The sequence below is a fragment of the Stegodyphus dumicola genome, chromosome 8, assembly GCF_044657685.1.
Source record: "Stegodyphus dumicola isolate Sdum_Otavi_A_Nest chromosome 8, ASM4465768v1".
Classification (NCBI taxonomy): domain Eukaryota; kingdom Metazoa; phylum Arthropoda; class Arachnida; order Araneae; family Eresidae; genus Stegodyphus; species Stegodyphus dumicola.
Window position 1 is genome coordinate 39,027,220 of NC_140775.1, and position 60,948 is coordinate 39,088,167.

The 60,948-nt window shown below is 33.2% G+C and overlaps 1 protein-coding gene across 1 annotated transcript; it reads right to left on the bottom strand.

Annotated features, from left to right (window-relative positions):
- Window positions 1–8,108: 8,108 nt before the first annotated feature.
- LOC118191379 (uncharacterized) lies at window positions 8,109–41,252 on the bottom strand. The gene is made up of 7 exons (XM_035362181.2): window positions 41,125–41,252; window positions 35,542–35,645; window positions 25,805–25,939; window positions 21,522–21,649; window positions 14,841–15,009; window positions 11,327–11,459; window positions 8,109–8,611 (listed from the first exon to the last, which is right to left on the bottom strand). The coding sequence occupies exons 1-7, from the start codon at window positions 41,159–41,161 to the stop codon at window positions 8,271–8,273; spliced, it is 1,047 nt and encodes a 348-aa protein (XP_035218072.1). The 5' UTR covers window positions 41,162–41,252; the 3' UTR covers window positions 8,109–8,270.
- Window positions 41,253–60,948: the final 19,696 nt, after the last annotated feature.

The following is a 60,948-nucleotide window of genomic DNA, read 5'->3' on the forward strand; positions in this document are numbered from 1 at the left end:
TACTTGAGAAAAAGACGAAACACTTTGGCCTTTCTTAATTATTGTTAATTGATCGGAAGTTCGTTTGTTCCTCTTGAAAAGCCAGCTAATTTCCGGTCAATGACGATAATTACTTGGTTTATTGATTACATTTTCACTTTTAATTATTGCTCCTTAATATTTCCATTTTAAATTTATTCAAGATTCAATTTTTAAATATGCTGATGAGTTACTTATTTTCGATAGAATTCTGACTTAGCTACTTTATAATTTTATAAAACATATTTTATCAGTTTGTTTTACAAAATTATGTTCAACTGATTATTTATTTGCATCATTAAATTCTGAGCCAGTGGACTAAATGAATGTAAATTTTAACAAAATGTTTATGTTATGTGTTAAGAATGATAAATACTTTAAGAAGTAAAAAGACCACAACAAAATATAATGCAATTTAAAACTATGTTTCTTTATATCTAATTAGTATAAGCGTGAAAATTTGTATACGTCTTTTAATGTTCTTGATAATTTATTTAATACTTTTATTTTATGTTCTAAATATTAAAATATTTTAAATAAAACACACTTTTGTCATCCACGTTATACTGTAATATGCACTGCACTCAGCAGTATGGATAGACAAATCACGATTTTGAGCAGTTTCCTTTCTTTTTTTTCCCAAAATAGAAAAACAATATACAGTAAAATGGCCTACGACAAATATCAGAATTATATTTTCTTAAAAAACAAATTAAAGAAATTGAGACTCTATAATCGGCAATTTGTTAACATAATTTTTTTTTAAATGAGAAGCATAATATTTTCTCATTTTAAACTTACTTAGGGTCTATGTAATTGAAAAATAATCACTTAGGGATTATGCATCCTAATTTAAAAATAATATTACCTCGAAATCTTGTAAGCAAAGTTCAGATGTTTGTAAATTTAGATCAATTATTTATTTATCTGTTGCAAAAAATGAGGCAAAGTTGGTATGCAGAGTAAGGCAATCAAGACTGCAGTCTGATGATAATGAGGCTAATGTTTAAATATGAAATGGATATTTGTTGTTTATCATATTTTCAGAGAATTATTGAGTAAAATTACTAAGAGATGTATTGAATGCTCTGCCAAAGTATATTTCCTGGAGAATTTAAATTTGTTAATGAATGTATACAGAAACGTATTTTAATTTAAAAGTTTGCAACTTGATGGCTAAATGTAAATGTAAAATTATGCATGTTAAAATCTTTGTTATTCGGCACATAGCTCAGGTAAAGTATTTTAAATATAGCAAAGCATGCGAGGGCTATCTGCTTAAGAAGGGGGATGCTTTCGTGGAGGACTTTCTAATGAAAAGTAGCTCAAATTATTGAGGAAAAACATGAAATTACTCAATTATATTTAATTGAATAAATTGATAATTACATAATTTTAATTCCATTCTATTTATACATATATCTTAGGTAAAACAAAAATATAGTGAATGCACAGAAATAAAGACTTGCATATGTCGAAAATATTCATGAAAAACATTACATATATATAGGTATTAGTGAATCCTTTTAAAAAACAAATATGCATTTGCTTCTAATTAAATACGTAAATATTAATTAAATTATTTATAAATGCCGTGAAGAAATTTAGTTATTAAATATATCTAAATTCGTATATAATGATTATAAATGTTATCTAAATACGAGTATATAATAACCTTAACTTTTAATCGTAAATATAAATTTAAACTCTCTTGACAAATACATTTATGAAACTACTATTTAAGTAAGAAATGTTCGCACTGGAAATCACTGTATTAAAAGGTGCTAGAAAGCAAATATATGAAATGCGCGCTTCAGGAATTAGTAAAGTGGAATTTTTAGAATATGTATTGTTGAACTCAAGGATCCCAAGGAATTTCTGATAAGTATTAAAAGAATTATTTTCTTACATTTTATAATAATTCAGTTACAAGTTTTAAATAATATTTAAAAAAAAGCTTTTTTTATTCTTTCCTTAAATCTTCACATAAAGTAATGTACATAGAAATCATCAGCAATATTTAGCATATTTGACTATTAAAATAAAAAGTGCTCTGATTTGAAATAAACCAAGAGCATTAATAATAAAGTGACTATGACTATGAGTTTCGATTTAAAAGATATCTCAGAAGCTGAAAACCATCTCATATTTGAAAAAATATTTCAGAAAGAGGCTGTGTAAATCGAGGTGGAATATAGGAAAGATTAGGCCCGAGCTGTTTTCTTGCTATTCGCACCTTGAAACAGCGATACATATCCTTTTTTTTTTATCAAAACCTACAACGACTTTGCATTAAGACTAGATGAGTTAGATTAGGCTATTCAAAGTGAAATATTGTGTAATTATGCGTTAAATATAAATATAAATATGAATGTCTACATTTTCTTTTTCTACAGTATTTCAGAATCCTAACTATGTGAGAGAATACATTATTAAACAACATCTCTTTCAAAATGGAATTAAATGCTATATTTTTCTCGAGATCAGAACAGTTTTAATTTGAATGAAATGTTTCCACAAGTTTTCGCTAAGCAGGTAGTAATTACATTACAATACGTTTGCTGTACCAGTACAGTATATACAGTAATTGCATTTTCGCTAGTGCTGCCATCTAGTAACAAATACCAAAACTTTGCTTATTGCGCGAACTGCTAGTAGATGGCAGCACTGCAAAAAATAAAATGGTTGGTTAATTGTGATTTCCCAGCTTTTGTTCGTGCGAAAATCAGCCGAGTATAAATTTACGATAAATCGAAAATAATAATCATTTTAAACGTTTTTTTCTCAAAATATTACTTTCTTTAGAAATTAAATTTTAAACTGCCCAACAATTCATATACCACACAATTTTATAAGTTTTAAATTCGACAGCTTGCAGAACTCTTGTCACAGACTTTAAACAACAATATTCTAGTGAATTCTTTCTGCTTAGTCTCAAAAGAAATCAAATTTGTGAGCACTTAAAATTGTTCCATTAGCATTATTTTCTTTCGGAGTATTATGATAAATCACATAAAAGTAACATTATTTTTAAACGAAGGGTTAGCTATGGATACTAATGAAATATTAAGGAAAAGTTTTTTTTAATTTTTTTTTTTTTTTTTTTTTCTTTTTCTTTTAAAAAAGAAACGATTATACATTTAAGAGTACCGATAGTGAAAAGTTAATACATTTAGAAGCAGAAAAAAGTGCTGCGACTCAATACAAAAGTAATGTTTTTGTAACATCATTATTACTCGTAACATTATTGTTAAGAATATGTTTACTTGAGCCTACCTTATTTATCCGTAATTTTGTGAAGTAAAAAATGGAATGACAACGACGCTAATTTTTAACCTAGTAGTGACAATAAAGTAAGACAATGCATGCCATAACAGTATTACTGAAATAATTTCCACCAGTTCTTAAAATAATACTTCATAATTTTATTTCGAATATTAAACTCAAATGTAGAAGAGAAACTTTAGAACTGAGAAATGAAAAAACTTACAGGCAAAAGAATATAAATATTCAAATGTTATTTTATCACTATGTCGGTGAAAGACGTAGCCAGTGAATGACTGCAACAATTATGTTTGCATATAAAGTTATCTCACAATACACTTTTAATATGTTTTCTTAATATAAAGACTAAGAAGTGCTTAACTTTAAATGTTTATTATTTACAAAACTTTTTTAACAACATCGTTCTGACTTCTGCTTTTGAGCTAATACATTTTCATAACACTGTCATCAGAATGATTCTTAATCAAACAGCAAGATCAAAAGTAGCGTCGTTTGTCATTCCATTTTTTACTTCACAAAAATTACGGATAAATAAGGAAACATATTATTAACAATAATGTTACGAGTAACAATGATGTTACAAAAACATTACTTTTGGATTGAGTCGCAGCACTTTTTTCTGCTTCTAAATGTATTAACTTTTCACTATCGGTACTTCTAAATGTATAGTCTTTTCTTTTTTAAAAGAAAAATATTTTTTTTTCAAAACGTTTTTAAGATATCTCTTCTTTACCATAAAATAACCATCTTATTGTGCCCCGAATTAGTATATTTTTGAGCTCTACGTTTAAACACTTGTTGATAGAATAAATGCAATTGTATCAAATCAGAGTAAATGCAGATTTTAGTCCAAATGGATTTGAGTCCCGAAGGACTATTACTTTCGTTTCGGCATTTTGTGTCGGACTCCTATAAATGTCGGTTCACTTTTCAAACTGTTGCCACAAAATGTTAGAGTCCTGCATTATATTTGAAGAAATTAAACAATGAAAAATCTGCATAAATGTATGTATATTTCTCGCATTGTGATAAAATAACGGTACATACAGCCTTCGAATTTTGAATGACGTAATCCTCCAACGAATATGGGCATGGGGAAGACCAAATTTGAAATTTGGAATTTGTTTTATTATCGATTTCCTATTTTGTAAAACTTTAACGAATTTTTGATTAACAAACTCAAGGATTTCAGAGCGAGCAAGGGCAACGTTGTGCAGAAAAAATATTTTTGTCTCCAGCGCGTGAGTCTCTGTATGAGAAATTCTAAAGATATGCTCATTTTAAAACTATTTTGCGATATTGATGTAGTACTGGATCTTGTGGTTTAAGTGCGAAGAACATGATATTATATATGAGTAAAGAAAGGTAACACACAAAATGTTAAAAAAATGCCCCTTTGGACGTAATTTAAAATCTGAAACATTTCAATTTTTTTTCTTTTTTTAAATTTTCTTTTAGATGGAAAAGATTACATATTTTCATTTTTCTAATTATGCATCAAATAGATATTGATAGGAAACAACTTCTTGTTAGACTTGTTAGACGTTTCTTAAAAAATCTTATATTGGTAATTGTTGAAAACTAAATTATTAGGGAATACGTTTCACTTTTCATTCAGTTACTTTTCTCGCAACGTTGCAGTCAAAGAAGTATATCTGTATAGTGTTTTAAAACTGCTATTATATTTTTGTTATTCTTAACTAAGAAAGGAATAAAATGGAATTGTTTTTCCAGTACTAATCCTTATAGATTGGCATGTATTTCTATCTACATTGAAAAATGTTGTATAAATATTGTTGCGTGCTTACGGGTTCGTAACGGGTTGAATGCACACAGAACCCATGATAGTTTGAGAAAATTTATTCACGTTGCACAAAAGATACAATTTTACGTGTAATTTCACTAAAATTATTTACATATATATAAAATTCGTAACAATATGTTAACATGGCCTTTGGATTGATAGACTTTTTTTCCTCAGTAGTTTCTTGAATTTAGAATAAAGCTCGTTGTGCGAAAAAAGTACAAGGAACTGTAATTACTGAAAAACCACAAGAAAAGCGTTTTTAAATTATTTCCTTTTTAATAAACATTGCAACGAAAAATACTTTCATAAGTGGATTTGGGACCAGTCATCATTATAGATGTGCATAAAAGACTAAATGGACAAGAAATAGATTTTTAATGAAAAAACTCCAATGAGCACAAAACTGAAAAAACGATTCCGTGACAAATGATAATCAGTAAAGGAGGAAAATCTTTAAACTCAAACGTTTGAATCGTTTGAGATTACAGAATCGTTTGAGTTCTGTACCAGGTACAGAATAAAGTCCTCAAACATCTTTTATTAATCAAAATAATATAGCAAAAGTGTAAAAATACATTAATTCCACGTATATTAAAAATTATAAATATTACTTAAAAATTTATCATTTACAAAGTTTATTAAAGCAAGCCTCAAACCGGTGGCCTACAGGGTGAAACTCACTTGTAGTTAACAAATAAGTCACCGGGGTATTAAATTCAATAGCATTTTAAACTAAATAAAACATAAGTACATCGGTGCTTGTCAAGTTTTGAATATCTTTGGATGTAAATTCCTAAGTAACTTCGGCGGAAAAGTAGAGTAAATTTAAGTAAATTTTTAAATTAAAATTAAAGCGAAGCATACCAGTCTACAGGACTGTGATCGCGAATGATCAACTCAGAAGTCACATGTGTGCTGCAATGCAGTAAACATACATAAAGTTATAAATTTAAATTAAATTTCAAGACGCCGATTAAAACTGTTATTCTCTACTGATATATAAGTTTAGTCTAACTTACAGTCAACATGTATGTTACCAGTGCTGGGCAATGCAGTAATTTTAGATAGATTTTAAAATTTAACAAAAGGCACGCCCCCAGCTGAGCACTTCTAATATTACAGCTGGACATCCAGACGTCTTGTTTTGCATCCGCTAAGTCTTTCTGCACCGATGGGCGAAAAATCAATCTTAAGTGGTGTATCAAGACATGAAGGTACTCGCATACAGTTACAGGATCAATGCTTCCTCGAATATTTTTTGGAGTTAAGGAAGCTAAATCCGTCTGCTCAGCATCAGTATGAAGAGAAGATGCACTAACATAATAAAAGGCACAATTAATACCAAAGCTTGTCTAGCTATCTTGAAATAAAATTATTTTTTTCTGTTCAGATGAAGACGGAAGGTATAATCAAAAAACCAGCAGGTAAGGTACAACAAGTAGGTAAAAACCAGTATTTAAAGGTATTTAATTCAAAGGTATAATAGTTATGTTTAGCGAAGAAGCCGAAAACCCATGTAGCAAAGAGACAGCTCCGAGCGTGACATTCAGCAAACAAAAGGCCATCTCTCATGTAGAATTTACGACGGAACGAATCGCGAAGAAATACGTTAGGAGAGTGTGATAGTGTTTATGGCGACGCCACGAGGGAGAGACAAGAGACAACCTTATAGCCAACGAGAGAGCTACAAGGCTTTCGAAACTGCTATGGACGTGTGGTGCCATCTAGTATTCCGCTTTAAAGTGAAATAAAATTCTCTTAATAAAATAGCATTTGTAGGGTAGATGAATAGCGAGTGTTTTTGCAGTAAATTAAGAGAATGCTGATGACGCCAGATGGATAGATAAACTTTGCGAATATAATTATAAGTTATACTAATTGTTATGATTTACAAATTTTATCAGATTATCAAATTTACAAATCTTATCATAGCTGTTTGGCAACACTTGCTTCTTCCTTATTCATGTATGATTTGTATCTGCCATGTGGCAACAGGAACTAATTCCGAGATATTTTTCAGGTGGGTGTAGTAGTTATTCCGATATTTTTTAAAGCAGAAATGGAAGACGTGATGATGACATGATGATTTCAAATTTAAAATGGAGAGAGGGAAAATTAAACCCGATATCTGTGGATTTCGAATTTTCCTAATTAGACAAAAAAATAAACCAGACATAAGTGAAATATTAATGGCATTGGACTTAGGAATTTAAAAGATTTAGATATCATCTATCGCAGGCAATGAAAGTTTAGCGAATTTTCACTATTAATTTCTCGATTACCGCGCGAATTTTGCTTTTCATTTTTCTCCCTGATAATATTACTGCCCCAGCAATCAGCAATGCATCCGGCAACAAGAACGTGGAATAGTATTGTGTTTAGAGTTGTTATGTCCAGAAATTCGAAAACATATCAATTAAATATAACAATATTATTATATTATAAGTCAATTATTATGCATTAGATGTCTGTTCAGTATACAATTTTATTCCCTAATCCGAAGTTTTATTATCAATTATCCAGAATTCGCCGAAAACGAAATACCTTTAAATAGTCCAAACTAACTGGAGATTATAAGTCAATTGTGCCTTCGCTGGAGTTCAATGTTTCGGCAAATCAAAGGGTTGTCTGCAGATTTATGATTTTTCGATTAGTTAAATGAGTACCAGAGTTTCTATTAAGGACATTCTTTTCAGGAAAAGTAACTAATAGTCTGTTCAAGTAATTTGGCATGTATTTCAAATTTTAATTTAGATTATCTAAAAGGCGAAGCGAAGTTCCTCAAATTAAAAAATTCATCAGTGAAACTCCATTTTTCCTTACAGGTGCAATTAATTCGATCAGGTGGCTGCTAGCTAATTAGGAACGAAGTTCGTATAGTCGTCTGCGTCAAAACGGATATATTTGTGAAAGATTTGAATGAAATGAATTTACATTTATTTAAATTGTTAAAAATTTATTCTGGGAAGATGTATAGGTGAATTTTTGATCTAAATTGTAACATTCTGCAAGTTGTTGTTTTTCAAACCGATGATTCAGTAAATATTTCTAATTCACTGACTGTAAAATGTACATAAAATAGTGAGTCATAAGCACAAAATACCATTGTCTCAATTTTATATATATATATATATAGATATATATATTTGATATTTCTACATTATATGTTGCTACTGAAAACAGAATTCTGCACATCTATACTAGAAGAAGCAAGATCATTATTTTCTAAATCTTCTTTAGACTCAAGTTGATTGAAAGTTTCTTCTTGGAATTTTCTTTCGCCTACTGGATCGGATCTCTCACTTTGCAATAACGGTACTTGAAAACCTTCCTTGCCTTCCGATGCCATTTGCTCAGAACTGTCCTTCTGATTAGGTTTTATCTTGATGGACAAATCTGGATTGGAGTTGATAATGAACACCCGTACTCCATTGCAGTCGGAGTTGACTCGGGAAACTGGCTCTCGAATAAACTGTTTCAGCTCGGGAAATATTTCTGATTCTGGAATTTTGATTAAAAGTACAAGTGCTTAATCTTACGGTTTATAAATACAGATACTTATATTTCATAATAATTTTAGATACAATGCAAAGTTCATTTATGTTTGAATGACACAAGTCATAAGGTAGCAATAAAGTTCCTTTTTGTTGTTGTACGTAAACAAATTTTATTGCATTTAGTAATAATGAAATGATTTTTAAATAAAAAATTAATTTCGTTTCATAACTTCATTGCTGCACAGAAATTTTTTTAACGGAATTCGGGACTTAATGAAAATTCGACGCAATAATCGCCAGAGGAGTATGAAACTAGGACTTTCAGCTGGACTTGATGCTTATGTAGCATTCTCTTCAGTTTGCTTTCTTGTCTGAGCAAAATGTTTGAGAGAGATGCTCATTCTGGACTATAAAATGTCATCAAGTAAACTAACCTTACTCAAAAAAAGCGATCAATTTTCTTTCAAAAAGAACCTTCTATTATTCACCAGAGCTTATTTATTCCACAATATATTGCAGAAGATTTTACCAAGAAATAGCAGGCTTGGCAGGCTTTTATACGTTCTCGATTTCGAGAAAGCATTTGGCGGTTTCTGGAACAAAAGGTTAATTTGTAAGTTACCTTCTCTTCGGAATTAACTTCCTTAAATTGATAAAGTCATATCTTGGAAGGAAGAGGTTTCAAATTAGGATGGAAAAATGCTTTTTGGCTAAGAAATTCTCTTTCTTTTTAGAATACCTAAAAGATTGATACTGGGACCAATTCTTTCTAAATTCATACATAAACGACCTTCTGGAACTTCTCAACAAGTTCACTGCAAAATATGCTGATAACATGATCAGGCTACGGAAATCAACTTGATCGCTAATAAATGCAACATTTTGCTTTTCAGAATATTTCAGAATAAACGAGTCAGTTTAGACGTTAATGAAACTATCTTCTAGACCTTAAGAGTATCTCAATGTTATTTTGAACTCAACAATGAGTTTCTCGCTACATGTGGCATATGTTTTGGGAAAAGCAAATCTATAGCGAAAAAGCAAAGGTCGTCTAGAATTCCGCTTCGTTAGTCGATAATTCTGATTAATTCAGTAAATCTTTCTAAAACTCGGAGAACGGTACACATGGTAGTCTTAAATCAAAACCAAACTGCACGGCGAATTAACCCCTTATTTGGCGACATGGCTATGGCTTTATGGAATTTCTGTACTCTATTGCGACATTATTTGGCGATTTTATCTTTTATTTTACAATTTGACTTATTATACAATCTTCAGACCTGGAGAGCTCAACTAGAGAAAAATGTAAAAGGGCTAAAGAAAGCTCTCAAAGAAATTGCATATATCAACTCTAATGCTGATAATATTAAACCTTTCTCACAGCATATAGCCCGAACTCAGAACTGTCGGTCGCAAAGTACATCTCTCAGTCTCATATAACGTTTAATTTGTAATGTGAATATTTTCTTCGTGTTGTCTAAGCCTTTATTTTGTAAATAGTATATAAACATTTCTGTGAATTATTATTTTGATAATTGCATATATTCTATAAAAAGTTTCTGCAATATCTAACACAGCATCTGATTCTATGCAATTGATGTAAATAATTTTTTAATTTATGCAGTGCAGCTTTATGTATCGCTTGCAGCAACACAGGACTCCAACGTATATTCTTCAAGGGCCTTGTACGCCCAGATTTTCTCTTCTAGATGACACGCAATAACAGCTTAAGCATGAAAGCAGCTCTGTTGTCCTCATGGGGGCAAGAGTTTGATAACAAGCGTAATGCATTTTCCATGATTATCATATGAGTAATGATTCCATGATAATTCCATGATTGATCACAATGAGTAATGCATTTTCCATGTTTTCTTATATAACTGGGTGATGATTCGCTAGCCTGATAATGATATCCAAAAGGTAACATTAACCGCAATCACATTAAACGGTGTCTTTAAACCAACATATTTTTTAAAAATGCAGAAATTGCGGTGCATATGAGTAATGATTCCATGATAATTCCATGATTGATCACAATGAGTAATGCATTTTCCATGTTTTCTTATATAACTGGGTGATGCTTCGCTAGCCTGATAATGATATCCAAAAGGTAACATTAACCGCAATCACATTAAACGGTGTCTTTAAACCAACATATTTTTTAAAAATGCAGAAATTGCGGTGCATATGAGTAATGATTCCATGATAATTCCATGATTGATCACAATGAGTAATGCATTTTCCATGTTTTCTTATATAACTGGGTGATGCTTCGCTAGCCTGATAATGATATCCAAAAGGTAACATTAACCGCAATCACATTAAGCGGTGTCTTTAAACCAACATATTTTTTAAAAATGCAGAAATTGCAGTGCTCTTTGATTTACTAGCTATTCACTATCATTTACTAGCTGTCGCTGACATAATGAATGAAGCATAATTATTATCATACGAAAATTCAACTCGATTCCCCCCCCCCCGTATGTTCCAAACAAAAACTTTCATTTTTACTTATTTAGGTAATAATTTAAGTCATACAAGTTCAATGCATGATGATCGGCATTAATTTAAGTCATACAAGTTCAATGCATGATAATCTGCACGGTCATTAAAAAGATCTCTGCAATAATACACCTAGCATTTATTATGGTTTTGAAAAAAACACAGGAACAATATGCACAGTCAGCATAACCTCTAATTTAAAGATAAGACATTTTACCAATATTCTGCCAGGATTCGTTTTGAAAAGATCCCATCCCACTAGATTCAACTTCTGTAGCAGATGGCATGGCTTCCTCAAAAGCATCATTTCGGTTCACAGTCTTCGTTGTTTGATGTTCTTTTTCTTCCATCTAAAGGAGAGGTAATGCAATGATTAATGCTCAAATTAATGTGCAATTGCATGTGCATGATAAACTATGCTTCAAATGTTCCAATTCTATCAACATAATAAAATGTTATGACAGTTTGTGGTGTTTAATCACAAGTGCTCATCTCTCCCATTTGTGACAGAAGACTGTTTAAAATGCTTTCGCTCTGTAGATTAAACTTCATCAGTGTTGTTATAAGCCAGAGATAGGAAAAGCCAGCCCGCGGGGTGAATGCCGCCCTTTTACTTGCATAATCCGGCCCGTTATGAAATCCTATGCAACAATATTTTCATCTCTTTCATACCCGAATTTGTATGAAAACTGCTGAAATTCTCAGTGCGCAATCTGTTTTTTCAGTGTATATGAGCATATATACGCATAATTATACTAACGGTCAACCTAAGCTGAGGCCACTAGGTATGGTAGAAAGCCAGGACTAAAGAGTTATTTATTTAGTTATTTATTAGAGTTACTATTTATCCCTGGTAGAAAGCATGTGCACACACAGCTTGTTCTATCATTTCTAGCAGCATTTAATTAAGAAATCAAGCAATAGATTTAAACATATGAGTATTGTTGAGATTAAAAGACTAATCAGAAGAGAGAACTTAGGGAAAGAACATTTCATCCTTAAATTTTTATTTAAAAATATAACAGTGACGCATGTCATTTGATGACCAATAGGAGCAGAATCCATTTTTGCGTATTTACCGAAATTATAAGCTTTATTTATTTGTTTGGTTTGCTTGCTTTCCATTATGGCAAAGCATGCGACGACTGTCTCGCGTAAGTGAAAGGATGCTTTTCGTGAGGACTTTATGGAGAAAATTGGTTCGTATTCACATTACACATAAGGGTACACAGCGGTTTTGCAACTAAAATCAGAAATTAAAACAAATCTTAATTTTCAGAGCATGTTGAGAAATCATTTTGCAATAATTAATAAAAATTAATCTATTCAAAGTAGATTTAACTTTTAATTTTCCCTAATTTTGCATAACAAATTTATTTTAAGTCGGATACATTTACTGAACTTCTCAACTTCTCCTCCCATTTTCTCGCCAGGATGTTTCGCTGTTACGCTACTCAGCCTCTTGGCCATTTCGGTTTATCATCATGCCTGTTAGGTTTTTGTGAGTTAACCTGTTAGGCGTAACTTAAGTGCTATCCAGCACTGCTTATTTTAGATTTTGGCTTAAATTATATTCTACGTTTTCAGTTTCACCACAAGTTTGACGGTGCCATTGTAAAGCACGAAGATAGTGCCCTTCTGTTAACTATTTTTGAATTCAATAAAAAGTTACTTTCACTCTTCTTCTGTGCTGGTATTTATTCACGCCTGTGCGAGAATTCGCCAAGTTCAATGTAGGATCTAATTTAGTTTATGTGGAAAAACAGAGAACGACCCTGCAAACTGAAAAGGGTTTTTCTAGTTTTTTGTATGTCTAGAATGGTCATAAATTTTGTACTTGTTGATACTCAAGTATTTATTCATAAGACACCACATCTATTCATAAACATAAGAAAAAAAAAACTGTTTAAATCCGTGGAAGAAATTTAACTGAAATTTTGAGACAGTATCAGAAACTGAAAGGCTTCTTCCTTAGATGAAATTATGGCTTCTTTACTTCTATGTACATACATAAAGGAGGTAATGTTTCGTTAAAAAAAAAATTCAATAGTGTATTTTCAGTGAATAATCACAGATTACGGTCCCCGCACGTTTTGACTATTTTTACATTGATTTATCTCTTCTGTTTTCCGTATTCTTTCTACATTTATATAAAGAATTGATTATATTTTATGTAAAATTAGACAGAGGGAAGTAGCACTTTACAGGAAGCCCATAACAGTCTTTAATGCACAACTGAAGTGGTACTTTACTCGAAGTCCATAACAGTTTATAATCAAAAACTAAATTAAATGCAATCTAAAACTTTTCAATTTTAGTATTAAAATTTTTATATCACTGGGAACAACATATTAGATTTTGGCTAAAACTGATGAACCGGAAGTAATACTTGAAGCTCTGGACAAACTTTCTTGAAAAAATATATTACAAGATAACCCGAAACGTCTCAAATTTGATATTTAAAATAGGTATGTGACTGAGAATAGCATATCACATTTATATATAAGCCTTTTAGGTATCCTTGGAATTAGGCGAAATGCAAAGAGAATAATATCATTATGAAGACAAGCTCCCGCTATAATATATTATTCTCAATCCTCAGTTTTGTGTTCGTTTCAGTTTTCAATCGAAACACTTGTCAAATGAAACGATGCTGCCATCAAATGTTATTGCTATGCATTATTTTTAAGAAAACAATACATCAAATATAAATAATATAGCGAATATAAAAAGAAATGTGTGGCAGCATTTAACACTGTATTGGGAATTCTAAAGACAGCTGCTTTTAAAAATTCTATGATTGTCAAATGATGGATTTTTGAATCCGAAACACTGTATGTTCAGAGGATATAGTGCGATCGCTATTATATTTTTAAATCAAAGTATAAGACAGGATGTGTACACCAGGACGTATAGTTATCACTGCCCGTTGCATGGTAGAGTAGAATAATAAAAAAAGTGTAGTGTTTACAGTTGACACTGACCCATAAAGTTTATAAGCAAATTACATTTTACTTACAAATGATCAACCTGAAATGATATTTTATTTAAAGCTCCTTGCTTCTCATTAGGTCATGTGCTGCTCATATCAAATTGTTTTTACTTTCTTATCTTCTATATTTAAGTTTTAATTCAGTGGTTCTCAATCTTTTTTGCCCCATGCATTCCTTTCACCATTGCTAGACTATCTGTCCTTTCCAAAACACGAAACAAGCATATAAATTTATTTAAGTTTAAAATATTTTTTAATGTATTTTATAAATTAAGCAAGACAAAGTTTCGAAAATGTTAATAAATATCAAAACTTGATTAAAAGTAGTTTTTTATAGATTCATAAACTAAAATTAAATAATTAAGTGGCAAATAAAGGGCTGATTGTATTCCTCCTTCGGTTTGGTTTATTAGATTACGGCAAGGCACTCGAGGGCTATCTGCCTTAAGGGAGGGATGCCTTCGTGGAGGACTTTCTAAGGGAAACTGGCTCGTATACACGTTACACATGGGGAAAACCACGAAAACGCCCATGCAGCCAGCCCGTTCGCGGGATTCGAACCTCAGACCGAACTACCAGTGTTCAGCGACGTTACCGCTCGGCCGCTGGTGGGCGTATTCCTCCTTCCCCCGAAACTATGAAATTTCTTCCCTGGTTGAGAACCCTTGGTCTAATTGCATAATTATTTAGATATCAAATTGTAAATGTTTCAGATAGAATCCATTGAGAATTAAAATACCTCAGAACTCCTTTGCGGTACTCTGCGTTCCAAATCCATTCTCATTCCTTCGTGTATGCGACTACTTATCCTTCTCGTAAAATCTGCCGGCCTTGAGGATGAATCGTTGAACTTAGTGTAGTCTTCTTCCTCGTTGTCGTCTTCGTCCATAAAACCTTCAGTATCAGAACTGAGGAAAAATAAAATTAGCCTTCTTACTATATACCCTTTAGTATCAAAAAAAGTTTGCTGTGTTTATGTCCCAAATTTAAGTGCATTATTTTATTGCTTCTTTACTGTTTTATTTTTCCAGCAGAACTCTGACGTTCAGTTTGTCAACAAGTTAAGACAAGGGAAATTGAAAATCTTTTTTCAGTATGCCACTGAAGATTTTGAATGTAAAAGCTCGCCATTTTTACTTCCTCGTACGAAATAAAAAGAAGTATTGTAATCGCGAAAAGTTTCAGGCAGCATATTTCAACGAAAATATCCATTTTGACCGCTGTCGAATGCAACATGTTTCTGCGTGACATCTGTACATAATGACTGAATAAAAGACTTTTCCCCCAAACAAATTATAAAACTGATTTAAAATGAATACTAAAGATAATTTTTCGGGGCGTCTGTACGTACGTACATTACGTATTTGAGTTATGCGAGATACGTACATACGTGCGTACGTATCTCGCATAACTCAAAAACGAATAGCCTCAGAACGTTGAAATTTTGTATATAGGATTGCTATAACATATAGATGTGCCCCTCGTATTTTGGTTGCAATCGATCTTACCAAACGTATATAAATATATGTATATATATATATCCACTCTGTTACCCGCCTCAGTAATTTCAGTTTCTTTACTCTTATATGTTTGTAAATTGTGCAATTCTTGCTTTAAAAATGATTGAATTATGTTGTTTTTATCCTCTGGTTAAGGTTTTTATGCCTTTAGTAAATCTGCAGGCAATATCTGGGGAATTTTCAACAATTTAAAAGTTGTTTAAGTGCAGCTAAGCCTAGTTATTTTTGCGATGGCGGACATGTTTGTTTACATTTCAAACTTGGCAAAATAGCGGATTTGTTGTCAATCTAGAGAAACTAAGCTTTGCAACAACAAAGATAACGCCTTCTTTTATTATTGCGAATTAAATCATGTTTAATCCATTCTGGAGTATATGCCGCCCAGTCGGTATAGTGGTCAGGGAAGCTGACTGTTATGCCGAAGAGCCTGAGTTCAAATCTCGGAAAAGGCAGAGTTGTAACTGTCCATCCCTTCATAGAAAAGGCGATGGTGGCCCACCTGTTAGGTGCCTCCATAATAAAGAGACCAACACATCCAGCCTTGTATAGATTAACGGACTGGGTTACATTTGTAATTGTTCACGATCTGCCATTGGAAAGAAAAAATTCTGGAACTTATTCGAGGAAGTAAGTGTTTGAGATTTATTTCGTAATTTTTAACATAGATATATTTTAGTTTTTATGTATTTTTGCTTTGCCGGGAAGTGACAACTGAATTGATTGAATGAGAAATATTGAATCGTCTGTGAAAACCTGTTTCTTTTTTTGATTTGTTGGCTTATAAATTAAGCTTGATTTGTTGGCTTATAAATTATTGATTTGTTGGCTTATAAATTAAAAACTTAATTAAATTTGTTGGCTTTTAAATTATTGATTTGTTGGCTTATAAATTAAAAATTATTGATTTGTTGGCTTATAAATTAAAAACATCGTTTTAGATTTGTTATAGTATTTGGATAGAGCATGTGGCAACGATTAGATAATTCTTCAAATGATATCTTTATATGGCTAAAGTGTGTGTCGACGATAGTTTATTGTTGTCACTCGGAAAAATGAGGGCGGAAATTAACGTTTCCGCAGTTTTTAATTAATATCTCGGCCGATTAAAGTCGTACGAAGATGAAAATGTTATCGATGGATTCGGAGAATTTTTTGGAATCCGAGGATATGCGTCTCGAATTTCAACTCGGCGCCGTTCCGTAGATATTCGAGAAAAAAGAATTTGGCACGTAGCCAAATCCCTCTAGTAGGGAAAACCCAAAAAAGTGGACAATGGAGGGGGAAATTAGTTTTTAATTAATATCTCGGCTAATTAAAGTCCCAAGAAGAAGCGAATGGTCAAAATGGCGTGCCACAGACCTGCAGAATCCAACGGTGTGCTTCGCTAAGCCCGGGTGCAAGCCGTTTCGAAGGAGAAGCTGTTACTTCACCCCATATATATCTGCGGCTTAAGTGTCTGTTTGTCGCCGATAGTTTATTGGTTGCTTGCGTAATTGTACTAGCCAATGGGGTGAAGTTGCCACGGCACAGTGTTGCCGTTTCAATTGAGAAGTGGACAATTTCCTGTAAAACTTGCCTTTGCTATAACCATCAATAATTCTCAGGGCCAAACGCTTAAGCGTATTGGCATTTTTTTACCTGAGCCAGCATTTGTACACAGTCAACTTTATGTTACCTATTCAAGAGTTCGTGAAAGAACGGACGTAAAATTAAAATTAATGGATGGTCCTCTGCAAGGCGAGCTTAAAAATGATGGAAAGATCTACACAAGAAATGTTGTGTACAAAGAGATCTTTGACATGTGAATTAACATTTCATTATTTAAATCACCTTTATTTATTGAGCTAGCGGTGGCTCTTAAGAAATGTACCGCCAGTGGTTTCCTTCATTGCACTCTACTTTAAGCAATTAAGCAAGTAGAAAGGGGAAACCCCGTGGGGCAATAAGCAAAGGGATGTCCTCGCCGCCTGCCCTGGGTAATTCAGTTTAAATTAGCAGACACCTTTGTACAAATCATTTTAATTACAATTTATAATATCTAGAACAGCGGTCATTTCGTATGACCGCCGGGCATTCTAGTAAACTTATATGCATTCTGAGTTATAATATGAGCGAAACTTAGCGCCAGAATGTCGCTATGGTAAACAAATATAGTGAATTTTATTAAAGAGTGCATTTATTCTTTTGTGGTTTATGCGCTATCGACGAAGTAGATTTAATTCAATCCAATAAATTTAAAATAAAACGCAAGAAAAAATTCATATAATTTAATATTCCGTACAAGGAAATCATGGGGTGTACACATCAGATTTTTTTAATAACTTTTGAAACATAATCATTATTTTATTCATTGAATATCTCTTCTTGGTTTGGTTTATTTCGTTATAGCAAAGCACTCGAAGACTATCTGTCTAAGAGTAGGTATGCCTTCGTGGAGGACGTTTTAAGGGAAACTGGCTAGTATACATAATAAACACCAAGGAAATCACAAAACGCTCATGAAGGCGTTGGAACCACGGACCGAACTACCACTGTTCAGCGACTTTAGCTCTCGACCGCTAGTAGGTCCTTTCTTCACGGAGACAAAACCAAAAAGTTAGATTTTACACTTAAAATCTTCCAGTCAACTGCGTCACTTTCTTAAAATTTTCTATTTCATTGTGCAAAAATTGCGAAACTGCAGATGCATTTTAGAAAATAAACCACGTGTCTGGTTTTTTCGATCACACTGGCTTATTTGATAAAGGGAAACGCATTAGGGCTACCTTCCTTATGAGCAGAAATGCCTTCGTAGAAGAATGAAAGAACTTAAGCTGGCTCGCATTTATATTCGAAATAAGGAACCACATGCATTCAACCTGTTCGATTGCAGACCCATCAGCAACCGCGTGATTATGAACGGTAGTAATTCATTCTGAGTTCGAATCTAAGAAAAAGGGTTGGCTACATGCATGTTTTCTGTAATTATTTCAATATGTAGCCCGAATATGAGTGAGATTTCTTTAGAAAATCCGCCACTAAGGCACCGATCTCATAAGGCAGATTACCCTCGTGTGCTTTGCCCTCTTATGTTAAAACAAGTAATATATTTTTTTTAAAAAGTCAATTCCTACTTAGGTCAACAAAAAACAAATAAATAAATAAGTAAATAAATAAATAAAAATTTAAATACAAAAAATAATTTTTAATTAAGAATTTAAAAATTTTTTAATATATGAAAAAACTGTATTAACATCAAGTGTCATCCACTACAAGTTTAAAAAAATGCATTTGAACTTGAGTGGATGAACAAGTATTTTATTGACGACTGAAAATTAATTAATTAATAATTAATTAAATAAAACAGTTCTTTAAAGTCAATTTTTTCTTATATCAAAAAAGAAAAATTTTAAAAATACAAAAATAAATAAATAAATAAAATTCAATTCTCCTTTTTTTTTTTTTTTTTTTTTGTGTGTGTGTGTGTGTGTGTGTGTGAAAAAACTGTATTGACATTAAGTATATCCACTACAAGTTTAAAAAAATGTATTTGAACTTAAGTGGATAAATAAAAAGTATTATATTAACGATTGAAAATTTGAACAAGATATAGGGAGAGCGTGAGCTAATAGAAGGAATTTAAAAAGAGAAGATCAAAAAGAGCAAGTGTGGCATGGACGCATTCAGCTGATCTTACAAAGACCAAATCGGCAAACCTCTTCCTCCTGTCATCCCGCAATTTGAAAGATAGACCAAATTTTCCCAGTCTCCACGATGTGCGCTTATCACATCAAGCGAAAGTGCATTCTTTAGCATTAAATTTGCCGCAATTTATCATTATATTTTAGGCGTTATTATTAATATTTGACAATTTTAACAATGTTTTTACCCGAAACATTTTGTACCGTGAAGTTTTTAATTAATTTCATGATTTATTTTTTTAACTATATTTCTCGCTGTTGCGCATAGTTTAAGTTATGTTGGAAAATAAATTAAATTAATAATTGATCCACCTTCGTTTAATCCTTATTTAATATTATTATTTATTCGTTTAATCTTATCGCCAAGTCTCAAAATGTATGTAAGACTTCAATGTTGGGTTTATTCTCTACTTTATACTTCTCCCATTCTCATCCCATACAATTCATACCGTAGTGAGTTTCACGCTTTCTCTTATGGTCTCCCTTCCATGGTTGGGCTATGGTCTTTTATAATCTTCATTCATTACAGATTCGAGGGCTTATTAGTGTTCCAAGAAACAACCTGCTCAATCGATGAGAATACAATTCAGAACGAACAATCAGTGTTTCATCGCTTTTAGCTACTCGACCACTGGTCTGTCTTAGCTACCTCATTCAAACAGCCTGTACATATATAAGGAATTTTCCCATTTCTACTACTACGTTTTCTTTAATCTAGTTTTAAGAGCACTAGCCAGTATAAGATAATTAAATACATTTTTACTTCCTTTATCATATTTCATACTTACTTTATCATATTTCAACAAAAATAACCTTTTGACCACTCTCGGTTCCATCTCAACGATGTTTTTGCGTTACATATGACATGTGTACATACGGACAGAATAATAGACTCTTTTCCCAAAAGGGATTGTGAAATGGATTTAAAATGGATTCAGAAGAGATTTTCTTTTTTTGTCACATCTGTTTGTACATATTGTATGTGTCTCACATAACTCAGAAGGCTCAGGTACGAAGCACATGGAGAACAGGCGCCTAGGAAAAAAGCCTCATCCTGTATGTAACGCATGGCGAAATGACATGGCTTTCCTACTATAAAATTAGTACGTGTTGGCTGAGGATTCTAAAGAAAAAAGAATTTTCACAAGATGTTGCGATGATAAGAGCCTTCCGTATTACCTACCACCTTTGGAGAAGAAGGTAGACTCCATAAGAAGTAGAAGAAATTAAGTCCAGAATATAGTTGTGAGGATTTCCTGCTTTCCTATTCGTTCGTCATCGAGGTCGGTTAAAAATCTTTTCTAATCTTCGGATTCTGCGAATTTTGTGAGTAGCCTCAGAACGTTGAAATTTTGTATTTGAGACTGCTATAACATGTAGATGTGCACCTGTCTTTTTCGTTGCAATGGGCAGCACTAGAAGTATATAAATGTCCTATATATATATATACACTCTGTTACCCTGCTCGGTAAATTAAAGAAAACGTAGTAGTAAAATGGGTAAGTTTTTTCATTCTTACATGTTGGTAAATTGTGCATTTTTCGCTTTAAAAGTGATTGAATTATATTGATCTATTCCGGTTAAGGTTTTTATGGCTTTACTTAATCTGCATGCAATAGTTGTAGAATTATCAACAATTTAAAAGTTGTTTAAGTGCCACTGTGCCTAACGACGCCGCCATTTGAAGCTTAGTAGCATATTGAATTAAGTCATTTTCTGCACCAGCTTTAGTGTCTTTTTACCGAGTGAAACCAAAAGTTTTGTGCACCGAAAAAGCTGTCTTTCTGTCTAACTTTAATGAATTTAAACTACAATTGTAACTGTAAAAATTGTTTTAAACCGCTTTTTAATTTAGTGTTTTAGGTTTTTCTGTGTTTTACAGTTTTTAATGAAGATGTTTTGAATTTTTATGCATTTTCCCTCGCGGCGAAGTGAGAACTGAATCTCTAATGAAATTCAGGAAAATGAAGTTTATATGAAATGCATCAAAAAATGTACATAATTAACAGGACGTGCAAGGAAGTCATGTGGGGTGTCCACATAAGATTTTTTTTACCGCATTGTTATAATTGCGTGTTAATTAAATATACATTAAATTTCTAAGAATAAATCATAAGCTGTAAATGCTTTAGGAAATTTAAGATTTACCGTTCATATACGTATAACATTTCAAATTTCATCTTCCGTTGTGGTAGTATCATTTTAAATAAATTACGTTACCTGTAACATGATTCTACTTCTTGCTTCATTGAAAAGCGGAGAGATTCCCACAAAGTGTAAATATACAAAGGTAATCCAATACTGCCGGAGATATACATCATAAATTTCACCATTATCTCCAGACCACTCTAAATATAGAATATATCGATTAAAAACTTCCAAATAATTGCACAGAAGATCTAAATACGTAAACATTAATTTAACAGTAATTTTGTCTATGGTAATTCTTTAGATCATTTTCCCGTTTAAAAATACTTCTCATTTAAGAACGTGAAGTTTTCGTTAAATATATGATTATAAGAAATTTATTATTCAAGTAATGATATTTGACATGCTAGTAAGAATTAAAATATTGTTTCCAGTGAAATTATTTCTTATGCTTTAAGAAAATAGAGCATGCCTGTAAAAATGTAGTTGTTTATAATTTATTTACAAGGTTGAAAGCTCTGAACGTTTTCAGATCTTGAGTAAATTTATCAAATCATACCGAATTTCTATTAAAAAGTAAAATAACAATGAAAAACGTCATAAATAAATTATAGTGTGAATAGAAATAATGTATGCATAATTGTAATGGTTTCATCTTCCAAATCGGAAAAAAGCGAGCACTCCAGAAATCACAAATGAAATGATAGCAGTGGCAGTGATGCTTTAAATCGCCGAAGATTCGGTAATGGGAAAAACAAGGTCTAGTCCAGGGATTGATCAAACTGTCGACTAGGAGTCGATAGCCGAGTATGCACCGGTAATTGATGGGATAATAAAGATCTCATTCATTACGAAAACGTTTCTTAATAAAATTCGTAGTAATTGTTTATTGATATAAAGCTGTATCGTGTAGTAAGAAAAACATCGTATAAAATAAATACAAAAGAAAAATTAACCTAGAATTGTATAATATATTTCATAAATCAATAGCATTTTCTGTTATAAATTTTTATTTTCATTTTCTTAATGTATAAATTTTTTGTGCAATAAGGGTAATTTACAAAGTAAAACGCAAGAACACAAAAAGCACAATAAAAAAAAGAACGCAAAACTAAAATGGAGAACAAGAAACAGGCTGAATATTTTTAAACGAGGCGATTTAAAAATTCAATTAAGCAATTTTATGTCAAATATTAAAAATATTGCATTAATACATCAAGCCATTTCATTAAGTGAACTCGAATTTTTGTGCAGTTAGAATATGTGATTGCGTTCCTAAAACTTGTTTCTATCCCAAAAATTAAAATAACTATAGTACAAAATATAAGAAAATATAAATTTAGTCAACCGTTTCCTTTTTTTTTTTTTTTTTTCCAAAACATATGTTTGTATTCTTAGCCTAATTGTTATGAGTTATTTATGTGCAGTTATTTGTTATGTTATGTTAAGATTATGTTGTGTGCCCTATATAATAGAGAAAAAAGTGAGTGTGTCATGAAGAAAATCATTTCTTTTAAAGGGGTCGATGCAAGAAAATGGTTGGAAATCCCTGTTCTAGTCTATAAAGTGTTGGAGAAAGGACGAAGTTCAGCTACTACTATTTTATTACATAAAATTAGTCAGTTATATCCATAATATCTTTGTCTATTGTTTCGATACCTGCCGAAAGTTATAATTTACTGTGTTTTTCTTGTAGTGAAATGCTTGAAGAAAGATAGTATGGTGACTCACACATTCTTTCCATCGTACGGTTCTTAACAGGCAATAAAAACATCTTACAAAAACTGTCTAAACTCGGGTGCTGTATACTAATTATTCATATTTTTTTTCATTCATTATGTAGGGAAAAAAATCTGAACAATACTTTTGTTTTGAAGTTTTATCAGAAAAGCGAAAATTATCTATAGCTTTTTTTCGTTAAGCTTAAAAGGGTATTTATTTAGAGCTTGCATAAAATCAAACTTTCGTAAAGTATGTACTTTAACAGTTTTAAAACGGCCTGATTCGTCATTTAAATATAAATTATTTAGTTACATGTTAAAACCCAGCTTCAAGCAAAGAATTACCACGAAATTTCAAATCACAATTATTTAAGTGCATTGAGTTCTGTTTTTTACACGGTAGATATATTCCTTAAAAAGTGTGTAAAAAAATGCAGTTCATTATAAAAAAAACTAGAAAGTTCTTTTCAGAAGGTAAAACCTCTTCAGTGAAATACACTCATGTCCATAAATTAAGGATAATTCGGAGTCACGCAGAAATCGAACTCTAAAATAAATATATCACCTGTAAAATCGCTACACACATCTTCAAGAATCATATGCAAATTTCAGGAAGTAACCAGATGACACCGCTGGTACGTCACAATGACGAGAGTTTCAGAGAGTGCTATATAAGGAATACAGGCAAAGAAGTAAAATTGTTCGCAGACGCTTTATAAGCATTTCTGTGCAATAACCGAACAGTTATGACACAAAAGACGCATTTGGATGATTTTTTACGTGGTAGAATTATCGGCCGCTGGAATGTGGGCGTACCCAACTGGAAGTATCAGACGAACGTGGAATTGCCTAGAGTGTCATCTCCAGGCTTTGGCAACGATTCCAAGATTATGGTAATGTGAGTAGACGTTACAGCACAGGTCGCCCCAGAGTTACAACGCCGAATGAGAATCGGTATTTGGCAGTTACTCCCAAAAGAAACAGGCGGAGCACAGCCTCAGAACTGTCTCGTCAGCTCCCTTCAGCCACTGGTACGTCAATTTCAAGACAGACTGTGTACAGACGCTTAGGGCAGATTGGTCTATATGCTCGTAGACCTGTCAGATGCGTTCCACTTACTGCAACTCACTGTCGCCTGCGGCTAGCCTGGAGTACAGAGCATGCATTGTGGACACCGCAACAGTGGGCTTGTGTGATGTTTTCCGACGAGTCCAGGTTTAGCTTGCAGTCTGATTCTCGCCGGACTTTCATATGGAGAGCTCCAGGTATGACAGTTTCTACAGACGTCTGTACCGGGTTTGCTTTGAAACTGTCATACGCGTGGCTGAAGATAGTTGATGAGACAGGTCTGATGCTGTGCTCCGTCTTCTCCTTTTTGTAGTTACTGCCAAATACCGTTCGTCATTCGGCGTTGTAACTCGGGGGGGGGAGGCGACCTCTACAGTAAAGTTTATTGAGATTTCTATAATTCTGGAATCGTTTCCAAGGCTTATATATGACATTTTGGGCTATTCCAAGTTTCTTGAATACTTCCATCTGAGTACGCCCACATTCCAGATGACCGATAATTCTACTACATAAAAAGTCATCTACATGCATCTTCTGTGTCATAACTATGCGGTTGTGACACTGAGCGGCTGACAGAACACTTGTGAAGAATTTTATTTCTTTGCTACCGTTACTTATATACTCTCATCATTGTGACGCACTATCGGCGTCATCTGTTAGCTTCTCGTAATTTGCATATTATTCTTGAAGATGAGTGCGATAATTCTATAGGTGAAATTATTACTTTAGAGGTCGATTTCCGTGTGATTCTAATTTTCCTTAATTTATGGACATGAGTGTAATTTAATGCAACGAGACTGTAAATTTAGATCCAAAAATGAAGGCACCTCCATTATCCCATGTTTAAGTTTTCATAGTAAATTTTTTTTAATCTGTGAAAATTGTAAAATTATTTTTTTAATAAATGCATCTCTGACTTTCAGCTTGCACTGTGTATGCATGATCTTTAGATTGTTAATCTTGACGAAATGATATTCATGTAGTTAAACAGTTGATAAAATTTTGCTTTAGCACCAAGTACATGTAAGATGATAAGGATTATGTAAATCAAAATTATAATTTCAATTAACAATAGCATTTTGATTTGGGTATTTTCCCTATCTACTCTAAAAATAATAATGTTTCTTGCACGGCATCATTTCTAAATTAATTCTTATGTAATGATTTTTACATAACGATGATGACGTAACTAATTCGGAACCGAAAATTTCGAGAACCGAAGCCCTTCTCTCAGTAAGTTTCCATATTAAATACGCCCTTTGCTTCTACTTCTCTTGCTGTTAAGATGCTGCTGCTTGTTACCTCTTTTCTTTCGCAAAGCTATCAAGAATATAAATTTATCAAAAGTATAAATGTATAATGCCACAAAACAAGATTAGAGTGCCAAGTGAATTGTGACCACAAATGTCAACTTAAATTAAAACGAATATTTAATCTGCCTCGGCTGCCAAGTTTGCTCTCCATTATGGATCAATATCTTAATATTTACGAAATTTAGTATTTCTACATCTACGCTATCAGCTTTCATACATTGTTACATCTAAATCTGTTTCATTACATACATACCTCTAATCCACTGCTGTCGATGAATTCTTTTGTTCCAAAGCATAAGGTGACAGCCAGTATCACAGGTACAATAAATAAATTCATCGCATAAAAACAATGTTGTAAATTCTCAACGACTTTCACTCTATCCAGTACCTAGCGAGAAAAACACAAAGAAAGCACATTCACACTAATATGTATTATACTTTGATGACAGTACGAAAATAAGTATATATCAACAGAATAACAACGTACTCTTTTCAGAGCTTTCCATTTATTAAATTATACCTGTGAAAAAACTCTGTCAAAAAATGCTAATGTAACGTTTTACGTGTCTCCTATAGGTCTCATTTTTAACATCATGACAGTAACATAGGATAAGATTGCGTAACTCACACCCTTTAAGAAAAATAGGTATGAATCCTAGCATATATGAAAAAAATTAAACTTTTGTGTGGTAATAATGTCTTGTGTTGTGGTTGCTGATATTTATTACAATAAAATTCCATATATACTACTCTCTCTTGGATAAAATTAATAAAATTTATGAACACGACTTAATACGACTTAGATAGCAGTATTAAGTCGTTCCACCTATACCTTAAGCTGTACCGCGTTTCAGATTCAACAGTTATAATAAAACTTTCATTTTTCTCAATTAATTTATTTATATAGTTACAGCAAAAGATATTTTTTTCACAAAGATATTTTTTTCATTTTCTTATCAACTCTAGAACATAAGTTGTACCCCCCTTTGCATTTTAGGCTCTGAATCATATTCTCTTCGCAGTCTTCTTCATAAATATTGCAGGAAAAAACGATGTGAAAAAATATGGTTGGCCAGTGGGTACCTCGTTTTTTTCGGTAAAATCGTAGTTAGCATGATATTACGCCTAATATATAAAAAGTTACGACTTGCGAAACCTTATCGTACTTAATTCTATTATATACGTTTTGTATAATGTTGTTGAAGTAATGTAGCCGATAAAAAAGCTAATTTTATATTTTTACATTTCTTATGTTTAGTTAGTTAAGGATTGTTTCTGCTCAAGTCACCGTAAATCAAATCAAGAATGCGAAGTTAAAAGGCATGAAAAACCTTTATTATTAACGGTGCAAACACATATGAAAAAATATTTGCAATAAAAATTACCAAAGAAACATCATTACTACATTGCCAGTCTCATGCAGCTCCAAGAACTCGTTTCCACCAAGAGAACAGTTTTCTCTAAGAAGAAAAAAAAATCCACATTATCCGGTTCATTCGCCCCTTTTATGCTTGTAGAACAATTGTATATATATTATATACTGAGCTCGTAACATTCCTATTGGATACGTTGATAATCTCCAAGTTCCCATAGGGGAGGCATGGCTATGGGAGCTTGGTGGGAGCATTACTGAACGTTCACTACCGAATGTTTTTTGGAACCATATTGGAAAGTCTAAGCCTAACTGCTCGCATACCAGTAACCGACATTCGCTAGCCTTACAACATGACAACTCAGTACAAACAATTTATTCATAAGTGTCTTATCGATCTAACAATTTCGTTGCAGTCTTGTTCACTCTATAAAACTATTTCCCCAAAAAACTCAGATTGCCAGAGATTCCAAATAAAATTCTGCTAACTTTGAAAACGAGTAAGACCCTCTTCTTTGAAGAACAAAAAGTCTAGTCGAACATTTCTCTTGTTTTTTATTCTTAACTGTATTTTTAGTTCCATCAAGGAGGGGTATCTAGTCCTCGAAATCGAGTTTTACATGAAATCTATACTAAGTTTTTTTGGTACTTGTCTTCTGGTCCACCAGTGGCCGAGCGGTAAAATCGCTGAACACAGGTAGTTCGGTCCGGGCTTCGAATCCCAGCGAACGGGCTGGCTGCATGGTGTTTTCATGGTTTTCTCCATGTATAACAGTTTCCCTTAGAAATTCCTCCCCTTAGGCAGCCTTCGAGTGCTTTGCCATAAACCAAATCATATATAGAATAAATAGGTACTTGTTTTCTATAGCGGCCTTGGCGAGAGAAAATATTTTTGGCGTAATTTCGGGTTCAAGAAAGTGAGGTTTATTCCCAAATATCCGTGAACGCAAAACAGAGTGCGTTAAACGATAATCGGCAATTCATTCAAATATCTGCACAAAGCAGATTACCTAATACACACATGTAGGAGATATTTAGTATATTTTTTCATTTACTTCATCATTTAATGCAACCTTTCAGCAATTTATGCAAAATAGCAAAATAATTTAACAAAACTTATTTAATATGTACATTAAATATTGTATTTTACACAATTATGCAAGCAATTTATTTAAAATAACGTACATAAACAAGCCGGAAAATTCTATTTATTAATTTATTTATTACAGTTTCTACAAAACCTATTAATTATATAAATTAATTATTGTACTCAATGCGATTATGTAAGCAACTTATTAAAAACAACAGACTTAAACACAGCGGAAAATTCTATTTAATACTAAATATACCGGAAAATTCTGTTTATTATACCGTAGGAGCGTTAGGCCAGAAGGGCTATTATTCCCGAAACGACATTTTGCGTCGAATCTAAAAACGTTGAATCCTTTTTCAAATTGTCGCCACCAGATATTATCGTCCTGTATTATATTTAAGGAAATCAAATAATGAAGAATCTGCATGAATGTATGTAAGTTTCTCGCACTGTGAAAAAAACAGTACCTAGAGCCATCTTATTTTGAATAACGTAGTCCTCCACCCAACTGTGGGCAGCTACAAGCCCGAATTTTGAATTTCGAATTAATTTTATTATCTGTTTCGTATTTTCTAAAATTTAAATTTTTTATTAACAAACTCACCGGTTTCAAAGTGAGCAGTAGCAAAACTGTACGGAAAAACAACATTTTTATCTCCAGCGCGCAAGAATAACTATCGGAAATTCTAAAGGTATGCTATTTTTAAATATTTTTACCCCAAATGGGCGTTAGCCAAGTTTTCGAAAATCTGTACTGACACCTATGGACCAGTGTTCAAAACAGCGTATAACAAAGTCTTCCGGCCCACCTCCCTCACAGCTTCTCTATTGTCACATGCACGAATCAGCAATGAAATAATCACTGCTAATTTGGAACCGATCTTGAGAAACGACTCGCATTAAGTCTCCTCTATTCTCCAAAAACAAGCAAGAAGTGCATTCACACGCAAGAACGGGGAAGGTGGGCCAGGCTTTCATCAGTTCCCATCGATATCTGAGATAGTATTATTTATTCATTAGCAGCTAAAATAAAAGGCACCAGATCCGGATGCAGTAGATAATTCTATTATTAAAATAATGCGGCATGCAGTTTCAAAATTTTTAAATGCATTCCTTTTCGCTTGTTAGAGATTATGTCATTTCCTCATCGGCACCAAAACAGAAAAAGAGGCCCTTTTCCTAAAGAGTGGACCCAAATATGCTCTCAGCATATCAGCCAATACGTCTTCTCGGCATATCGGCATTTGGAAAAGTCTTTGAGGAAATCAACGTGTCACATACGAATTTTTACCTTGCAAGAAACGGCACATTACATCCAAGGCAGCATGGTTTTCGAGCTGGTCTCACAACCGAACATGCATGACCTCATTTACGTACCGACAGATAATAAAAGATCTTGTAACCACTCGCTTACTACAGCAATCGACATCTAAGGGGCCTTCGATTCAGTGTGGTGGCCAGATGTTATTCGTAGCTTGGTGTCAGGATGACCAGGTTCACTCCCTGACCTCATTCGTAGCTATTTAAAAGCTTGAAAAATACAAGTAACATCAGATGGTACCATGACGAAGGACACCTTCCGAGGATGCCCACAGGGTTCGTGCTTAGACCCTACCTTATTGGAACCTAGTGCTAATACAGCACTTCAATTCGATGATGAATCAGAGACCACAAAGGAAATTGCCTACACCGATGACTTTCTTTTGATAGTAGCTAGTACAAGCAGCCTGAAAAACAGAGCTAAAGAAAGCCTGGAGACCTTCACAAGCTGGGAAAAAGAGTATAAACTCATTATTTCAGAAGATAAAATTCAGACCTTGATAATCGAGCGCCATGGTATTTTAAGTTATAACCCCAGCTTTAAACTCCAGGGCAAAACCATCAAATATGGTATACAAATGAAATATCTCGTAATAATTCTACAACACCGGCGTACATGGCTTCCTCATATTCGCTACATTAAGCAAAAAGTGCTCCAACTTGCTGACTCAATGCCCCGTACAGCCGCTGTGAAATGGGGAATACTATCCAGATTTTCTTTCGCTTGTGATATATGACAGTAACGCAGAGTATTGTGCTTCAAGTTATTTACTGTTTAATTCAGTGATTCAACATCTAAATAAAATTAAATTAAAATTAATAAAATACAGTTTATGAATTAAATTAAAATAGGCAAATTAAAATAAATAAAGTACGAAAACTTAAATTAAAAGAAACTAATTTCGAAAAAATTTTCCAAGCGGGATAAATTTCAAGGACAGATAATAGCAACCTGTGGTCTTTCTTTTATTCATTAAATTTTCTCGACACATATAGAAAACATTCGTATGTTATAGATACGAGGGCAATCCCAAAAAAAAGGTCTCCTATTTTTTGGGGACGTAGAGAAAGTTTTAATACGGTTGTTGGCAACACTGTTGTGAGTGGTGCCTTCTCCGCTACCACATAAACACGCAGGCGCTTCGCTCGGATGCTCAGTCTTGGCTTGGCAGCCATTCGAAATGGAGCTCCCGATAAACGTTACCGCCAAGTGCGAAGTGCGCCCAGTTATTCAATTTTTGAACGCAAAAGGCGTTAAACCGGTTGAAATTCACCGCCTATTGACAGAAGTGTATGGACAGTCGTGCATGGATGTCAAAAACGTTCGCAAGTGGTGTAGAGAGTTTACAGCCGGTCGTACTGAAATTCATGACGAAGAAAGGAACGGGAGGCCGTCAATTGCCGACGAGACAACTCAACTTTCGCGATTGTTGAGTTCGTATTCGTTGAGTTTCGCGATTGTTGAGTTCATAAAATGCGTAAAGATCGGAGGATCATCTGGATGCTCCTGAAGCTCCTCAACGCTTCCTGAAGGGCATGGCGGCAAGCTGGTATGACATGGGCATTGTAAAACTGCCACAGCGTCTACAAAAATGCATCGACCGAAATGGCGATTATGTTGAAAATAAAGCATTCTGCAATCTTTAAAGTGATGTAGCAATTATAGAAAATAAACGGTTCTTTGTATATCTAAAAATCTAGGAGACCTTTTTTTGGGGATTGCCCTCGTAATTATAAACTTCCTCTTTTCTTATTACAATCTCTATGTACAACTTGACAACATTTCAGTTATGATAAAGTTTATAGTTTTGGAAAAAATATAAATTTTTTTTAGATAATTACAAATAAAAATTTTAATTTTATTGCGCACATCACAAAAGTAAATAATTTCTTATTTATCTAAACAAACACGTCCTTCTCTTTCTTGGGGCTCACCAGCGGCCGAGCGGTAAAATCGCTGAACACTGGTAGTTCGGTCCGAGGTTCGAAACCCGCTGCATGGGCGTTTTTGTGGTTTTCCCCATGTGTAACGTGTATACGAGCCAGTTTCCCTTAGAAAGTCCTCCACGAAGGCATCCCTTCCCTTAGGCAGATAGCCCTAGTGTACTTTGCCATATTCCCAATACACACACCTTCTCTTTCTTGGCGAGGTGAAAGGCAAGTATTACCAATTATTTTAATTTAATTTTATGTCTGGCCTACTAAATATTTATCAAAAAATACATAAACAATAATAATAAAAACGCAAAAAAGAAAAATTTTAAATTACTTTTTATCTGAAGTATAAAGTTTAATGTCTGCAAAACATTTTTGTGGTTACACCTTCTAATTTAAGCATATTGACAGCTAAATATTAAATATTTAGACTGATTATTATTCTAATGTGTTTAATTAATTTTAATGTTTAATAAATCATTAACAATTTAAATTAAAATTCAAAAAAATTATGAAAACTAAGTTTTCAGAGAAACATTCCAAATGGAACCAATTTGAGCATAAACAATGACAATTTAGTTTCTTTCCATTATTTATTTAACATTTCTTTGACACATAAATAAAAATACGTATGTTTTATATGAATAATGATGAATTCCTTTATTTCTTACTACAGCTTTGACACTTCATGGCGTTTCGCTTCTGATAATGTTTGTAAACTTGGAGAAGAATTACTACAAAGTATCTTCTTTCCACGGGTTCTAAATGGTCATCGGTCAATCGGGTTCCTTTCCTATTCATTTTCAGCTATGAAAAGTGCTGTTTGCACATAAATGTAAACCAAAACGATCATTCCTAGTGCAAAAATTCGCAACTAAACGTATTTTTTTATACGTACGAATAATATTAATCAAATATGTATCTTCAAATCTTTGAGAAAGATTTATATCCCACTAGCTGGTACCCGGCATGCATTGCTTTGCTACTTACACTGGTGTGCAAAAATTAAGGACGAGACGGTTTTTTTCAATATAACTTTGTACAAAAGCTTTCCAAATCAACACATTTAATATCGTAAGATCCCCAATACGTAAGGACATGAGTAATGTAAGCAACACTTACTAAAAGAGAAATCAGAGGGATAAAAAGAAGCTTTATTGAAAAAGTAGCATGGAGCGCAATGCGACTGAAGGCCGAAACATCCCTGTGATGGGTGTCCAGCAAGAAACATCCGGTCTTTAATAGGGGATGTGATCTCCCCTGACTGCTAGGCAGGTTTCACAGCGTCTGCCCATGCTGAGAATGAGGGTGTCAATGAGTTGTTGAGGCATTGCTTCCATTCGTCTTGCAGCGCCAATCGAAGCTCCGGAATCGTTACTGGTGGTAAGGTACGAGCTGCCAAGCGTCTGCCTAGAAAATCCCATACATGCTTGATGGGATTGAGATCCGGAGATCGTGCCGGCCAATCCATACGTTCAATATCCTCACTCTCTAAGAACTGTTCGGCAGCTATTGTGCGATGACATGGTGCATTGTCGACCATGAAAAGGAACTGCGGACCCATAGCGCCTCTAAAAAGACGCACATATGGAAGAAGAATCTCGTTACAATAACGGGTCCCGTTGACTGAACCTGGGTCGAAGATGTGAAGGTCTGTACGACTACCAAGCATGATGCCTCCCCAAACGAGAACACCGCCACCTCCATACCTGTCCCTTTCCTTATGATGTTCGAGGATGATGCTCTCTCCAGATGAGAATTGCTACTCAGACTGAATCTGCTCTCATCTGTAAAGAGTACTCGTCCCCATTCATTGTCTCTCCAATTCCGGTGTTCCCGGCACCACAGAGAACGCCTTCTCCGATGGGCAGACGTTAGAGGTACACACCGTACAGGGCGTCGTGCAAACAGACCACCACCGTGCAGTCTTCTCGCCACGGTAAAACGCAATATCGGTCGTCCAGTCGCCTGTGTCGAGTGTCTAGCGATTTCTCCCGCTGTCTGCCGCCTGTTTCTTCTGGCCTGTAAGGCAATATACCGGTCATCTGCGGGTGTGGTTTCTCGTGGACGACCACTACTAAACCCCCGGATAGCGCTGTTCCTGTAGTTTGAAATTGTCTCCAAAGTCGTGAAACGATGCTGTGAGCAATTCCGAACTCTGCAGCCACACTTGTCACACTGCGGCCTTCCTCCAACTTCCCAATGATTCGACCTCTGGTAAAAGCATCCAGATGTCGTCTAACAGATTGATTATTCGCCATTTCTCGCTGAGGCAGCAACTCGGTGTGATTTTAACTGCTATACGGCGTGCAATCTCTTTGCCAGAAATACTGATCTTACACCGACAACATGCTTTATACTACTCAGACACTCCCCCATTACGTCTATCTGCATATCTGCGCATGTGCTACCGTACATCACCTTACTTAATCTCCTGATTATTCTTTCTGTCCGCTCTGCCTCTTCGTTCAGCTGATATGCTAATTTTTCGACTTCGTCCTTAATTTTTCACACCAGTGTAAAGGAAAGAAAGAGTTTGTGTTTTAATTACGCTATGAATTTTTTTCCTTATGTGTATTTTGCATGTTTCGATTGGCTTGTGACATCTGATACAAAGCTGATGGCTCGGATGATAAATCTAATTCTGGGAATTTCACTTTTCCACCCTCACAGCATATTCCTTGTGCTTCATTCTTAAATCGGAAGGCTTTACAATACATGCATAACTTATCCATCTTTCCAAAGATCACACTTGGATGAAGACTGTAATCATAACTTACATCGTAATGGAATGCACCAAGATTTAAATCAGCGTGTAGTATTCGTCTGGATCGAAATCAAGCATTTCCCTGTCTTGTTTACCGTTGCTCATTTACTTCATAGTAACGGACTTGAGCAATGACTACTAGAACGTCTTCCAGTCTTGCTTTCCGTTGCTAGCTTGTTTCTGAAGCCCGTAATGCCTTTTTTTTTTTTTTTTTTTTTTTTTTTTTCGTGCTTGAGGCGTAGATCCAGCAAACGATTTTCGTTTTGGTGGCATAACTGATTTCACAGCGAAAGTAATGCTTTGCGACCACTATTACAAATTCACTTTAAAAAAGCAAAGAAAATGTGTGTGATACAATAACATGCATGTTAATGCATGTAAAATTGAATATTTTACACTTTGCTTTTCTATAACACACTTTAGGATATTTTCATTTGGGCAGTGGCAAAACATTTCTTTCTCTTAAATAGCCGGGTTTGTTTGTTGAATTCGAGACAAATTAATATAATTGCGTTTTCCCCATTTGCAACACAATTTTATCGCCGAATTTTCTGATTAAAGAAGAAACATCTTATAAACCAAAGCTTTTAAATCGCTGAGTTTTTAATCAAAAGTTCGCTAAATTAGTATAAAATAAATGTATATAAAGAGTGCATTCTCCATGGCCTGGTTTTTGAGAAATTTTATATAGACAGTGACCTTCTTCTTGTTTCGAAGGTCGAGTGTGGCAAGTTTCATAAAGATCAGAATTAAGCTGTAGATATGTATAAAAGATATACAGACATTCATTTTTATATATGTAGAATGTAAATTATTAGCTCCCTTTATATGTTTTCTGCTGCATTATTCACTTAATGGAATAATAATAATCTAAACTCGGATTTCAAAAAATTAAATTTTCTTAAATCTTTGCAGTAGCGCATTGAAAACAAATGCATAATTGAAATGCATTTGGGAGTCGCATAAAACTGCTTCAAGGGCCGCCAGTTTAAGGTCATTGAAGTAGATTTAAGAACAAGCACAAATAAGGAGGTTTTATAAGGCGCATATTAATTTTTCTCCATCAATATAGCAATATCCCGCAACTGACGTGACACTGAAGTTCCAAAATGCTGAAGTGACACCAACTAACATCTGGCGAACTAAATTTACTGGTACCGGCATGGGAAGTTCTCCTCTTTTAATTCTACGGCCTGGCATACAAATCTTAACTTATTCAATCTATCTCATTTCCCTTCAATGGCAGTAGCGCGCGTAACTTTAGTAAATATGTCTTTGAAACTATAAGCACGCGAAAGCTCCTTTTCTTATCCAGAAAACAAAAAATACACGTCTGCAATAAATATATAATTGAAATATATTCCAGAAACGTGTAAAATTGTTTCAGGTGTTTGCAATTTGCCTTACGAAATAAGAAATGCAAATAGAAATATATAATTTAGATAGATTTAATAAAAGTATTTTTTAAAGAGGTATAGTTAAAAGGATACAAGAAATACTCACACGTTTGGTGTTTTCATTCACGTTATTTACAAAGGAGAAAAGGTTGTCCAAACTAATGTCCACCTCTTCTAGAATTTCCTCTATCCATGGCTCCAGATCATCAGCTGAAAAGCAAAGGAAAACGTGAAATGAAATATTTAAAAAACCCTTTTAAAAAGCTATCATCAATCTAATCAACTGATACAGGATCCTTCATTTATGAATGCTATATTGTTGGGAAATTGCATTTTCCCTCGCATCTGCGCAGTGCTGAAAAGCAGGAAAATGCAACTGTACTGAATCCCCAGAAGAAGCCACAGCTACGTAGCATCCTGGCTACCCCTATTGCGCATGCACGAAATAGGTGTCGAAGTAGATTCAGCCTTTATACCTTTTTACATGAGGCGAAATAATTGTCGAACCGGTGTCGAATGTCGAAGATTCCGTTTGGCAAGAGTTCAAACTTCTTAGCACCATTATTTTTTCCCGCCGTATTGACGTAAATCAAATCATTGATCCGCGGAAGTAGATTAATTAATGGATTATTTATTTTTAGTAAAACAAATCTATGAAAATCCGGGTTTAAATTATCACGAAAAGTTTTGTGAAAGAATGAATACCATAAGTTCTTTGATTTTGTACCTTAATCTCAATTTCCTGCGCACTTGGTGATTTGGTGACGGGAATTGGCGACGAGAATTTTTCCCTCCGTGATGCAGCAGAGCAGTAGTCAAATTTACATTACGTTAAGTTGGTTTACATTACGTTTATGGAAGCTTTCCTTCTTTAGATACATATTCTCTGCCGTAGCTGGAGTTGTAGTTGTAGCTCTCTTCGTCGTGGAGCGATGTTTCGAAACACGGAATGCTGACATGAATATATGATATGAACTATTGAAGATATGAACGCAGTAAGAAGCCCTTAAGGGCCGTTCCCATCTGAGCTAACATTGTCAGTTCCGTGTGTCGACTAGCTCCGCTATGCCTGCAGTTCAGATTTTTCAACTTGCATAAGGCAGCAAGTTGAAAAATCTGAACTGCAGCACAGCGGAGAACACTGTATATATAGGGAGAACTATCACCATTGCTCGTAGCCTTGGCATTGCCCACATTAAACATTTGACAATAATTTCAATAAAGGGTTACGCTCTTTCCAATGCTCGAATCCAGTGACGTTACTTGGCTAATAAGGCTAATAACATGGATCATAAAAGAAAGTGACTAACCAAGTGGGCGGGACGTGCGATCACTACATGTCGAGAATGGGAAGTTGGGAATGGGAAGCTATACACTAACTCTGAAACTTAAGGCATCATATAATTGCATTTAATTATTAAAATCATGCGTTGTTTTTGTCATGAGACTTTGAAATTCAAAGCTTTTGTAAATAAAATTTACTATATCTCATAATTTTTTTACTGTATTTCTATATTTGCGCAAGCGTAATTCTGGTTTTTTTATAAACGTTTTACTTTGCAAAATAGTAAAATTATTCTTAAAAATTACATTATTCTAAAAATTTCAGTATCAAGAGCAATATTAAAAGTTTAAAAAAAATTAAACATTTGTTCACCATTTATTTCAAATGAAAAGTCTTCGTACATTTCGAATGCCGACGATATGATCCTTCTTCGTTATTTATGGCCAAATTGTGTTACCTCTAATTTGTGCCCTTAATTATAGGCATCATAATTTGCTATCGTAAAGAGGAGAAGAGGAGTTTCTTTCGAATATCACTAAATTAAGATGTCTTCTAAAGTTAATGTCAAAAATATTTTCATTTTTAAACCGACTAATCATTTGAAATGAATTCTGCATTTAAATTTCTGCTACTTCGACAGTTCTGCATAGAAAATGTAGCTGAGAAATTTCTTAGTTTATTTTTACTTTCAATTTGCAGACATTTAATAGATTATTTTTGGACATTTGCATATATATATATATATATATATATATTGCGAATAAATTCTGGCATATTTAAAAAAAAAACCGTATTAGTATTTACTAAAACGTTTATTTTTAAGTGTATTCCATGAATAAATATGTTCCAAATACATTTACCATTAAAGCTGAATCTTCATATTTAAGCCATTAATTTTATGTGCAAAATGTATTAAGGAAATAATTAATTAAATTTTGTACAAGAGCTGTGTTTTAAAACTTAATCCATCGGTAATACTTGTTTGTACACAATTAAAAAGTTTTTACAGTTAGCAACTTCACTAAAAATATAAGTTATTTTCGAATGTTTACAAAAATAACCTTCATATATTTGCAAAAGAAAAATTAGACATATTAGATTTTAAATAAAATTTAACTTGTTAATCTGCTTCTACGTTATCATTTCCCTATGATTCACAACAACCGGTCTCTTATCCTTACACATTTTACCCATTTATGTATTAAAAACGCATTAGTTCATAAAGAAAGTAACACTAAACTTATTTCATTATTTGATGAGATAATTTTCCTTAGGTTCGTAATCATTAACGTAATCTTTTAGGTAAGGAGGAATAATATATTCTACAATATTTTAAAATTTTACTTATTCTAGGCTTGTTAATACAGTCAAAAGTCTTTAATCCGGACTCGTCCGGACTTCGGCGATTCCGGATTATCGATTTTTCTGGATTATAGATCATCAGTTTAAATCTGGTAAGATGGCATGCAGAAATTATAAAATTAAAAATATGAAACCGTAATTTATAAAATAATGAGCAATTATGATCTAAAGGTATCAAAATTTACAAAAAAAGAAGCTTAATATTTATTTGTTTACTTTATTAAACATTTCTTTCAACGCGCGCATGCGTAAAGCATACATTACGCATAGCCGAAATTAGAAAATTGCAACCAGAAAACTATTTGATTTGTATTCGTGATATTTATAATGACGAAGAATTTGATTTAAATCATATCAAAGACGGAGTACATCGAGATGAAATACTACATTTAGTAAGGAATTATAAGCCGAATAAAATAAAAACATCTGCCCTGAAGATAACGATAGTGCTGACAGATCAACTTCCAGTTCATTGCGCGACGCGACGTTTCTCCCCCCCCCACGCAGAGCAGCGTGAAATTGATAAACAGATTTCGGAACGGTTAGATAAACAAAGGATATGCCTTTATCCATTTTTGTAGCAATTCCACTTTTTGTTTGATGAACATCGAAACATACTTTCGTTTTGTAGATCCTTTGAGAGCTCCAGCGTCGGAAATTTGACATAATTGAAAGTTCAAGCTTACTTTTATAAAATTGCTCTTACAGTTTGCAAAAAATAATAAGCCGGATCCAACTCGAAGATTAAGGAACAACGCAATCATCAACATTAACTGAAATAGATAATTAGATAATTTTAGCTTATACCGTCCGTTATACATTAAACGCGCACGCAAAAACGTATTCTGCGCTTTCGCAGACGTAAATGCGCAGTCGTAAAGGTCTTGCGCGCACGCGTAAACGCCTATGCGCATGCGTCAACGCGGCGCATGCGCAGAAAGATTTTAGCTTTGAGGTCAGGATTATAGATCATTCCGGATTATGGGTGTCCGAATTAACGACTTTTGACTGTATATTTATTGCAGTATTTTCAGTATTATTCCAGAGGTGCTACTTTGGTAGACGGTTGCACGGATTTTGGCGATTTTCCTTTGGCGAATAATACAACTTATGGTATTTCTTTGGCGAGTAATACAACCCATTGCTGGATAAGTTATTTATGGTAACCGATACTTTGTTGTCATTTTATTTTTTAAAAAAATACGTTTTATTGCGCATAAATTCCGTGTTTAAAATATTATTTATGGCTTTTAAATATTAAAAATCAATTTAATTTTGCATTTTTATTTGAAATAAAAATTTTATTGTTTATCATATTTTATGAAATTTTATGTTGTGGATGATGTAATCAATGACGTCACCTTACTTTAAAAGTAATTCGTTTTAATATATATAAATTTAATCTAATGTTTTAAACATTATTTATGGCTGTTAAATATTAAAATACAATTTAATTTTGCATTTTTTTTAAAAATGATTTTATTATGTATGAATTTTTAAATAATTTTAATTCTAGCCGTGATGTAATAAGCTCTCTGATTGGTCATAGAATATTTGTGCATTAACGAGCTGTAATCAGCTCCCTGATTGGTTACTGACAATTTGTGCATTTCCGCGCCGTTTTAAAATTTAATTCATATCTTCGAATTCCTTCAAAGATGTTATCTAAATTACGATTTCGATTTTTTTTTGTGGTACTTATCAATAAGCAACATGCTAAATGACTCAAAAAATTTAAGTACATATTTTTCTTTTCTTTTATAATTGTATACTTCAATTTTTGTTTAAAAAAATTAATACACTATTTTCAAAAATTGCTGAGATAATTATTGTCCATATGTTTTAATGTTAATTATATTCTATATAGCGTATTTTAAAGTATTTGAATTTAATAATATTCTAATTATTTTAAATGTTGGTATGATGGTTTTTAATTCGATATTCAATTTCAGTAATATTTTAATCTAATTAAACTTTGGCCCAATGTTTTTATAGCGGTGTTTTTATTCTCTTCTTTGCTATATGAAAGTAATAATAACTTTACTATAGTATTTTATACTTATAGTAAATGCATTTATTTACACTTGCCTGCCATCTTAAAAAAAGACATTTTCAACAAAAAATTAATCCATTACTTTTAACGATATTTATTTATTTATTTTTTTTAAAGTTTCAAATACTTTACTATGCGTAAAAACAGCGTTTTCAAGATGGCTGACGTTTGTAAAAATCGCGCCAACAATTGCGCCAACGTAAATCGCCAAAAATCCGTGCAACCGTCTACCAAAGTAACACCATTCCAGAATATGTGTTTACCTAAAATAACAACAACAACAATAATAATATGTTAAACTAAATTGATTATTTAATTAAATAACTTTCCTCAGATTTGTTATCATTAACGTAATCTTTCGGGGAAAGAAATACAAAATAATTTAATTTTTTTCCTAACTTTTAATACTATGGTATTTCCAGTATTAATCTCCAATGTATGTTTCCTTAAAATAATTATAATATTTTTTTAAATTTTTTCGGGAAACCTGTCTGAAATTTGCAGAAGTTTTTAACATTCTCGGAATGAAGTTAAATTTTCAGCTTTAAAAATCTAGCAGATTATCTTACGCTAATATCGAAAGTATGCTGTGTTAGCAAATACTGCATTTCATTTCACCGATTAAGATTTTTAGCAAGAAAACTAGTTCTATAGGATAAAAATTATAAACACAGCAATAACAAATCATATTAAAATTTCTTGAGTCGTCCCAACTTCTCCCGGCTATGATCAAGGGGTTCTTGCAGCACATTTGAAGCGAGAGAGAAAAGCCATTTGGGTTAGTCTATTTCTTGTAAGATTCATAGGGAAATGGGAAAAACGAAAACATAAAGGGAGTAGAAAGAGTTGGTTTTTAAGCATACTGTAAGTCAGTGATATCACATGCCCAAAGATTCATGGTAGGAAAGGGCAAACCATTAACATTAATAACAAAAGTACTTTGCATATACATTTTAAAGACATTTGAAAATAATCTAAAAATATCTCACTTGCAAATGCAAATTGACTATTATCTGCGTCTCCCATATTTTATAAAGTGGCTAAATTTGTTCCTTACTTTCTGCCTGAAAATTTTGCTGCTTCTAATTCGGAAAATGTTTCAAATAACTGCCTTCTGGCTAAATGTAATAGCAATTCAATGTTTTATTACGTGCAAAGCTCATTTAAGAGACTCGCGCTTCGCATTCACTAACATTTTTCTTACTCTTGTGTTAAAAATTTAAACCTAAGACTTAAAAATTATAAGAAGAAAAGTAAACTTCTAATTCTAGTTTTCATGCTTTAATTCAATTTCGTTGTTAGGACATAATTATATTCTTTTTAAAAAAATCGTATTTTTTCTGAGCACTAAATGCCCGGATTATTCAAATTATTTATTTTGTTTAATAAGACGAAAGAAAAAAATGGGTCATCTCTACTTAATAAATAATGAAGAATCTGTTTGTATGTATGTTTCGCTTTCAGGAAAAATGGCGACACCCAGAGCCACTAAAGTTTGAACACATGTAGTCCTTTACTTGTACATGTGCATTTTGAAGCCCAAATGTGAATTTCGGATATATTTTTTACTTATTTCCAATTTTGTAAGAATTTAGTGAATTTTTCATTGACAAACTCAGCGGCTTTAAAGATAATAGCTGTAACATTGTACGAAATAAAATATTTTTATCTCCAGCGCGCCAGGCTGCTGCCTTTCGTCAAAACGAAAGACATTTATCTTTCAGTTTTAATCAACAAATTCAAAAATTTAAAAGCAAAGTGTAGCCAATGCCTTAAATAAAACACTTTTCTGTCCCACCCGCCAGCGTGTTGCCATTCAATGAAGCGTAGTTGATATTAGGTTTAATCTACCTATTACTAGTATCAATTAACGAACCAAGCAGTTTAAAAGTAATAAAAATAGTTCTTAAAAATATTTTTTTCTACTCTTTTGATGTAATTGATTTAACAAAGATGTATTTAAATCAGGAGACGTCTAATTAGAAATATTAAATATTTTTATGAAATTACACTAAATGCACTTATTAAAATCGTTAATTTTTGAATTTTTTACTAGCTATTTTAAGCAGCTGGCCGAGCAAGTGGCTCGTCAGTCGAATTCATAAGCTGTCATAGTTAATAGTGTTCAACAACGCTTGCAAATTCAGAATTCATGCATATAACAGTATCTATATATATAAAGAAGAAAGTCTGCGTGTGTGTCTTCTAATGACTCAGTCACTACTATAGCTATTGTCACCAAACTTTCTTCAATTCTTTTCTGGGTTTGGAAAAGGTCGATGTCCACGCGGCAACAGTCTCGCAGGCTGGAGATGAAAATCTGCTTTACTTCGAAAGTTTTTGCCACTGTTCGCTTTCAAATCCTAGAGTTCGTTTGTAGAGATATTAAGGACTTTTTCGGAAGGAGGCAAGATGAAAAATTAGCAAACGCCTTCTCCGGGAAGCGTAATGGCAGACCGCACATTGAGTTGAACAGTGTTAAACGAACGTTGCATACCGCGCATGCCTAGAAAACAATTTGGCGTAATTACTATGTTGGCGAGATTTGAAAAGAAGATAAATACGGTATATGGTAGATGTACCGCCATCTGATTGTAAACAAATCTGGCGTTTAAATCTTCGTGTTAAATTAATTTCTGTGTTAAAATACTATTTTTTGCTGTACTGCTCAAACAACAAGAAAGCTGAAATTATTGCGAAGTAATGTGAAGCAGTGTTGACTGAAATTTAGGATATATTAGTTGAAAATTTATTCATTATACTTTTAAGCAGTAAAAACAATTCAGGATTTACCATAAGTTCCATTCGTACATACATAAAGAAACACTGAGGAATATAATAAAGTGCTTGGAAATAACACTGAAGAAATTTTACAATTCCTTAATGCTAGTTATTAAATGCTTTGAAATGAGAAAATAAAAGCGCGAATATAAGCTAACAAACTAAGCGAGAAACTCCAGTTTACAATTACTGAATTATAACATGTAAACAAATTACATCTAAATAACGAATTATTACGAACATATGTTAACAAATATTAAATGCACTGTTATTGACAAATTAAAATGAAACATATATTATAAAAATAAGCAAGTGCACTTAAAATAACTAACAAGCAAAGCTCCACAACATTGCAGTTGTAAACATCACTCGAACACACTCGACAGCCATGGAGATCACGAATAAGCTAGCGTAGGGTTGCTTATTCGCCAATATTTCTCCCCGCGCCAAAGGTACACCATCAAGCATGCGCAGTAAGCGAAATTCGCTTAACACTGTTCAACTCAATGTGCGGTCTGCCATTACGGCTCCGGGAATCGAACCACGGACCTCTGGAATATCGGCTCAGCGTGCAGAACCACTACACCACGAAGGCACGCTAGGAAGCCGAGAGAAATACCTTATATATTCCCCTTTTAAAGGGCGACTGGGTTGTTGTTGTTTTTTTAGGAGACCCAATCGCCAAATCCTGAGTGAGGAGAATCATCATCCAATGCCCTTTTAGTTCGGACGCCACTGTAGAGACATTAGGATTTTTTGGAAGCAAGAGAGATGAAAAATTAGCAACCACCTTCGCGGGGAATCGAACCACGGACCTCTGGAATACCGGCCCAGTTGCAGACCACCACACTATGAAGGCACGCTAAGAAACCAGGAGAAATACCTTATACGTTAATTAAAAATTTCCCCAAGTTTTACAAGGAAATAAAAATAGCATTGCCAAATATTAAATACATTATTCCAGATTCCAAAAATTCGTGGGAAGTTATTTCGACTATTTCCACCTTTGTACGACTTTAATCAGCCGAAATATTAATTAAAAACTCCGAAAGCGCTAATTTTCGCACTCATTTTCCCGAGTGAAACAGTGTCGCGTGTTGGAGATAAAAATGCTTTATTTCGAAAAGTGTTGCTACTGCTTGCTTTCAAATTGTAGAGTTTGTTAATCAGAAATTCGTAAATTTTACAAAATCTATACCTATAAAGAAGACTAATATAAGAAGAATTTGTTTGTTTGTTCACGTTACTGATTTATAATCAATTTTTGCCACATTTAATCGACTAAAATTAAAATATTGGATGGAACTTGAGCGTTTACGACAATTTGATTAGAAAGACGAAAATCATTAAAAACTGCGTACCATTGTTGCTGATATAATCAGAGAGATTTAGCTTATTTTTCTATCGAAATTTTTATGTGGGTTTAATATTGCATCAAATTGAAAAATGTATGACTATGAATCGTATTTTTGCATCGTTATTAGAAAACGATTACAGCGGTATCGTTATCTCTGTTGTTAAATGCATTACTCTCAATCTAACTTAACTGGCATCGAGTACTTCCGCTAGTATCAGATAAAATAATGTAACAAATGTATTTTTTTTTGGGGGGGGGGACTATAAATATGCATCATGATTTCTAAGATAGAAGGAATTTTCCTAAAGTTTAGAAGGCTATTGATTGCCATTCTTCTTCCACGAAAGATAAGGAGAGAGAATACACAAGGAAATACTTTGTTTATTATTAAAGGATTCTCTCGGAGATTTTCTCCTTATCGTTTTATGTCATCACTAAATTCCGGAAGTGCTGTTTTTGTTCTATCAGTTAATACTGTGGCAGTGTTGAACCTTCTTCAGAATTAAATTTGTAAGTTGTGAAAAATTTGTTTAATCCATGTTGGCAACGCTGATATAAGAATGTCTTTTACTTTCAGTTTAATACTGAGACAGCGCCACCTGGGATAACCACTGACCTGACTTTTGTTGTAAAAGTTTTACAGTCCTAATAGTCATCCTGGCAGCAGGAACTATTTCTTCCTTGTAAAAATATAAATATTACATGGACATACAAGGCTTGTGTATAAGCATAAATATGTTAATTACAGATATTGTCTTGTACAAGTTACATGAGATAGATATAATCCTAACATTTATGTGCACATTTAAAACATTATCTGACTTTATATCTACAATACTTTTACTGAGATAATCAAAATAAGCTTGTAATTCAGTTACACATTGACTGGATTTTCTTTGTCTTTTATAACTGCTTTACAACATTTTTTAACATGTACACTGCTCAAAAAAAAAAAAAAAAAAAAAAAAAAAAAAAATGGGACAGTGCTATATCTACCGTTCTACTGTGGCGATTCACGAAATTCAAATTGCGTTCTTCATGTCTCGAAAGCGCGACTTGGGATATATATTAGATTTATATATAGCACTATTTTAACATAGATATTTTGACACAAAATCGGACTTTTTCTGAAATAACATACCAATTTTTTTACATATTTCGATTCTACGACTCAAATTATGTCAGAATACCAAGTTTTGTAAAAATCGTACGAGTAGTTTTTAAAATATTAGCTCTCAAAATTTTAGCTCCTCAATGTTAATTGAATTTGGCAAATATTTATTAATATCTCTTTTTTTATTAAACTTTTTTGATTTTTTCTCTCACATTTCGAAATTTAGGTTCATTCCAAATAAAATTTACCCATTTTTTTGTGTTTTATGTTTTAAATTTCTGTTTTTAAATAATTTTTATAAATTTTTCGAAAAATATTTTGAATTATAACCTATAAAATTTTTACCATCATCTTAAAGTAGGTGTATTTTTAAGCATATCTGCAAAAAATTAGACTTTTTTATTCAAAATTTTCTATGATATACACGAATTTACATATTTTCGCGTTTTGAAATTCGGCATCTTTTTTTTGAGCGATAATAACGCCAAATGTGGTCTATGGATTTTTGTTACAGTGAATTGCCACAGCTAATTTTAACCTTAAATTTCAAGTAAAATTTTACGGAGAATTAATTATATCACATTTTTTCCTTTCAATGATGCGTAATAACTATTTATTAATATTATATGAAAAGCTATTTTTTTAAATTATAGACGATATTATTCAAATTTTTAACTATTTTTTTAAATTTCTCTCTTTAAAAAAAAAAAAAAAAAAAACATAAGAGTAAATTTTTTACCTTCGGCGTTTTATCGTCTGCTACTTTACTTCGTTTAAATTAATTGTCTAAAACTGAGAATTTTCGTTTGATATTTATTTCAATTTTATGACATTAACTGAATAATTTATTTCTAAACAAACTGCTGCTTTTGAAGTGGATGAAAGAGCGGCTGATGCTATAATCCACATTTTTAAAGCACAGTATATTTTTATAGAAACATAAGATTTAGAATAATCATTTTTATAAAAGTCAAATTATGATATAAACATACAACTCTAGAGACTGAATTAATGGAAGTTCAATGGTTATGTAGAAATGATCTGCAGATGCTTAATGGCTGGATAAGTCAGCAGATTCTGGGACAAGTAAGAATAATTATATAAACGACACCCAACATTCTGTATTCAATTAACAACGAGGATACGATGTTTATTAAATGAATTTAAGAAATTTTAAAACATCAAAAATCAACTCATTTTTTTATCCTAAAATGTATTTTTGTGCGTAGCGTATTTTCATTACATCCTTAAAATTTCAATTTAGAATGTAATTGTCAAGAACTGAATACTAATCATCAGTAATATAATAAGTGATTATTACGGTTATTAATAAATCCTTCTTATAAAGTAATTGAAAATATTTCAAAAAGCTTTCTGTCTGAATGCAAATAATTTTCTATGCAAATATTTTTAATTTTATATTAATTAAGATTGCACACGATATTATTTATTTTTACCGTCAGTTCTAGTAGAAGTTATAAATCAATTATATTTAATTAAGGATTGGATTGGATTGGAATATTTAATTATGGCAAAGCACACGAGAGCTATCTGCTTAAAGGGAGGGATGCCTTCGTGGAGGACTTTCTAAGGTAAACTGGCTCGTACACACGTTACACATGGGGGAAACCACGAAAACGACCATACGGCCAGCCCGTTCGCGAGATTCGAAACTTGGACCGAACTACCAGTATTCAGCGTCTTTACCGCTCGGCCGCTGGTGGGCTATTTAATTAAGGAATAACCATCTAAGTTTAGAAACAGCGTACCGTAACAGTAATTTAATTATTGGCGCCGTATCTTTCATGTTACTCCCGATTGGCAAGCTACATGATTTTTAATGAGTATTCGGATTTTGCTAGTAACTTCACTTGGAAATCGAGCTTAAACTAGGTTAGTTGGTTATTTGACCATAGAAAGGATTAGGATTGGATTACTCAATTATGGCAAAACACACTAGGGCTATCTGCCTAAAGGGAGGGATGCCTTCGTGGAGGGTTTCTAAGGGAAACTGGCTCGTATACACGTTACACATGGAGAAAACCACGAAAACGCCCATGCAGCCAGCCCGTTCGCGGGATTCGAACCTCGGACCGAACTACTAGTGTTCAGCGTCTTTACCGCTCGGCCGCTGGTGGGCCTTGAACATAGAAAGAACATGGGAGCTATTTGATTTAGATGCTTTCATAGAGAACCTTTGTAAAGAGAACCTAAAAAACTACGAAAACCAACCATGCAGCCTGGGTTAGACTTCGCAACAAACAGTTAGTATTTAACAATCTTCAAATGCTAGGCAACTGGTGAGGCTCCAATTAAATCTCCAATTTAATATTTTATTTGTAAATATTTAAAATATTGTTGTATACTTAGACACAAAAAGCAGAACTACCAAGCCGTAGTGCAAATGAATATTCATTTTCTTTTGCAATAATTGTATTCACTTAATATTCTTGGAATATGAGCTAAAGATGGAACGTTCTCGGAAGATTAAAGAAGTGTTTAAATCCAGTGATATAAGGTTTGTCTTAGAAGCTCAGGATCAAAACGATTCTGCAATTGCCCCATTAGTTGACTTGTAAATGGTTGTGAATTAAGCAGATGACTTTTAATCTTACATTTTCAGTCAGAAAACGTATTCCAAATGTTTTGTATTGCATGACAATACATCTCTTCATTATTCAATAACCAGTCGGAGAACCGCTTGTGTTCCGAAAATAAGTATGTGTACTAAATCGTCCTGAATGTTCTTCAAATTTGTGATCTTGTGATTTTTTTCTTTCCCAAAAACTTGTAGGGTTTATATTTATTTTAACTAACATTTATTTTAAGCTATCTTTCCTGTCAAGCCTTTACTTTCCCCTAGAATTGCCAATGCTAGAGTATGTAAATTGGAGTAGAGCGCGCAGTATATTCAAATTTAGCAGAAGTAAGTTGAGTTTAAATAGAAGGAAAACGAGATTGTAAATGTGCTTCTTGAATCGCGAACGTGAAGGTTGCTAGGTAGAAATTTAAGAACCGCGCGTTTCGGCCTGTGTGCCTATCTCGGCAGTTCGTAGAATCTTTCAACTGCTTAATCAGTAAGCTCGCTGAATCTCAGCTGTATTTTAGAACGCGGTTAGGTTAATTACGATTTCAGAGCCTCGTAGGTAGTGATCTAGTTGTTTATTCATCCTGTCATTAATTTTTAGTTTCACATTTCTGTTTTGTTAAACCGCCGTTTCGGCGTAGTTTGTGAGCGTTAAGTGGACGCAGCTGTTATTTTTAAAGTGGAATAAAAGGGGCTTTAAACCCTTCTTACTTGTTTGTGTAAATTTACAGTTCATAGAAGTCACTGCCACAGTTGCTGACAAGTTGGGGCCACACCATACTACAAACTAAAGTTGCCTCTCAAAGGAAAGTTTTTTGACATTGAAGAGACAAAACGAGTATGACATCTACTTTTAGAGGCATGTCAAAAACAGATCTCTACAAGCCTTCTCTTCCATTACATGTTGTGCAGTCACACAAAAAGTTGCATCAGCGTAAATCTATTTTTATTACACTCTGATTACTTTATTAATACACAGTGAATATATACTAAATCTTTTACTTCAGCTTAAGTAATTCGGAATTTTTGACGGAATTGTCGGAACTAGGACTTAGAAGATAAGTCAAATTAAATATTTCGATAACAAAAAATAAATTCAAGGTCGAAGTTTCAATATTTTATTTTTGGAGGGAGGGGAATTTTTTTCAGTTTTGTTCCATTATCTTAAGTATATTTGCTTCGATTCTTTATTTTTTCTATAAAAGCGGAAATCTTACGCATGGTATGCATATAACGCATAGCTTCAATTAAAATTTAATAATATACAGGGTGTTTATAATTAAAGTTCCACATTGAAACGGTCATAAAACAAAAACTACTGGATCAAATGTTATCAAACCTGGTAATCGTGTAAAAGAGATCATAGGAATTTATTTTCCGCGAAAAAAGGAAGTTCCAAACCTCACCACGAGGGGGAAAATGGCGCTGTATGCAATATTTTTAAACGAAATATGGGTCGGAATCTAACTTAACCTTTTGTTACACGGGTTTAATATGTTGTATACCCTTAAGAAACTTTGAAGTAGGCAAATTACCATTTAAAAGCGTTAAATTCGATAAACGTCGAGTGCGCCATCCGTGAGTGATTGCAGCTCACTTAGAACCAATGTTAAAATGTTTCGTGATACATGAACTGCAGTAACGTGGCATTTTAGATACTACGATTTTTATGCAGGGCAGAGCCCCACCTCACGTGTGTCGCACGGTTACTTAGGCAACATTTCACGAATGAACGTCTTATAAGCCGACACTTCCTCTCTTCCCACCAGACCTCAACCTCTGTGACTTTTGGCTATGGGGTTATCTCAAAAACACTGTTTATGGTGATAATCTAAACTATTTGGCAGAAATGAAAAATGTGATACACTGACATGTCCGTAACATTCCTCCTGATATGCTAAGAGCTGCTGTTGAGAATGCAGTAACAGGATTTGATTTGCTTTCGGAAAATGCTGGACGCTACATTGAAAATGCTTTGTAACACGTTTCGGAAAATATTAAACATATTTTAAACAGATGTTTTCGTGTCTTATTTCATTTAAGTGTATTGTATACAGCGCCAGTTTTTCCCTGGTGGTGAGTTTTTGAACTCTTTTTTTTTTTTCGCGGAAAATAAATTCTCGTAACCTCCTTTACACGATTCCCAAGTTTGATAACATTTGGTCCGGTAGTTTTCCTTTTATGACCATTTCAAATTGAAACTTTAATTATAACCACCATGTAAATTAAACTTTAAAAGTTTGACAGTTTGGTTCAAGTCCCAGCTTTAAAAATATATATATATATATAATCTTTTATATTAATCCTCTTAGAAAGAAGGTTTTAAGAAGCTAAGTTTTTTCTCGCGTTATAGATTGTATAAAAAAACATGATCTTTAATATGATTTAGATTGTTTCAGCCGATATAAGAATCGGGTTACTCGGTGGTACAGAATAAACCCTGCTGGACTGTTTTTTTTCTTTGTCATTTAGCAAAAATATTTTCATTAAAATATTTATCCTTTGGACTTCGCTTTAAACTTTATTTATAGTTAAGATGACTAGAAAATGAAAAGCTGTCTTCAGCTGAAACGCAATTCATGTAATTGATATTTTAAAAAATTGACAAGAATGCAAAATTTATGGAAGTCTAGCAATCGAAAAATCTTAATTTTCTTGTGTGAGCACTGAAAATAACTGTAGAAGGAAAAAAGAAAATTAGGGAGAAAAGTAAGCAAACATTTGCAGGGAAATTTGGCTGTCAGAAATACCAAGATGTTTCAAAAAGTTGGACGCTTTTGAATATACTTTCAGGGTACTTCAAAGATTTTAGGCGTTCAAAGAGAAAACACTTGGACGTGTACACCAGCAAATACCATCAACTGAGCTTGTGTTAGCAGAAAAGAGAAAAATGATATCATTGCAGATTAAAGTGAAGAGCGGCCGGTTTTAAACTATATGGTTGTATAAATTTAAATTACGTTATAGAACATCATATCGTATCATAAATGGAGAATCCCATGATTTTCTCAGTCGAATTATTAGAAGATTAAGGAGTTTATACAGTATTGTATGTGGATGTCACCTAAAGGCGTTTTTTTTCCCTCCTGATGAAACAGCGGCCGAGCGGTAAAGTCGCTGAACACTGGTAGTTCGGTCCGAGGTTCGAATCCCGCAAACGGGCTGGCTGCATGGGATTTTTCGTGGTTTTCTCCATGTGTAACGTGTATGCGAGACAGTTTCCCTTAGAAAGTCCTCCACGAAGGCATCCCTCCCCTTAGGCAGATAGCCCTAGTGTGCTTTTTCAAAATTAAATAAAGCAAAACCTCTTGATGAAACCATTCTTTCCTTTCATCTCATACCTTCAAAATGTTTAGCCTCTAAAGACTGATAAAGGCTCTGACGAAATACTTCGTGAAGACTTTCTAAGGGAAACCAGCTGTCATACACGGTACACATGAGAAAATCCACGAAAACGCCCATGCAACCAGCCCATTTACCGGGATTCGAACCCCGGAGTGAACTACCAGTGTTCAGCGATGGTGAGCGCTCGGCCGTTTGTGGGTCCTTATGAAATGGAACGCGATAACTTTATTTAAAATGATTGTTAGAAATATCAAGATTATATATTTACTTTTTAATATACTTGCAGAATGCCTAAAGAAAAAGAGCAAGAATAAAGTAGAATGCCTGAAGAAAAAGAGAAGAAAAAATAAATTTTGGCGTAAAATTTAGTATTAGCATTTTTTTTACTTTAAAACCTTTTAATCTTATGATATTGGATTCTTGCGATTTCATAAATAAAATATTTGACTAAAATATGAATAACATTTTAAGAAACCAAATGTAGGATAAAATTGTGTAAAGCAATGGGCACAATGATAAAACTGTTTAAAGCAGTGTATGCAAGTCATCCTAAGTTAAAATGTCGGTTATACATCTCTCTTATTTATATATATCTTTTCTGACAGGAACATTGAAAGGCGTGTTAACTGTGCTATACTGTATTTTCTCTTTTAATATATGCAGTTTTCAAATGCATCGTAGTCTGGGTTACGACTACGATGCATTTGAAAACTGCATATATTAATCAGAAATTATGATTTAATAAATTATTTTAATCAGAAAGAAACGCAATTCAAATAAATAAAAGCAAATTCTGGAAAATTTATATTAATGAATATATTTAAAATGCTCAGTTCGAAGAAAGAAAATTTTAAAACAATTATCTAAAGAGACAATGCAACACAAACAATTAAAATAAAAGTATAAAAATTTAAAAATTACCTAAAATGACAAAAAATATATATAAAGGAAACTATTTGAAAAAAAATTTAATCGCTGCACCTTTATTTACGAAGTTCGAATAGATAAATAGAAATTTTTAAAACAGCTTTCGAAAAAAAAAATGCAACTTAAACAATTAAAATGAAATTCGAAAAAGAAAAAAATACTATATTATAGTTATAATAATTATAGTTATAATTAAAAATATAATATAAAGAATATTATTTGGAAAAAAAGGAACGATGGTGACTTTTTTTCCTCTCACGGGAAAGGAAACTAGGTTGCCATATATTAAGAAATTCGCCAAGTGAACTATTCTTGGCGCAAACTGACAAAAAAGGGCCAACATAAATTTGTGAATTTCTCCGTAAATTTCGCTCAAAATTTTACAAAATTTCATATTTAGGCGTCATTTGAGTCGTAGAATCGAAATATGTAAAAAAATTGGTATGTTATTTCAGAAAAAGTCCGATTTTGTGTCAAAATACCTATGTTAGAATAGTGCTATATATAAATCTAATATATATCCTAAGTAGCGCTTTCGAGACATGAAGAACGCAATTTGAATTTTGTCAATCGGCCCAGAAAATCGAGAAATATAGGACTGTCCTTTTTTTTTTTTTTTTTTTTTTTTTTTTTTTGAGCATATAAAATGGATACTAATAAGCTCACATTACAATAAATTTTGCTCTTACAGTCCAGTAACTATTCTACGGGGCGATCTATTTTTCTAACGTTTATTTTCAGTTGTTTAGTACTAGGTAGGGCGTTACATGACTCAGTTTTCTGGTACCTTAGCTGTTTTGTTTAGAATAGTTGCAATTGCTATTATAGTAGTAGCACCTAAAAAGGAAGCATCTTTGTTACTATTCAATTACTTGCATATTACCGTAAGAGATAACTACACTAATCTGCTGCTCCGTTATCTGCGAGTTGTCAGTTCAAACACAGTTGGGCAAAGATACGTCTTTAAATTTCTGCGTGAGACGAAAGAAATGTGAATTCGAGACTTTTGAACCGTGATCTTTCGTACAGTTGGTGTTTTTTTTTTTTTTTTTTTTTTCCCTGTTTATTTATGATTTCAAATATAAAATAACAGTTCAATTTAAGAGAAAAGTATTGTTTTCGTTTCCATGTTCAAAGAAGGTTTTCTGAAGGTATCGTGAAATGTTTTCTGAAAAATCCAGCACTAAGTAAGCTCTAAAATAACAAAAAAAAAATGCATTAGAAAAGAAATTGTTTTTCTTTGTTTTGAAGATAATAAATAATTTTCGAAAATCCTACATTTTTAACTTTTCAAAGAATAAAAAATGTTGAAAGATGTCATAAAATGGGGGGAGAATGCAGTTATAGGGAAATCATTTGATTTTTTTTTTTTTTTTTTTAAATCTAGGTATTACCCAGTATCGAATTCAGAAGAGCATACAAACGTGCACATTTAAAATTCAGTGTGTTAGTCTCGCTCGTTAAGTATAACCTAAATCAAATGATCTTAGTCTTTTTCTTGCATCCACCCCTTTTGAGAGGATGCTTTTCTTCATCGACCCCCTTACCTTTTTCTCTGTACATATAAAGCACACAACAAAATCATCATACAAACAATTGAGCATAGATAACAATTAGATTAAGAATATGAATAACAGCTTTGAAAGTAAGGGTATATTGGAGGAATCTTTTATTGTTATTTTACTTTAACTTGTTTATATTTAAAAAATATAAACAAGTTTTCAGAAACAAAATTAACATATTCTAATTGCACATTCAATTTTAATTAATGTGGTGGCTGCGCTTGATATACTGTAGCAATTTGTTTAATAGTTGGCATAAAACAGCTTAACATAATTCTCAAATTCAACCTCCTTGAATTTTAAATATAGTTTTCTGCTATATTTAAAATTCAATGTACATTAGCATATTCATTGCATGATAAATAACATTAGTAGGAAATAATGTTATTGAATTAAAAATGGAAAATTTTTGTAGCGACCCATTTTCCTCAGCAAGTTCCTAAGCACCTTTTTTGTGATGCTTTTCTCCTTCTAATCACATGCAAAGGTTAATGCGGCTGTAGAAAAACCTAGAAAACCAACTATTCAGCCAGCTCCTTCATCTGGAATCGAACCTGTGCCACGCTCCCAATATTTAGCGATCTTAACAACTCGGCCTCTGGTAAATTACTCGATAACAAAAATATACTTCAAAATATTTTAGAAGAAAAATCTCTGATTTCTGCCTTTCTATCAGAAGCTAAGCACAAAAGAAAAATTTTAGTGTAAAGCTAGATAAATGGTTATTGGCAGAACTTGAGAACTAACTCTTATTTTGGGTATATTCCACTAAAAGATAACAGAGTGAAAAGAATGACGGATCTCACCCAATACAGGATTCCCAGGAGGCTGTAAATAAAGAATACATAAGAGGCCTGTAGGACCCATCGGAAGTTCACTCCTGTGAATGTAAATATAAAAATTAATAATCAACCCCTAGCAATTGTTTCAAGTACCAAGTATCTAGCAGTGGTCTTCGACTCACAGCTATTATTCAAAGAACGCACGGAATATGCCTTGCGCAAATCCACCTCTGCCAAAATGTCTCTTTACCCTTTAATAAGAAGAAATAATAAATTAAATATCAGTTTCAAGAAGAAGATCTATACCAGCTTAATAAGACTCACCCTACTTTATGCAGTGCCTATCTGGGACACTGTGTACAAAACTTATAGACATAAACTACAGGTCTTTCAGAACAAAATACTCAGGCAAATTGTTGACTGCCCATGGTTCGTACGTAACCTGCAGATACACAAAGAACTAAAAATAAGACCCATAGCTCATCAAATTCTCACCACGAGCCATAATTTCTATGCTAAAATAGAACTTTCTCAATACGAACATATCCGTGATCTGATAAATTATGATGCTACAATAGAAAATGCAGCAAAGCGCCCAAGAGGCATCTTCCATAACAGCAAATGGTGAAATGTGTATATATTGTACATAGTACATAGTACATCTTTATTTAATCTTCATTGTGTCATTTTACCAGTGTCTTTGAAACTTTATAGACTTATGGACATGATCCGTGTACCTGGATCTTCAAAGCACTGATCTTATATTTGTCATTTTCGTATTTATCAGTTTCAATCTTCTTATTGTTATATCAGAGACTTTGTAATATTGTGGACTTATGAACATGATCCGTGTACCTGGATCTTCAAAGCTGTGGTTATTTATTGATATCTTAGTGTAAAGTGTTCTTCACCATTTGCTACTCCGCTCAAATACCCGCCGTCCCTATATGTACATAGCGTATAGTTTCAGTAACTCATGTGCCTCAGTGTTGTACAAGAACTTTAGTGTTTTTAATTTCTCAGACCAAGACTTCACTGAATTGTGATATCTACTATTTCAAGATGCATTGGCTGTGAACAGTTTACGGGAGGGTGACCCCCCACGTGACTACCGCTGTCCAATCTGTGTTTTACAGCAAGGATGAATTTGAATATTTTGTTTAGCTAATCTGTTGCAACCCCTCAGTTGTGCCATTTGTCTTCATTTAGATCGCAATATTAGTTTAATTATTCCAATCTGGATAACCTGTTTCAAAACTTGATAAATATTAATCTATCCAATATTTCTCATTGCAGGCGTTAGCTGCTTTGCTCGGAGTCTGAACTTGGGTGGGTGACCACCCACGTAACAGGCTCCTGCTAAAGATCTGCTCGTGTATACGAGCCAGTTCCCTTAGAAAGTCCTCCACGAAGGCATCCCTCCCCTTAGGCAGATAGCCCTAGTGTGCTTTGCCATAATTAAATACACCAACACCAACTAATGATCTGCCTCCGCTTAGCGAATACTGTCACAGCTCGAACGGCAATTCCAGATGCTACTCCACGTACATTTCACAAAAATTGACAAGTTTCGCCTAGTTGGCGCGGCGTAAATCGCCTTAATTAAAAACTTAAATACCAACGCCTTGGGGCAATTTACCAACAGAGACGGTTAAAGTAGCGGTTGGCTACTAATTGCCGCCTAGCCATTGACTCGATTTCAATTTCGATTTCCTGTAGGACCATCTAGAACAGTGGCTCTTAACCTCTGTTACCCCATGCACCTTTTTCACTAGTGCTGCAGAACATCCACCCTTTACCGAAATTCGATTTTTTTTTTTAATGGACAGGCGCTTTATTTAATAGCCTTGCGCCTCTACAAAGGACGAAAGTGGTGGCCATTTCATTATGAAAGCACCTAATAGGTGGTCACTGTTGCCTCCTATGAACGGACGGACAACTACAACCATGCCTTCTCCGGAATTCGAACCCGGGCCCATCGCTAACCAGGATCTCTAACCTCTATACCGGCTGAGTGGCTCAAATTCGAAAAAATACAGGTACACTGCTCAAAAAAAAAAAATGGGACAGTGCTATATCTCCCGTTCTACTGGGCCGATTGACAAAATTCAAACTACGTTTTTCATGTCTCGAAAGCGCGACTTAGGATATATATTAGATTTATATATAGCACTATTCTAACATAGGTATTTTGACACAAAATCGGACTTTTTCTGAAATAACATACCAAATTTTTTCCATATTTCGATTTTACGGCTCAAATTATGCCAGAATACCAAGTTTTGTAAAAATCGTACGAGTAGTTTTTAAAATATTAGCTCTCAAAATTTTAGCTCCTCAATGTTAATTGAATTTGGAAAATATTTATTAATATCTCTTTTTTTACTAAACTTTTTTTATTTTTTCTCTCACATTTCGAAATTTAGGTTCATTCCAAATAAAATTTACCCATTTTATGTGTTTTATTTTTTAAATTTCTATTTTTAAATAATTTTTATAAATTTTTCGGAAACAATTTTGAATTATAACCTATAAAAATTTTACCATCATCATAAAGTAGGTGTATTTTTAAGCATATCTGCAAAAAATTAGACTTTTTTATTCAAAATTTTCTAAGATATACACGAATTTACATATTTTCGCGTTTTGAAATTTGGCATCTTTTTTTTGAGCGATAATAACGCCAAATGTGGAGTTTTGTTTGAATTGCCACAGCTATTTTTAACCTTAAATTTCAAGTAAAATTTTACGAAGAATTAATTATATGAAATTTTTTCCCACAATAAGGCGTAATAAATATTTATTAATACTATATGAAAATCTATTTTTTAAATTATAGATGATATTATTCAAATTTTTAACAATTTTTTTAAATTTCTCTCTTTCTTCCTTTTTTTAAAAAAATAAGAGTACGTTTTTCTAAGAGTAAATTTTTATCTTCGGCGTTTTATCGTCTGCTACTTTACTTCGTTTAAATCGAATTGTCTAAAACTGAGAATTTTCGTTTAAAGTTTATTTGAATTAATTGAAAATATTTTATGACATTAACTGCATAATTTATTTCTAAACAAACTGTTGCTTTTGAAGTGGCTGAAAGAGTGGCAGATACTATCATCCATATTTTTAAAGCATAGTATATTTTTATAGAAATATAAGATTTTGAATAATCATTTTTATAAAAGTCAAATTATGATATAAACATACAACCCTGTAGAGACTGAATTAATGGAAGTTCAATGGTTATGTAGAAATGATCTGCAGCTACTTAATGGCTGGATAAGTCAGCAGATTCTGTGGACAAGCAAGAATAATTATATAAACGACACCCAACATTCTGTATTTTTGCATTTAATGTCAATTTAATCTGTAAAAATGTATTTTTGTGCGTAGCTTATTTTCATTATATCCTTAAAATTCTAATTTAGAATGTAATTGTCAAGAACTGAATCCTAATCATCAGTAATATAATAAGTAATTATTACGGTTATTAATAAATCCTTCTTATAAAGTAATTGCAAATATTTCAAAAAACTTTCTGTCTGAATGCAAATATTTTTCTATGCAAGAATTTTAATTTATATTAATCAAGATTGCACACGATATTATTTATTTGCACTTAAGTTTTTACCGTTAACTCTAGTAGAAGTTACAAATCAATTATATTTAATTAAGGATTCGATTGGATTATTTAATTATGGCAAAGCACACGAGGGCTATCTGCCTTCGTGGAGGACTTTCTAAGGTAAACTGGCTCGTATACACGTTACACATGGGGAAAATCACTAAAACGCCCATGCAGCCAGCCCGTTCGCGGGATTCGAACTTCCGACCGAACTACCAGTGCTCAGCGTCTTTACCGCTCGGCCGCTAGTAGGCTATTTAATTAAGGAATGACCATCTAAATTTAGAAACAGCGTACCGTAACAGCAATTCAATTATTGGCGCCGTATCTTTCATGTTACTCCTGATTGGCAAGCTACATGATTTCTAATGTGTATTCGGGTTTTGCTAGTAACTTCATTTGGAAATCGCGCTTAAACTAGGTTAGTTGTTATTTGAACATAGAAAGAATATGGGAGCTATTTGGTTAAGATGCTTTCATAGAGAACCTTTGTAAAGAGAACCTAGAAAACTACGAAAACCAACCATGCAAAACCCTGGGTTAGACTTCGCAACAAACAGTTAGTATTTAACAATCTTCAAATGCTAGGCAACTGGTGAGGCTCCAATTAAATCTCCAATTTAATATTTTATTTGTAAATATTTAAAATATTGTTGTATACTTAGACACAAAAAGCAGAACTACCAAGCCGTAGTGCAAATGAATATTCATTTTCTTTTGCAATAATTGTATTCACTTAATATTCTTGGAATATGAGCTAAAGATGGAACGTTCTCGGGAGATTAAAGAAGTGTTTAAATCCAGTGATATAAGGTTTGTCTTAGAAGCTCAGGATCAAAACGATTCTGCAATTGCCCCATTAGTTGACTTGTAAATGGTTGTGAATTAAGCAGATGACTTTTAATCTTACATTTTCAGTCAGAAAACGTATTCCAAATGTTTTGTATTGCATGACAATACATCTCTTCATTATTCAATAACCAGTCGGAGAACCGCTTGTGTTCCGAAAATAAGTATGTGTACTAAATCGTCCTGAATGTTCTTCAAATTTGTGATCTTGTGATTTTTTTCTTTCCCAAAAACTTGTAGGGTTTATATTTATTTTAACTAACATTTATTTTAAGCTATCTTTCCTGTCAAGCCTTTACTTTCCCCTAGAATTGCCAATGCTAGAGTATGTAAATTGGAGTAGAGCGCGCAGTATATTCAAATTTAGCAGAAGTAAGTTGAGTTTAAATAGAAGGAAAACGAGATTGTAAATGTGCTTCTTGAATCGCGAACGTGAAGGTTGCTAGGTAGAAATTTAAGAACCGCGCGTTTCGGCCTGTGTGCCTATCTCGGCAGTTCGTAGAATCTTTCAACTGCTTAATCAGTAAGCTCGCTGAATCTCAGCTGTATTTTAGAACGCGGTTAGGTTAATTACGATTTCAGAGCCTCGTAGGTAGTGATCTAGTTGTTTATTCATCCTGTCATTAATTTTTAGTTTCACATTTCTGTTTTGTTAAACCGCCGTTTCGGCGTAGTTTGTGAGCGTTAAGTGGACGCAGCTGTTATTTTTAAAGTGGAATAAAAGGGGCTTTAAACCCTTCTTACTTGTTTGTGTAAATTTACAGTTCATAGCAGTCACTGCCACAGTTGCTGACAAGTTGGGGCCACACCATACTACAAACTAAAGTTGCCTCTCAAAGGAAAGTTTTTTGACATTGAAGAGACAAAACGAGTATGACATCTACTTTTAGAGGCATGTCAAAAACAGATCTCTACAAGCCTTCTCTTCCATTACATGTTGTGCAGTCACACAAAAAGTTGCATCAGCGTAAATCTATTTTTATTACACTCTGATTACTTTATTAATACACAGTGAATATATACTAAATCTTTTACTTCAGCTTAAGTAATTCGGAATTTTTGACGGAATTGTTGTCGGAACTAGGACTTAGAAGATAAGTCAAATTAAATATTTCGATAACAAAAAATAAATTCAAGGTCGAAGTTTCAATATTTTATTTTTGGAGGGAGGGGAATTTTTTTCAGTTTTGTTCCATTATCTTAAGTATATTTGCTTCGATTCTTTATTTTTTCTATAAAAGCGGAAATCTTACGCATGGTATGCATATAACGCATAGCTTCAATTAAAATTTAATAATATACAGGGTGTTTATAATTAAAGTTCCACATTGAAACGGTCATAAAACAAAAACTACTGGATCAAATGTTATCAAACCTGGTAATCGTGTAAAAGAGATCATAGGAATTTATTTTCCGCGAAAAAAGGAAGTTCCAAACCTCACCACGAGGGGGAAAATGGCGCTGTATGCAATATTTTTAAACGAAATATGGGTCGGAATCTAACTTAACCTTTTGTTACACGGGTTTAATATGTTGTATACCCTTAAGAAACTTTGAAGTAGGCAAATTACCATTTAAAAGCGTTAAATTCGATAAACGTCGAGTGCGCCATCCGTGAGTGATTGCAGCTCACTTAGAACCAATGTTAAAATGTTTCGTGATACATGAACTGCAGTAACGTGGCATTTTAGATACTACGATTTTTATGCAGGGCAGAGCCCCACCTCACGTGTGTCGCACGGTTACTTAGGCAACATTTCACGAATGAACGTCTTATAAGCCGACACTTCCTCTCTTCCCACCAGACCTCAACCTCTGTGACTTTTGGCTATGGGGTTATCTCAAAAACACTGTTTATGGTGATAATCTAAACTATTTGGCAGAAAT

Coding starts and splice junctions, on each gene's coding strand:
- LOC118191379 (XM_035362181.2), bottom strand. CDS start 41,161: ATGGGAGACGCAGATAATAGTCAATTTGCATTTGCAA. Junction 25,940..35,541: donor TGAATGAAAACACCAAACGT/GTGAGTATTTCT, acceptor TTTTCTCGCTAG/GTACTGGATAGAGTGAAAGT. Junction 21,650..25,804: donor TCGACAGCAGTGGATTAGAG/GTATGTATGTAA, acceptor TTCTATATTTAG/AGTGGTCTGGAGATAATGGT.